Source organism: Biomphalaria glabrata, chromosome 2 (genome assembly GCF_947242115.1).
Source record: "Biomphalaria glabrata chromosome 2, xgBioGlab47.1, whole genome shotgun sequence".
Lineage (NCBI taxonomy): Eukaryota > Metazoa > Mollusca > Gastropoda > Planorbidae > Biomphalaria > Biomphalaria glabrata.
In genome coordinates this window covers 2,105,352-2,177,440 of record NC_074712.1, presented here as the reverse complement: position 1 = coordinate 2,177,440, position 72,089 = coordinate 2,105,352, and the positions used below count along the sequence as shown (strand labels likewise).

At 38.0% G+C, this 72,089-nt stretch overlaps 3 protein-coding genes across 4 annotated transcripts; 2 read left to right on the top strand and 1 right to left on the bottom strand.

Annotated features, from left to right (window-relative positions):
• Positions 1-19,028: 19,028 nt before the first annotated feature.
• LOC129924816 (tachykinin-like peptides receptor 86C) lies at positions 19,029-29,963 on the bottom strand. 2 transcript variants are annotated; one of them, XM_056022104.1, is made up of 3 exons: positions 29,735-29,963; positions 22,881-23,262; positions 19,029-20,107 (listed from the first exon to the last, which is right to left on the bottom strand). In XM_056022104.1, the coding sequence occupies exon 3, from the start codon at positions 20,103-20,105 to the stop codon at positions 19,035-19,037; it is 1,071 nt and encodes a 356-aa protein (XP_055878079.1). In that variant the 5' UTR covers positions 20,106-20,107; positions 22,881-23,262; positions 29,735-29,963; the 3' UTR covers positions 19,029-19,034. The 2 variants fall into 2 exon arrangements, 1 of the variants encoding a protein (XP_055878079.1); XR_008776753.1 differs by lacking the exons at positions 19,029-20,107; positions 22,881-23,262 and adding an exon at positions 25,539-25,777.
• Positions 29,964-41,880: 11,917 nt separating this feature from the next.
• On the top strand, positions 41,881-42,957 carry LOC106059956 (uncharacterized). The gene has a single exon (XM_013217673.2). The coding sequence runs from the start codon at positions 41,881-41,883 to the stop codon at positions 42,955-42,957; it is 1,077 nt and encodes a 358-aa protein (XP_013073127.2).
• Positions 42,958-50,128: 7,171 nt separating this feature from the next.
• LOC129924836 (uncharacterized) lies at positions 50,129-63,768 on the top strand. Its single transcript, XM_056022129.1, has 7 exons — positions 50,129-50,229; positions 51,057-51,276; positions 52,350-52,516; positions 56,352-56,505; positions 58,537-58,734; positions 59,038-59,238; positions 62,742-63,768. Exons 1-7 carry the CDS (start codon positions 50,129-50,131, stop codon positions 63,486-63,488), a joined length of 1,788 nt encoding a protein of 595 aa, XP_055878104.1. The 3' UTR covers positions 63,489-63,768.
• The last annotated feature ends 8,321 nt before the right edge of the window (positions 63,769-72,089 follow it).

Sequence of the window (72,089 nt, the reverse complement as noted above, 5' to 3'; positions counted from 1 at the left end):
CTGAGTCCACACAGCTATAATGGTTAGCTGACATTAGTTTGGGAAACGTATAGGCCACATGACACCTTTGTTAACCATCGGGCACAGAAGCGAACGTATTTCTGTGTTGTTTTCTATGTTCTATTTCCATTGTCCCTATGTTTGATTGTGTCTTGTGATTGCAACAGGTCTATGGTAAACGTAATTACATGACTGATCTAGTCTAATTGATATCAATACACTTCATATAAGCCTTTTTTTTTTCTTTTGAAAATATTTTTTATGTTTTTTTTTGTTTCTATTAGATTTTTTAGTCCAGCCAATGAAACACAATCTTCCGGGTTCAAACCATGCACGCTCCCATCTCTTGTCGTCCTTCGGGAGGTTTGGATTATTTAATAAATTATCTTCAACTCTTCGGAACATCCGAAACATGTAAAATATTTTACAAACATGTTTAGCGCAAAAGTTAAAGATAAAATATGAAAGAAACACAATGAACCTTGAGAAAAGAAATTTCTGAAATCAATTAGGCCACACTTGTCTACAAATTTGCATTTAATTAACTCTTCCACCTAAAGAAAACATACTCTGAACAATCTTCCTATATTTAGAACTCATCTTGTAGTAAATAAAAATATTCACATTCGCGCCACAAACACCAAACAAAAACATGAATGACCAGACGGCATAAAATAAATTAACCTGCTTCCCCGAGACGCTAAAATCTGGCCTGAAAGCTGTGAAAACTGACAGTAGCACCGTAGGAAAGAAAAACACATTTTGAAGAAACGCCAGAAGGGAGACAAGTTTTGACAACTTCTTGTCTTTCTTGGAGATTGCCTGGTGCTGGTTCTTGGACATCGTGTTCTGTCTCCACCTGGACTGTTGGTTTATTTGCACTATAAGCAGTGCTGTAAATATAACAACAGTTAGCAGAGAGATGTCGTAGAGTGCTGCATGGATTGTAAACACCATCGTCTGCGTTTCCTCGCTATTGCTTCTTATAAAAAGCCCTAGCATTGTACGATTTCTATTAGAGTAGAATCTGTATTCTAAATAGTAAGACAAACAGAGCGGTATAACAGTAACGCAATTCAGTATAAAGATGAGAATTATAACGGCTGAAGTCCTTAAAGGAGTGAACATTCTTCTGACAGTTAAAGGCTTTAATACAGACATATATCTGTGTGCGGTCATGAATGCTGTTACAAATATGGAAACTCTTGAAAGGTTTCCGCTAATCCAACTGTTCACTAAATACTGCATGTCATCAAACACAAAAGGAACATCCAATGTCTTAATTTTGGGGTTCAAACACACACTCATCCACAAATAGTTGACTGATCTAACCAGATCGACTGCGGCCAGGATGAAGAAGTTTATGTTTATGGTGACGTGAAGACCTTGTTTCAGAAACACACACATGTTGATGACGTTGGACCCCGATCCCGTCAACCCTAGCACCGAGGTCAGAGCCACCCTGTTGACCACGACAAAAATAAGGGATTCGAAGTAACCGAGAACTTCTGTGTCGTCTTTTGTGGACAGCACACCTGGACACGCCCTTGAGGACACGTTGACCTTTAGAGTGATGTTACAGCTTTGAGTGTCACTAACGAAAGAATCCATTCTGAAATGTAAATATGTTTAACAAAGTAAATCTTTTTGGCCATTGTTACGTGCGCATGTTAGTGTAAATGTGGAACGGTGCGAATGCGTGTTGAAAGGAGATGAGAACCCAAAATGGAGAAATAGAAACGAAATAGTGTTCTAGTGTTCATGGACATTAAATGAGTTCTAAACGATGACGTTGTTGTTTTAGTGTTAATGTACTGTTCAAAGAGTCTCATCTTAGAAAGGAACGTAACAGCCATAAAAAATGCTTTTAAACTCAATTGTCACATGTGTGTGTATGTGTCGTACTAGACATCACACGATAACAGCCGAATTATTAGGTCACTTTCTGTGTGTGTGTGTGTGTGTTTGTAAGACCTTGACCTTACACTCTAAACGATATTAACGTAACTAATTGTAATTAAAAAACTTTTTTGAGCTGCATCGAAGGTCAAGGTAGAACTTTAAAGAGACTTACAGAACTGACGACAGTGATATAAGCAATTCAGGAAAGTATGTGTACGGTACTACTTGGAGCTAACTATCGCGGTCATTGTTCACAGTCATGGGTCATTGATCATTAGTTATTGGTCATTTTCACTAGTAAATGTTTAGTGGGGTTGTTTTTTGGATAGATTATTATTGATTGCATGAATCATCATAACTTTATTTTTCAACTAAATTAATTCATGTTAGCCTGTTTATCCCTGTACATGTTGTGTATATTTTATTGGTCATAAATCAATGGAGAGTGTACCGTAGAACAAGTGCAAGACTATAAATACCTAGGTACAACCATCAGCAACAAACTGAAATGGAGCTAAATCTGTCAAAACCTTTACACCGAAATTCACCAACAACTTTTCTATCTTAGAAAGCAACTGAAATTTAACATCGACAAAACAGTTATTACACTTTTTTATATACAGCAACCATTAGCAGTCTAATTAACTTTACCTAAATTTCCAAGATTCTTCATGCTTGTTACCGGTGGGGCTCAGAAACAGACGATATGTGAATATATCATTTGAGATCGCAAGGTCTGAAATGGGAAACTTTTGACTTGAATAGAAACTCTTCAATGGTTTTAGGCGTCTTTATTTTCTTATGTTATCGTTAAATTGTATTCTCTAAGTCAGTGGTTCCCACATTTTTTCCATTAACAGAACGCTTCGCACATCATGAGAATTTAGCAGAACAGATTAAATTGTCATTATCTATTCCAGCAGTTTTGAGAACACCGGTGTATTACCTCATGTAGATTCATGTCCTTTCAATTTGACTAGAAACTCTTCAATGGTAAGCGCGTCCATTCTTTAATGCTGTCTTCCCATCGCTTTCTCTGTCCCCATTGTGGGAACTGAGCGTAAAACATTCAAAGTTATGGTTAATGTTGTTATACAAATGTTTCCTTAACATACAGAAATAAAGCTAATGCTAGACAATGTTAGACACTGTTAGACAATGCTAGACAATGTTAGAAAATGTTAGACACTGTTAGACAATGTTAGACAATGTTAGACAATGTTAGACAATGCTAGACAATGTTAGACAATGTTAGACAATGTTAGACAATGTTAGAAAATGTTAGACACTGTTAGACAATGTTAGACAATGTTAGACAATGTTAGACAATGTTAGACACTGTTAGACAATGCTAGACACTGTTAGACAATGTTAAACAATGCTAGACAATGTTAGACAATGTTAGACAATGTTAGAAAATGTTAGACACTGTTAGACACTGTTAGACAATGTTAGACAATGTTAGACAATGTTAGACAATGTTAGACAATGCTAGACAATGTTAAACAATGTTAGACAATGTTAGACAATGTTAGACAATGCTAGACAATGTTAGACAATGTTAGACAATGCTAGACAATGCTAGACAATGTTAGACAATGCTAGACAATGTTAGACAATGTTAGACAATGCTAGACAATGTTAGACAATGTTAGACAATGTTAGACAAATACAGATATCTTTGTCTGCATTACTTAAAAATTAAATTCACATTTACTAATTAATGTCTTAGATTTTCAAGAACTACATTTACGATTCCCCCCTCCCCCCCCCCCCTGAAAAAAAAAGGATTATTTCACATGACTCATACATTATATGTACTAAACTGGCGCACTAATTGCAGAGGGCAAGACAACAGCGCTGGCAGGAGAAAAGCAAGGCCAATGACTCTAGCTCCAGCTGGAATAACCTGCCCAGTGTGCAGCCGAACATTCCGGGCTCACATAGGTCTCACCAGCCACACGAGGAGGCACAAAATCCCAGTGCAAAGCCCTCAGCCCCCAGGATGACAAAAGTGGTCATCATGGAACCACAATGGACGAACTACATAAGTACTAAAAAACTATTGTTATTCAAATCAAATAAAACCAAAAAATTACTATAAAAGAAAACGTATTTCTTACAATAAAAAATTTAATGAAAAATGGCCATACCATTAACAATCAATTCTCCAATGAAACTTACAAAAAAAAAAAAACAACTGTCTTTATTATTTATATAGCCTTCAGTACTTAATCGGGGGCACGGTGGTCGTATGGATAAGCGCTTGACTGATGTCCTGGGTTCGAATCTCAATGAAGACTGGGATTTCGAATTTGGATTTTTAGGGCAACCTGAGTCATCAGCAGATGACAAATAAGGGGCAAGTGAATTTCGATTTAAAAAAAACATTTGAAAATTATTTTGCAGCTGTCTGCAAAAAAAAAATGTATTTGTATGTCTGAATGTTTATGTGTGTCGGATTGTTTATGTCTGTCTAAGTGTTTATGTGTGTCTGAGTGTTTATTTGTGTCTGAGTGTTTATGTGTGTCTGAGTGTTTATGTGTGTCTGAGTGTTTATGTGTGTCTGAGTGTTTATGTCTGTTTAAGTGTTTATGTGTGTCTGAGTGTTTATGTGTGTCTGAGTGTTTATGTCTGTCTAAGTGTTTATGTGTGTCAGAGCGTTTATGTGTGTCTGAGTGTTTGTGTGTGTCTGAATGTTTATGTGTGTCTAAGTGTTTATGTGTGTCTGGGTGTTTATGTGTGTCTGAGTGTTTATGTGTGTCTAAGTGTTTATATGTGTCTGAGTGTTTTTGTGTGTCTGAGTGTTTAATGTGGTTTAAAGGGGGGCATTAAGTATCAAAAGAATGATCACGCCTGTGAGATCTGCCATCGTTTTTTTTTTTTTGCCTTTTTTCTTATTAACGGGGTTGAAATAACACCCAAATGCATCTTAATCACAGATTTTACCCAAGCAAAAATCGAACATTGCTGGGATTGGCTTTTTTGAGCAGCAGTGCTGAAAACGAAGGTATAGCCTTTGCGATGCACGCGGTCCTCTACGTAGTGTTACTGTCTGTACTAATAACCTTCACCTTACTGCTGGTACTTACGATGGAGCAGCAGACAAAGTGGAGGCTTGACGTTCTGTTCAAGAACCAGCATCCAGCTATTTCCAAGAGAGACAAGAAGATCAACAAGCTTGTCTCCCTTTTTAGCGATTTTTTATATTGTTTTATGCACACCAACAGTCATCGTATCCATTGCGTCAACTTTTGTGCCAGATTTTTCTGTCTCTGGAAGGCAAGCCCATTTGTTGTCGTCTGGCCATTTGCACAGGTCTTTGGTGCAATTAACGCTAATGGAAAAGTCTTTATCTATTATAATATGAGTTCCAAATATAGACAACATTTCAAAGATTTGTTTTCTTTTGCAATAAACAGAATAGACCTTTAATTAACGCCATTGGCAGTTAAAACAACCTGTACTTATCATTAGTTATTAGAATTATGTTCGCTAGAAAGGCCAGACTTTTATAAGATTTTGATGTGTATGTCCTGGAAAAAAAATTTAAACCATTTTACGGAGATTTCCAGAACTTTTCGTATATTTTGCAATTTCATGAGATTTCCAGGAAAATAAAAGCTCCCCTTTCAGACCTTGTGGTCTATAGGGCAGAGGATGTAAAGGTCTTCTGATTCTGTGACTCACGGTTTACGAGGATGGCATGTGGCCAGCACAACGACCAAGTACCTTTAATTTCCGCAACTAATGTCAGGTAACCATTAGAGCTGGGTGGACTCAAAGGCGCCCGAATATCCCGAAATTAAAAATTGCAGTCTTCATCAAGACTCGATATCGTAGCCTCCAGTTCGGAAGCCAAGCGCTTTACCGCTAAGCCACCGCAAATTCCTGGAGCTCCTGGTAAATCAGGAAGAAATGTATCGAAACAAACAAGCTGTAACGAAATGTCATACATTTACCTTGCTATGATAACTTTTTTTATTCTACTTCAAACAATGATATTTATCTATGAATATCCAATGACAAAAAGAAATGATGGCTTGTGTATCCTCTTTCAGAATACCAGATACGAGACTTTTCATCTTGCCTGACATTGCTTGGTGATATTTCAAAGTATATAATATCACCTTTTTCTACTTATTTTAAATAGTAGTCTTGTTTTAAAATATCATACAAAAGATAATGATAATCTGTAATTATTATTTTAAAGTTATAATTAGTCATTGGTCATAAAAATTCAATGACAAATTTAAAAAAAAAATTACAATAAAAATTATTGAGACATTTTCCCTGTCTCGTATTACGATAAATATTATAGAAAATCCAGAAAGAGAAGCATCGTGTCATTAACTACAACAATAGTCTCCGCGTCAGTAATTTTCTGGTCGTTGCTTCGTCCCGAAATGCATAATTTTGTTTTAGTCACTCTAATTACCTATCAACATATTGAGCCCAATAATCCATTATTATTTTGATAAACATCAGGTATCGCACCGCAGCTGATAACCGTTATCTCACGGTGTACTAATTTAAAAAAAAATCACTAAATTAAGCATGCTTTTCCAGAGCTATAAAATGAGGCTAACCAGCTCGGCATATTACATTACAGTCTCAGACTGGCGGCCATGTTGCTTGTGGGCGTGGCTCTGTGTTTCGTGGCTTCAGAGAGAGGCTTTTTCTTTCTTCATGTTTGGTGGCGAGTTGTATTTGTATTTAGCAACAAAGAGGCGAATACTGTTTAAATTGGGTGTGGAAGCGCCCATTTGTTATTGTTGAAATCGCACCGCCTGGTCGTGCGGTTTGCACGCTGGACTGTCGTTCGGACTTATCGATGGTCCCGGGTTCAAACCCTGCCCGCTCCCATCCCCCGTCGTCCTGCGGGAGGTTTGGACTAGGAAGTAATTATCTTCAACTCTGAAGGAACATCCGAAACATGTAAATCATTTGACAAACAATAAATTAAAACGGTAATTTTTAATTGTAAACATTTCTTCCTGGAGAGAGACATGAAGATGCAGCAGGTTTCCGCTAGAGTCGGCAAGGGGTCTGATTCCGGGTGTCTTCGGCGCTGAGAGCATTTCGGCGTTTTCAGCTCCTAGGGTCTACAACAAACTCTCGAAGTAAAAAGAGAATATGAAACAAGGTCAATATTGATGTTGTTGTTTTTTAAAAGAAAATCAAGGGTCGTAATTAAGTTAATAAATAAATAATAAAGAGGCAGACCTGGTCAATATTATTATGTAAGGGACATTCTATGTAGGCCTACATATTGCGCACGGACGCCTGTAATGGGCCTGATCTTTTTTTTAAGTTAGAAGTCTCTATCACTAAACTTTTTTTTTCTCACAGAAATGTCGTGACTATAATAAAGTGAGATCTAAATGGGACGGACGGACGGACAGACGGATGGACAGACAGGCCACACAATACTAATAGCGTCTTTTCCCCTTTCGGGGGCCGCTAAAAACATAAATTATTTTTAACAGATTTAAATATGTTTTACTACGGTAAGAACATAATTAAAATGTATTGTAAATCTAAGGCAGGCAACTCAACTAAGTTCTACAGTAAAAAAAAAAAAGTATGTTTATTCCCCTGGACAAACACATAACAGCCTTCTTTATTCCAAGAGTCTTGTTCCTAATTCTACCAACTCTTTCTCCACCAAACCAGAATACGGACCAACGACAGCCTTCCCTGCTTCGCTCCAGGTTCCTAGTACAGTCTTCAGGCAGCACAAAAGAGGGCTCCTTAATTTCCAGCAATTCGGATTTTCCCAATTGACCTCATTCACCAATCGTAAACAAACAACATTTAGCCACGTGATTCTCTATCTCTTCTATACAATTTACGTAATCCATAAAGGCTGTCACGTGATACGTTTTGTTCCCCACTGTTTTATCAATATTATCACGTGGCTAAATGTTGTTTGTTTACGATTGGTGAATGAGGTCCATTACTTGGTACACTGTTCTTTCCTATGATACAGCGCCTTCCAGTTCTTGTTCAATAGTGCTCTGGACCGCACCAGAAGCATTGGTGCAAAGGTTGCAACACTAGCCACTGTCAGTGCAGGTGGAGGTCGGTCGATGGGAGCCACAGACGGCATGGAGCGTGCTACCCACAAAGCCATCCACGCTGCTCTCTGCAGGTGGCGCTTTCTCCTTCTCCAGTTGACCAAGTTTCTCTCGAGACGGTGTCGTGATCGATGTTTCCCTCACCTGACGGTTGTCGCTGGCGTCAGCCGCCTGACACATAGAGTGGTAGTGACAGCTCTTGTTAATGCAGTTCATCGAAAACGTCGCTTCAGAAGACCCTTTCGAGGGATGACTCGTGAAAGAGTTGTAGACCCTCATGAAGCCTCGCTGCTTAAACAAATTGTCATCTTCAGCCGCCTCAGGAAGAATTGTGTGTAGAGCACCTTTACAACGTCCCAGGTGCAAATGTTTATTAGCCACTGCATCCAGATCTGGAAATTGATTGGCTCCTCACCATATTTTTAACACATTAACGCAAATGGTTTTAGATGTTTTGTCGTATTTTTTTTTTACATTCTTATTGTTAAGTTAAATAAGTTTTGTCATACTAACTACTATATTTACAAACAAAAAAAAACTGTTTACTTTTTTTTAAAGAAAAAAAAATCAGTTTAGTATGCATATAAGTAGGACTTAATTTAAAACAACAATTAATAAGTAGTTTTTCATGTTATCGCGTGAACTTTAGTGCCACACCATAGTTATAAAAGATCTAACTAAAGGATTTTTTTGTTTACGGAAATTATTATTTTTTTTTAAAGATGTGAATAAGATATGACAAGTAAAAACTGTAGCATTAGACTTTGTAGAGCACTGTACTTTAAAAGGACCTGATCTAGATCAGCATATGTTTTGGCTCAAGATCTGTCCATTGTGCTATCTGTGAACTGTGTTGAGGACCTGGGGCGTCACTGGGAAGTGTGTCGGTGGTCTGTACTGGTATTTAGATAGAAAAGGAACTGGTTCAACTTAAGACTCTCGAGGAATTGATAGCTTAGCATATACCTGTTTGTTTATATTAGCTGTAAATAAATATATCGTCTATTATTAACTCCTTTTGTTGAGTGCTTATCGTAGATATACAACAATTTGTAGATGGTATTTAGTTTATGCTGATTCGTTTGCATTTATAGTTTTAGAATAGAGGTTAGAGCCTTGTGTTTATTTCTATAGGGTTTCAGTGTTGGCGTTACCCATTTCAACGTGAGGTATAGGCCTATAATGTCGGCACTGTTATTTCCCTTGACATTGTAGTCGTCATCGTTGCCAGTATTGAAATTCTGAAGTTCACGGCAGTCCTTGATCCCCATAGTCAGAGTTGATGTTCCTGAACAGTTTCTGAAGTATCTTGTTACAGTAAAGAATCGTTGGAGCGAGGCCATTCGTCACGGAAGGCCTAAACACTGACCTGCAACGTCACAACATGTGGGCCGTTTAGACCAAGAGATCGTTGCTACGTTGGTACGACCTGTGAAGTGGCAACGAGCTACTGGTCTAAACTGCCCATAGTTTGAGACGTTGCAGGTCAGTAGTGAGGCCTTCTATAACAAATGGTCTTGGTTGGAGCTAGTTGTGGATCAGGTGATCTTGTTTATGTCAATGTTTGTGTCTTGACATTGTAGTTATTAAACAGTGGTGTAGTTAGAGTTTTTTTTTTTACATAAAAAAAATATTACGCAATTAGGTAATTAGAATTGTCATTCATGTCAATATCATTGTGTAGATATCATAGTATTAAATTTATATTTTTATTTTAAATCATCATTCACATAGTTTATTACTTACTGTACGATTGTGTCTGCATATTATGTGTGTGTGTGTCAGGCTAAAAATACGGATTAATTTAATTATAAAGCAAAAGAAAAAAGAGCTTCTCAAAATCAACATACGATTAGTGCAATTAAAATTATACTTAACTACCTATACATTGATTACATCTATCAGCACATAAATAAACTCCGATAGTCAATATTGCTGCTGGTGAGAGAATTGCGGAGAGTGCCGCATGTATTGTGAAAACCATCTCCTGGATTTCCTACCTGTGGCCTCCAATAGCAAGCCCCAAACATTGTACGATTTTTAATAGAGTAGAATCTGTGTCACCCCCTGATAGTTGGTACCATACAGTAGATACCCTTTTTTTTTTAATATTTTGAGTGTCATTTACAACTCATGCTTCTGAACACTTTTAGACCGAAGCTAGGCAGTTAATTGATAACTTTCAGTAAGGAACAGTCAGTAAGGAACAGCCAGTAAGGAAAAGTCAGTAAGGAACAGTCAGTAAGGAACAGCCAGTAAGGAACAGCCAGTAAGGAACAGTCAGTAAGGAATAGTCAGTAAGGAACAGTCAGTAAGGAACAGCCAGTAAGGAACAGCCAGTAAGGAACAGTCAGTAAGGAATAGTCAGTAAGGAACAGCCAGTAAGGAACAGCCAGTAAGGAACAGTCAGTAAGGAACAGTCAGTAAGGAACAGTCAGTAAGGAACACTCAGTAAGGAACACTCAGTAAGGAACAGTCAGCAAGGACAGTCAGTAAGGACAGTCAGTAAGGAACAGCCAGTAAGGAACAGTCAGAAAGGAACATTCAGTAAGGAACCGTCAGTAAGGAACAGTCAGTAAGAACAGTCAGCAAGGACAGTCAATAAGGAACAGTCAGTAAGGAACAGCCAGTAAGGAACAGTCAGAATACATAGGAGTTAGTAGAAGCCAGTTATTGTAAGCAGTCACAATAGAGTTGTTAGAAATAAATTACAGCTTTTATATAGCGCTACCTTCATGCTTAAAGCATGCTCAGAGAGTCATGGTCCAATCTCATATGTGGACCAGTAGGGGAGGGATGTCTGGGAGAGCCTTCCGTGCTGCCTTTAGGCGCTAAGTAAACACTACTCGAGTCTGGTGTAGAACCTCGAGCCCCCTTCATAGGTAGCCGAGCCAAGCCAAGTTCAAGAATAATTAGCCTCTCGACCAGATTCCCTAAAGAGTTAGTTGAGACTTGTACCAATTACTAAGTTATTACTATATTTGTCTAGTACTTCTATAAAGGATTATTACTGATTATTCTTGGATTATGTATCATGTTTCCAATGTGGTGTTATTATTGTATATATTAAACATATTATATGAGTCTGCTACATCAAGTGTTATTCCCTCTTTATGAGAGATGTATGAACATGCAAGTATTTATCCTGATAACGCCTACAATATATCATAATAAAATGAAACCTATGTCCCCCATGCCCATCTAAAATAACATGGTGACATTCTCTTTTCTAATTAGAGCTATAAAGGGGGATAACCATTGAGGAATTATGGGCACGACATGGCCTAAATTGTGTCGATGTGCCAAATACCCAAAATATCCTAATTCGAAAGGAAAACAGAAGATGAATTAAATTCGATTAGCTGTTTTAGTGCTATTGCAGATATGAGCAGAATGCAAGCTGTATATATTTTATGTTTTACATATTTATATATTCAACTAATCTTTGGTTAACAGACAGCTGGTAGCTTTAAGCAAACAAGCTCCATAAAGATCCAAAGAGCATGTATCTTTCAAAGGCACTCCTTCACCACTATTCTAGAATGTTTCTACGCTCACATATTTATCATTGTTTTCGACAACAAGAAAACATACTCCGGGCTATCTTCCTATACTGACTACTCATCTTGTAGTAGATAAAAATGTTCACATTTGCGCCACAAACACCTAATAAAAACATGAATGACCAGATCGCATTAAATAAATTCGCTTGCTTCCCCGAGACGCTGAAATCTGACCTGATAGCTGTGAAAATTGAAAAAATCACAGAAGGTAAGAAAAACACATTTTGAAGTATCGCTAAAAGGGAGACAAGTTTTGACAACTTCTTGTCTTTCTTGGAAATTGCTTGGTGCTGGTTCTTTGTCATTATGTTCTGTCTCCACCTGGACTGTTGGTTTATTTGGACTATAAGCAGTACTGTGAATAAGATGACAGCTGTAAGTGAGATGTCAAAAAGCGCTGCATGGACAGTGAACACCATTCCCTGGGCTTCTTCGCTATTGCTTCTTATAGCAAGTCCTAGCATTGTACGATTTCTATTCGGGTAGAATCTGTATTCTAAATAGAAAGACAAACAGAGCGGTATAACTATAATGCTATTCAGTAGAAAGATGAACAACAGAACTAGTGAAGTTCTCATAGGAGTGAAGATTCTCTTCACGGTCAATGGTTTCAATACAGACATATACCTGTGGGCAGTCGTAAAGCCTGTGATAAATATTGACACTCTAGATAGACTTGCACTAACCCAGCCGTTCACTAAATATTGGATATCAGCAAACACAAACGGAACTTCCAAAGTTTCAATTTTCGGGTTCAAACACACGCTCTGCCACAAGTAGTTGACTGATCTAATCAAATCGACAGCCGCCAGCATGAAGAAGTTAATGTTTATCGTGACGTGTAGACCTTGTTTCAGAAATACACACAAATTGATGACGTTGGACGCCGTTCCCGTCATGCCTAGCACTGCAGTGAGAGCTATCCGGTTCACGATGACAAAAATAAGAGAATCGTAGTAACCGAGGACTTCAGTGTCACCGTTTGTGGACACTTTTCTTGCACATGAACTCGAAGAGGCGTTGAGATTATTAAGAGAATCGTTACAACGTTGTGGATAACTGACGAAATAATCCATACTGCAATGGAATTAAGTTAAAAAGTTAAACAAATTACTAACTGTTTAGAGATAATAATAATCTCAGAACTCGATACAAAAATGTGTATCTGTTGATATTAATCTTATACAAAGAATTCATCACAAAACGAAGAGATTAGAGACAGGGTTATACAGCGATCGGGCACCACGATGACCTGATAACTATTGTAAAAGAAACCAAACTAAAACTCTATGGTCATATTACAAGGTCTTTAGGGTTCGCACAGACCTTCATTCACGGAACAGAACCAGGACAAAGAAGAAGAGGCAGACAGAGAAAACGATGGGAGGACAACATAAAAGAATAGACTGGCCTGTCATTGAAGGAAATTTTATCAAAGGCAAAAGACAGGAATGAAGAAAGACGGTCAACAGATCTTGTGTGGTTTCCCAGAGGTCAAACATACTAAGGGATAGGTGAAGGTGGTTATTAATCTCACGTGCAGAGTGTAATGTACTAGTTTAGAGAGTAGGTTAGTTTTGTTAGACAAATATATTGTGTATAGTGTTTAGCGACGGTAAAAGTAGTGACGTAGTAAGACAAGACTAATGACGTAGTAGACTTAGGCGAACGAGAGACCAACATGGCGTTATGTTAGAACTAGGTTGTGTTTTGAATAGTAGTTGAATAGCAATTAGATATAGCGACGTTTTAGGAAGACTGGACGGATTTCCCAGTGGTTAATAAAGTTTCATTTTATAGAACTGAATGTTGTTATCAACTATATTCAACTTGTAATGTTCTGTGGCTAATGTTACGTAATAAATGATAGGCCTACATCAGGGGCGGACTGGCTATATGGGCATTCGGACAAATGCCCGGTGGGCCGGTTACCCAATTGGGCAGGTAGGGCCAGCGAAAGGGTCTCATGAATGCCAGTAAATTATTTTAAGACAGCTTTTACAATTTAAAGTCTAACAATTATCTAAAGCAATCATGTGGCCAACAATTTGTGGGCCGAATTGCATAGAAATGCCCGGGTAGGATTTGACACCCACTCCACCCCTGGCCTACATAGTCGAAGTCAGATTAGATTAGCCCACAACAAGAGCCAATCAATATTTCTTAGAACTAGTAGGGCCCCCAAGGGCGTTTTGTTGTTATTCCATCAGACATTGAGATTCATTAATTGTAACACAAGTTTAAAAAAAACCAAACAAAGCAACCTTCGTTGTTAACTCTCAGAATAAAATCTGGTTAGATTTGACGTATCCTGAATGGGCTCGTGCAGACGTTCTGCTTAAGTGACCTGTATACGCGTTGAAGGTAGGGAATGTTTGTCGCTTGTTATTTCATGGCTGATAAAATATAATTACAAAGTATAGATCAACTTTGTCTGTCTGTCTGTCTGTCTGTTTGGTGCACGTTACTTTTCCGACAACCCAATCTCGGATCAGCTGAAATTGTGTGCACTTATTTCTTTTACCTGACAATACAAGAATCAATTTAAAAAAATTACCAATGAATTTATTAACTATTGGTAATAAATTACTTTTGGTATCTCAAACAAGGAATTAAAAACTATTTAATTTAAAGTTTCTTTTATTTTTTCTTTTATTTCGCTTGTTGGTAATTAGAGTCAATGAATTGTATTTTTATTACACAATCGTAACATGCAATACTTACAATTGAGAATACATTAAAATTAATTAATAATACATTTAAACTTTACGTGTAAGTCTGGAAAATGGTTAAAAAAAATAGATGCAAGTAAAACGTATGGAAGTCGTTTATCGAAACAAACAAGCTGTAACGAATTGTCATACATTTAACTTGCTATGATAAATTTATTTCACTCTCCATTCAAACATGATATTTATCTACGAATATCCAATGACAAAGACTAATCATGTCTTTTGTGGCTTCTTTCTGTATACCAGAGACGAGACTTTTCATCTTACCTTTTCCTTTGAATGTGATTGTCTTTCTCTGATGGAGTGCTCTGTCGATCATTCCCGGCTCGCCCTTCCCGTATAATATCACCCCTTTTTCTACTTATTTAAGTAGTAGTCTTGTCTTGACATAATATACGATAAACAAATAGTCATCTGTAATTATTATTTTAAAGTTATCATTAGTGTTTGGTCATGAAAATTGAACGACAAACAAACTATAAAAATAATTGTGACATTTTCCTGTCTCGTATAATGATTAATAAGATTATAGAAAAATCCAGAAAAAGAGAAGCATCGTGTTATTAACTACAACAATAGTCGCCACGTCAGTAATTTCCTGGTCTTGGCTTTGTCCCTAAATACATATATTTTTTTTATAGTCAAAAGTCACACTAATGACCTATCAACATATGGAACCTATTAATCCATTATTTTGACAATTATCAGGCATCGCACCACAGCTGATAACCGTTGTCTCACGGTGTATTAAAAAAAAAAAAACACCAATATAAATTTGCTTTTCCAGAGCTATAAAATGAGCTAACCAGACTCGCATAGTAGTTTGCCGTCTCCGACTGGCGGCCATGTTGCTTGTGGGCGTGGCTTTGTGTTTCGTGGCTACAGAGAGAGGCTTTTTCTTTCAATATGTTTGGTGGCGAGTTGTTTTTTGTATTTAGCTACAAAACTGTTTAGACTGGCCACGGAAGCCCCCATTAAATATAGACTGGCCACGGAAGCCCCCATTAAATATAGACTGGCCACGGAAGCGCCCATTAAATATAGACTGGCCACGGAAGCGCCCATTAAATATAGACTGGCCACGGAAGCGCCCATTAAATATAGACTGGCCACGGAAGCGCCCATTAAATATAGACTGGCCACGGAAGCGCCCATTAAATATAGACTGGCCACGGAAGCGCCCATTAAATATAGACTGGCCACGGAAGCGCCCATTAAATATAGACTGGCCACGGAAGCGCCCATTAAATATAGACTGGCCACGGAAGCGCCCATTAAATATAGACTGGCCACGGAAGCGCCCATTAAATATAGACTGGCCACGGAAGCGCCCATTAAATATAGACTGGCCACGGAAGCGCCCATTAAATATAGACTGGCCACGGAAGCGCCCATTAAATAGTGTTGATGTCGAACGAACTCAATCACAACGGAACATCATTTTTTCCCCAACTTGTAAATACACAATTTACTTTGACTTATGTTTGTTTGCAAAATGTTTGACATATTTCGGATGTTCTTTCAAAGCTGAAGATAATTTACTTCCAAGTACAAACCTCCCGCTTGACGACGTGGGATGGGAGCGAGCAGGGTTGGAACCAGGAACCATCGATAGGTCCAGACAGTCCAGATCAGTGCGCAAACCGCACGACCAAGCAGTCATCCGTATACTTACTGAAGCAAGCAATGTCATTCATTTTCTTAGTAAAAGATTGCTTTTAAAGTGATTTGTGTTCTTACGGGGGTGAAGGGCTAAAGTGAACAAATTACTTCTTTAGGTGATACAGCCAAATGCACTGAAGCACTGAACAATTTTGTCTGGAATATAGATCTACCTTCTTGAAATATTTCTTTAGAGGTTTTTTATTTGTTTTGTTATTTTTATTTTCTATAATAAATGTCTGGTCGTCCAGTTTTTTAACTTCTTGTGCTAGTTCACAGTTGGCAGATGCCGGATTTCTAGCTTCTGACACCACAGATTCATGATCTAAAAAAAATGCCCAATCATGCCATCAAAACTGAGGGAAAACTTGATCTAATGGACCATTGCCACGTCCTGACAAAACTTTGAAGGGATATCTTGTGAATTCTTGTGTGTAATTAGGACAATGACATTTCAAGCTGCCAGAAATTATACTCTCACGAGGCGATTCATGAGTGGTTGATAATGAGAAGTAAAATATTAGACAGAGAAAAGTTCTATTAAATTTCCAAACTTGATTTCTAATTGCATTTACTTCATGGGGGAATTTAGTCATGCTGATGACTTTGTTCAATCACCAGTGATTTTATTCGTAGTTGACTAGATGTATTGTGGTAAGCGTGGTTGAGAGGCCAAGTGCACTTCAACTCTTGGCTTGGCATGGCTACCTAGAAGGGGGCTCGAGGTTCGACACCCGACTTGGGCAGAGCTGTGTTTACTGAGCGCCTAAAGGCAGCACGGAAAACCTACTCCTAGATACCCCCTCCCCCCCCCCCCCACTGGTCCGCAAATGAGATTGGACCAAATGCGCTCTGAGCACGCTATAAGCATGAAAGTAGCGCTATATAAAAGCTGTAATAATAATAACAATTGTCACACAATAACAATTTTGAGGCACAGCGTCCTTGATGTTATCCAAGGCAGAATAGAAATGAGAGTGTAGGTCTGCGCTGGATGTGGCAAAATATGTAGGTCGCTGTTGGGACAGCATAGCCACTTGAAGTACATCACCCCTCATTAACCTTCTGACTCGAAGACATGCCTTATTTTTATTTATTTATTTAATTGGAAAAAAAAACCTCTACATTTTAAAAACGACCGAATCAGAGAAAGAAAATATGAATGTGTTCCTGACAAAGGTAAGCTCCCCCAGGGGGCCGATGCAGTAGTAAGAAGATTATATCAGTAAAAAAAAGGTCGGCAAAGATTGCCCTTACTTTGAAATGTATCCTCATTTAATGTTAGCAAAAAGGCCATGGTAATGTTTTATCACGCTCACATCTGCAATGCTTAACGTTTTAATATCACTGCTTGGTATGGCAATCAGAACATTAAAACTAAAAATAAACTTTATAGAATCCTAATTGCTAGTAAAATCATTGGCAAAGACAAACCCCAATTTGGGCAGTGGTTTGAGGCAAACATTCATAAGAAAGGTAAAAGATTCTAGAAATAAAAAATCACCCTTTGGGTCAGCATTTTGTAATTTTACCATCACAAAAGAGCTACAAGACACTAATAGCAAAGACTAACAGAAACAAAAACTTTTTTGTCCCACCGGGAATCATAGCATTATATAAAATTAAACTATGTGATATAAGCATTTCATATGTAAATTATGAGTGAGTCTGGTGTGAATGTATATTTTGTTATTCTGTAGTTATAATGTTTTGTTAGGTGTAATGCACAGACTGTAAGATAAATTTCATTATGGATAATAAAAATTATTATTTATTATTATTATTATGTTAGAAAAGAACGAGTATTCATTCTCTGGCGCTTCCAGGGTCGAGTTTCGTTAAAGGAAAACAAAATTCATCGTAGTCCCTTTATCAGTTTCCACTGAGGAATTTTCTGGTGATGTGGCAGAAGTACCGCCCTCTGACAGGCAACGAGAATGTTCCTGAAGGTGTCTGTGATGTCATTTGTTATTATCCCCGCGGTTGATATGACAATGGGGTATATTGTTGTTTTAGATAATTTTCATAAACTCTTAATCTCCAAGTCTAGATTCCCATATTTACGTTGTTTTTCCAACTCAGTTTTGTTTTTAAATTATGAGATAGTGGTACGGCGATGTCAATAATGGTAGCGGCCTTTTCTTTTTTATCGATGAGCAGCAGATCAGTGCGATTAAAATCAACCGTTTTGTCAGTCAAAATAGGCCTATCCCAGTACAGTATATGATCCGTAGACTCAAGAACCTCTTATGGTGTGTTTTTGTAATAATAAGTCGGAGTATCCTTACCGATCCAATTGTGTGTCAAAGCCAAGTGCTGATGCATTAACTTTGCAACTTGGTTATGGCGACCTAGGTAGGCAGATTCCGATAGAGCTGAACATCCTGCCATTATGTGGGAGGGACTAATCTATTCGAACGCAGTAGGTAAGACAATGTCAAAACTACTTGATATTACATGTGAATAAACGTAAGTCACTGTTATTTCCCTTTGGTTCTAAAAATAGAATTTATTGATAAGTAACATTAACGAAATCTCAGCACTATAAACATGTTCTTACTAATGAATATTAATTCAGAAATGAAATATCAATCTATTTAATATTTAAGCTATATAAATATTAAGCCAATCACAGGCGTCTATGACGCTTACATAGTTCCCTTTACATTTTGTAGTCCAGCCAATGGAACACATCTTTAAAAACCTTTAGCGCATAAGATAAAGGTAAAACAATATAAAGAGACGCTATCAGTGGATAAGTGGTTAAGCGCTTGAGTTTCAAACCTGATGTCCTGGGTTCGAATCTCTGGGAGACTCAGATTCTGAATTTCGAAAGAGCGCCATTGAGGCCGCCCAATTCTATTGTTCACCTGACTTTAGATGGGGAAAGTAAATTCGATTGGTCATTGTGCTGGACACATGACACCCTGCTCGTTAACAGTTAGCCAAAGAAACAGATGACCTTAACATCATCTGCCCTGATCACACAAAAGGGAAACTTTACAAATTTTTACTTTATCAATATAAAAACAAACAAAAACGCTGAAATAAAATGGACGACCCAGATTCACAGATTTATGCATTTTTTTTTATTACTAAACTTTTCGACTAAAACACAACATACTTTGAAATATCTTCCTATACTGAGAGCTCATATTGTAATAAATAAATACATTCACATTCGCGCCGCAAGTACCAAACAAAAACAGAAATGACCAGACGGCTTGAAATAAATTTGCCTGCTTCCCAGAGACGCTAAAATCTGGCCTGATAGCTGTGAAGATTGACACCAAGACAGTGGGAAAGAAAAACACATTTTGAAGTACCGCTAAAAGGGAGACAAGTTTTGACAACTTCTTGTCCTTCTTGGAAATTGCTTGGTGCTGGTTCTTGGTCATCGTATTCTGTCTCCATCTGGACTGTTGGTTTAGTTGGACTATAAGCAGTACTGTAAATATAATGACCATTGTAAGAGAGGTGTCGTAGAGGACTGCATGTATAGTAAATACCATCGCCTGGGTTTCTTCGCTATTGCTTCTAATGACAAGCCCTAACATCGTGCGATTTTTTCTCGGGTAGAATCTGTATTCCATATAGAAAGACAAACAGAGCGGTATAACTATAATACCATTCAGTAGAAAGATGAAAAATAGAACGACAGATGTTCTCAGAGGGGTGAACATTCTCTTGACTGTCAAAGGTTTCAATACAGACATATACCTGTGGACGGTCATAAATCCTGTGATAAATATCGATACTTTTGAAAGGCTTGCGCTAATCCATCCGTTCACTAAATATAAGATATCGCCAAATACAAAGGGCACGTCCAAAGTATCGATATTAGGGTTCACACACACGGTCATCCACAAATAGTTGATTGATTTGACCAGATCGACAACGGCCACCGCGAAGAAATTAATGTTTATCGTGACGTGTAGACCTTGTTTCAGAAACACACACATATTGAGGACGTTGGACGCCGTTCCCGTCATGCCTAGCACAGTAGTGAGAGCTATCCGGTTGACGATGAGAAATATAAGAGAATCATAGTAACCGAGGATTTCTGTGTCACCATTGGTGGGCAGTTCTCTTGCACACGAACTTGACGAGACGTTGAGATTAAGAGACTTGTTACAAAGTTGTGTGTAGTTGACCACAGAATCCATCCCTGAAATGGAATTAGATTGAACAAGAAAAATTTCTTTGGCTATAAAAATATTTTACAACTCTAGAAAAAATGAGTGGTTAAGCGCTTGTCTTCCGAACCTGGGAATCTCGATAAATAGACTGGGATTTTGAATGTTAGGGATTTTTAGGGCGCCCCTGAGTCTAACCAACTCTAATGGGTACCTGACTTCAAGTTGGGGAAAGTAAAGTCGTTGCTCGTTGTGACCACATGACACCCTGCTCGTTAACCTTTGGCCATAAAAACAGATGACCCTTAACGTCATCTGCCCCAGATATTGCAAGGGCTAAAAGGGAAAACTTTACTCTTCTGGTTTGCAGAATTGTAAATGAAGTTGATATCAATCCCGATTTGTGAGTCCTTCTTGTGTCGTATAGTTGCAATGGAGGCAACTACCACTTCAATTACCAAAGTGCAAATTTTTTTGCGAATTGTAGAATAAACTGTTCTGAAAAAAAAATTATATTTAAATGTTAATTAATGTAAAAAAAAAAAGAAAAGCTTAACTCTTTCTCTCCTAACTGACGATTACAACGTTGATTCCAACAGAACGTGTTAAATAATAACGGAGAGAAAGAGTTAATGCTATTTTTACTGATAAAGATACAATTTGTTTATTAGAATGTACTTTAAAGTTTTTAGCAGAAGCGCTATCGGACTAGCAGGAAACGTAACTCTGTACTAACACTGATGTTAGTTATTCCGCCTGAGACTGCTATAAAAACCCAAAGCAACCTTCCCAAAAACTCCCGAAATTAACTATTTCACTCCTAACAGACGATACCAACGTTGATTCCACCAGAATGTGGTTAAAAATTACGGAGAGAAAGAGTTAATACATCCAGGAGACGCGGTGGTTGAGTGGTAAAGCGCTTGGCTTCCGAACCTGGGGTCCCAGGTTCGAATCCTGGTAAAGACTGTGTTTTTTTTTTATTTCCAGATCTTTGGAAGCCTCTGAGTCCACCCAGCTCTAATGGGTGCCTGATATTTGTTGGGGAAAAGTCAATGCGGTTGCTCGTTGTGCTGGCTACATGACACCCTAGTTGACCGTATGCCACAGAAACAGATTACCATTACATCATCTGCCATACAGACCATAAGGTCTGAAAGGGGAACTTTTACCTACTTTTTAAAATATCTTCCTTAGACTTTGAACCTCCGAATCCGCATGTCAGATGAAGTGAGGAGATATATCCCAAGTCTCTTCAAGCAACGTAGTGACAGTGTGCATGAAACAACAAGTACAACGACTGCTGACAGCTTTTATAGCTTCTTTCTATATCCCAGATACAAAAGATTTCCCTCTTCCTATTGTTGTGGGCCAATCTTGTAGGCTATCTGACTTCACTTATATATTACTAATTATTACTTCACATTTGGCACAGAACGTTACAAGTTAACAATAGACTTAATAACGACTTTAACTTGTATAAAATGAGACCTTTTATTTATTTATTCACAGTAAACTACTTCTGTACTATCGCCATGTTGCTTTCTTGTTCGCTACGTCATTAGTCTCTCTTTCTACGTCACTACTTTTACCGTCGCTAAAACTATACACAATATATTTGTCTAACAAAACTAACATACTCTCTATTCAATAAAATAACACTATAAAGCATGATAGTAATACACTTCTCCTGTACTTGTTAATGTAATCATGAATACAATTAACAATAACACTAGTAGTATGTGCATTTAAATATGCACACTAGAGTTTACCTTCTTTAATACGTATATCTGATAATACTAGAATGTCACGGGAGCACATAAAGAATAGCAGCCAAAGCAGAGTACATAGGAGAGTTGTAGTTGCGGCCCTATGCTTTCCTCTGGGGGCTTCACAGGAATACGCAAATAAAGTAAGTAGTACCTTTATCTTGAAGGTACCAAACAAATGCCAGCAATACATCCAGTCCAATGACATTTGTGGATTCCCTACAAACATTGCACTGCTAAGTCCAAGAGGATGAAATACCTCTATTTCTATGCTAGGTAAAGTATCTTTAATTTGTCATATAACAGTTGGACTTGATACTAGGATTGTATCTTTAATTTGTCATATAACAGTTTGACTTGATACCAGGATTGCATTTGTATTCTAGTGCCTGCTCGTTAAGAACACTTCATTTCGTAAAATTGTAGTCTGTGTAGTAGATGACTACATTGCGATACCTCTCACACTAACACGCGTCCATTTCATTATCTTTTTTTTTTTTCAGTTTTAGACTTTGGTAAAACTGGCTGGATCTTTGGGCGCCTCTGAGTCCCACCCAGCTCTAATGGGTAACTGACATTATGTGGGGAAAGTAAAGGCGGGTTGTCGCTGTGCTGGCCATATGACACCCTCTCTAACCGTAGACCACAGAAACATATGGCCGTGACAGCATCTCCCCTATAGACCACAAGGTGCCATATGACACCTTCGTTAACCGTAGGCCACAGAAACATATGACCTTGACATCATCTGCCCTCTACATCTGCCCTCCACACATATGACCTTGATATCATCTCCCCTATAGACCACAAGGTGCCATATGACACCCTCGTTAACCGTAGGTCACAGAAACATATGACCTTGACATCATCTGCCCTCTTTCCCGCAAGGAGCCAGATGACACCCTCGTTAATCGTAGGACAGAGAAACATATGACCTTGACATCATCTGCCCTCTACATCTGCCCTCCACACATATGACCTTGACATCATATGTCTTCTAGACCACAAGGTCTGAAAGGGGAACATAACTACTTACTAAAGCTGGCTGGACAACATCAAAGACTGGACCGGCCTCTCTCTTGATATCCTGCTATGAACAGCTGGTGACCGGGAAATGTTGAAGGATTTGGTTACGTAAACTGTCGCAGCGGCCCAACGATGGACGTTAATGGACAGATGATAATAATATAAAGATAAAGATGATCATTTGATGATTCGTTTGTAGTGAGTCACGTGATCTCTTTGTAAAATCAGAGTGTATCGCTCCGAAGTTTCAGCAACTAACTCTCCATTAGACTGATCACTGAGGGGTTGAACGAGAGACTTCTATTTTAAAGAAGTCAGTATCATATTTCTTTCTGCTGTTATCTGAGAAGCCGTGTCTTATTATAAGTAGTACATGACAACCAGATATTTATCTGAAATTATTATTTTAAACGTATCATTAGTCTTGATAATTGAGCAACAAATTACAAAATTAATAATTTTTTTTTTTGCTACAACAGTTATATTTTTTTAACCTTTTAATTGTGTCGTATTAAGAGCAATAAATTAAAAAAAAGCTAATAGTAAATTCTAAAAGTGAAACATCATGTCATTAACTAAAAATAACAGACAGTCAGACAGACAGTCAGTAATTTCCAGGTCTTTGCTTCGTCCCTAAGTACATATTTTTTCAGACACAATTGACATCTGCTACGTGAAACCATCAATTAGTTTTTATTAACACGAGCATTGATGTTCGCACAATATCTTATTAACCCTATTTCTTGCAGTGTCCTCTTGAGAAGAAATCACAGATTTAAGCGGGTCTAAAGCAACAAAGTGATCGAATCTGATTCCAGGAGAGACAGCCTGACTTATGACTTCACAGTTTGTGTTTGGCGGCCATGTTGATTGTGTGCGTGGCTTTTTGTTTCGTGGCTAAAGAGAGAGGCTTTTTCTTTCTTCACGTCTGGTGGCGAGTTGTTTTTGTTTTTAGAGAAAAAAGAGTCTAGACCTTGAAAATTGACTATTGATGCTCGCATATTATAATTTTTGTTAAAATCGTACGAACTGTAACAACATAGCACACCAGTTTTTATTGCTATACACAAGAGCCCACAGCAGATTATTTTACTGACTTTTTCTTATACTGAAGCCAATATTGTTCTCCAGTTTGGTAGTTGAAATATGAATGTGTTTGACTTTTTTTGGAAGCGATAAATAGATATGAAAGGGTTAAATTGAGTAATTGACCATGTGCTAGTTACAGGCTAAGGTTATTGAAAAGGTAGACAAACCTGTACAGTGACTACATAACTAGACAGAATATAGATCTACCCACTTCAGATCTTTTCTGTTCTATAGCCCATGTCTGATCGAGCAGTTTTCATTTAGTAACTTCATGTATCAAATCTCACAACTGGCAGATGCAGAATTAGTAGCTTCTGACACTACTAGAATAATTAACTATCTATAGAAAATCAATCCTTAAACAAGAAAATATTTAAAAAATTGGCATGTAATTACATTTTTAATAGATCCAGACCAACAATGATAAATCTGTTCCCTCCCCTGGCACAGCGGATATTAGAGCGTTGGCTTGACGAGGCTTAAGCCCTCGATTTCGAATTCAGGTCTTTCAACTTTTTTATAAAGGCATTTAAAAAGCGATCAAGGCAACATTCACACATTTTCTCCTCCCTCCTCCCTTTCTTTTCCAACTGGTCCAAAGAAGCGATAGGATCAAAGTGTATTAGAACTCTAAAAGTATGAAATTGAGCTAAACAAGAACAATTGTTAAAAATATGTCTAATGGCATTGAATTTTTATTGGAAGTCTAGATCCATTACAAATGTAGTTAGCCTACATTAGGTTTTGAAACTATTTCATACTATTACATGTAATATACAGTTTGTTTTTTTTAAAGTATTTTTTTTATATGTTTTGTGTTGACTTATATGGAAAGCTAGTCAATAGTGTATGACAATTGATTTTTTTAAAAGTGGTATTTTTTTAAATATTTGTTTTTTGTTAATTAACATAATAAATATATTATAGCTTTTATGTAGCGCTACTTTCATGCTTATAGCATGCTCAGAGCGCTTTGGTCCAATCTCATTTGTGGACCAGTGGGGGGGGGGGGGGGGGAGGGGGTATGTAGGAGTTGGTTTTCCGTGCTGCCTTTAGGCGCTCAGTAAACACAACTCTGTCCGAGTCGGGTGTCGAACCTCGAGCCCCCTTCTAGGTAGCCAAGCTAAGCACACTTGGCCTCTCGACCACGCTTCCCAGTATAACTATGTATCATTATTTTAGCAGATTTAAAACAACCGAATCGGAGATTTTTATCTATTAAAAATAACAAAGTATAATTATTTATTTGTTGTATCTAGTGTACAGAAAATAGCAAGTGTTCATAAATTAGATTTTGCTCAATTCAGAAACTATATGAAAGATTTCGTGGACTGTACAGAAACATTAAAAATGAATTTTCTACGATTTTTGTGCTTGTAGCTCAAACTTTTTTTAACAAAGCTTTTTTTTAGCTCTGTCAGTCTGTCTGTCACGATTTTTTTTTACAGGTTTTTTTTTTATTTACACGTCTCATTCTAGGGTGAAATTGAAAATTTGCACGACTATTTAATATCGATGGAAACACATGAATCAATGAAAGAAATTATACCATTTCAATAATTAATCAGAGCAAGCAACTCTACAACAAGAAAACAGGAGGACACAGTTTTAATATCAGATGAAACACACACACGTTGAACTCTCTCCGCTGTCATTGTGTACAGGTTCCTTTTCAGCGGCCATATCCAGCAGAAGTGAAGTCTTTCTCTACAGCCCTGTTCTTGTCTCGTGCGGACTCGAGCGATGGTGCGCATCAGAAGCACCGAGAGAAAGACAGAGCTTCAACAGTGACATCTTTGACATTGTTTACAATTGAAACTACATCGTAAAAAAAACAACAACATTTCATGTAAGTGAAAAGTAAAGTACCCTACTCACATCTTGCGGTCTATAGATCATCTGTATCTGTGACCCACGGTTAGCAAAAGTGTCATGTGGCTAGCACAACAACATATCGCCTTTACTTTTTCCCTACTAGAGTGAGGTACCCATTAGAGCTGGGTGGACTCAGGGGTGGCCTAAGTCAGGTACCCATTAGACCTGGGTGGACTCAGAGGTGGTCCAAGTCAGGTACCCATTAGACCTGGGTGGACTCAGAGGTGGTCCAAGTCAGGTACCCATTAGACCTGGGTGGACTCAGTGGTGGCCTAAGTCAGGTACCCATTAGACCTGGGTGAACTCAGAGGTGGCTTAAGGATCCTAAAATTCTTTATCGGGAGCTCTCTGCTCAAAAGCTAAGTGCTCTACCCCTTCGCCCGACGCGCCTCCACATATCAACAGTTAAATGTTACTAATGTTGCTTTATTGTTTCTTCATTTTTTTAAATAGTAAATTTCAAGGCAAGGCCGACCTTAAGCATAAGCGAAATGGGGAGCAGCCAAAGGCCTCCGATTGGTGGGGGCCCTGCACAGGTTTCAAAACAGATTTTTAGAGAAGAAATAGAGAAACTTTACCACATGTCGCTTTTAGAGTACACTAGGTTTTTAATACATTGTGTAATTTTTTTTCGCTGTTTAATAATTTTATTTAGGGCGGGGGGGGGGTCTAAGCAGTGGCGTAGTAAGGTATCCGTTTGCCCTGGTTCAAGAACATCTTGGTGGGCCCCCCTCCAACTAATAAGACATATTTTGTGTGTAACAAAAAAATGAGTAATCTAAATGTATAGACATTCCAATGTAAAGATCTTACCTTTTTTCTTAAATAAGTAATTATGTCATAACATTTTATTCAGTTAGGACTGTATATAAGTAATAGTGTCTTAAAAGTCAATGTTTTTTATAACTTCATAACAGAGTTAAACCACTTAAAAGTGTTTCAAATGATAAAAAAAATTGTTCTACCTAAGTTCTAATGTGGGCCCTAACTGGCCATGAGTCATGGGCCCAAGCGTCATGAGCTCCTTCGCGCCATGGTTGTTACGCCACAGCTCTGAGCCCCTATCGGTCGTGGGCCCGGCTTCATTGAAGCCCTTTGCGCCAAGAATGCTACGCCACTGACTAGTAGGCTACAGCGCAGACTGTGACGTTGGATCCAGGATCTGTGCTGGTGAGACAGACAGACAGACAGACAGACAGAGAAGTACATCGTAGCTATCGGGGGGGGGGGGGGGGCTGTCAGGTTTAGGAATTATTTGTGTTGTTGAAAAGCTGTACACAATGAAGGTCCCGGGGTTCAACCTGACAGGAACATCACTCACACACAGTCATACATAGAGTAACCAACTATGTGGATAGTTTAAATAACAAAAAAAACATGAATTTAATTGTAAGATACTGATAGATGTATATGTACCATGAGAATGAAAAAATGATGAATAGATAATATATACATAACATATATAAATAGATATTATTCGGTAATTCATATAAGCACCTTGCCACTGCTGCCACTTGTCACCGTGATTTTGTAGTCAACCAGACGCTGAACCACTGACGTCACAATACTGCCAACATCGGCAATAATAAAGTTAGACCTCAGCTGATCCCAAATGATACCAACTGATGTGTAACGGCCCTGACACTCAACGCCGTCGACGATTGCCAATCTGACAATGGCACTAAAGACTGTAAAATATATTTCGGAGACGACAAGCGACGCCCACACTGGCATAGAATCGAGCTCAGTACATACAACTCCAACACTGGCATAGACTTGAGCTCAGTACAAACAACTCCAACACTGGCATAGACTCCAGCTCAGTACAAACAACTCCAACACTGGCATAGACTCCAGCTCAGTACATACAACTCCAACACTGGCATAGACTCGAGCTCAGTACATACAACTCCAACACTGGCATAGACTCGAGCTCAGTACATACAACTCCAACACTGGCTTAGGATCGAGCTCAGTACATACACCTCCAACACTGGCACATTATAAACGAGATAACACACAATTCAACCTCTATTCCAAAACTAGAATCAACGACAACCTTATATAACATACAATAAGAGATATCACCACAAAGTAACTCACCCTAAACAAGGGTCCAACAATCTTACTGAATAATACAAGTTGGATGGCTGCATGGTCGTGCGGTTTGCGCGCTGGACTGTCGTTCGGATTTATCGACGGTAGAGGGTTCAAACCCTGCCCGCTCCCATCCCCCGACGTCCTGCGGGAGGTTTGGACTAGGAAGTAAACTATCTTCAACTCTGAAGGAACATCCGAAACATGTAAAACATTTTACGAGTCCAAGAAACTAATACAGACTAATAATCTTTTACGGACCAACACGCCGTCCGTTTCAACTAAATTCAGAGGGTGAACTGCCTCAGGACAACGAATAACCAATAAATGTCACCGGACTTTGTGACGTAGCAAAAACAATTCCAAACAAAAACTACAAGGCTCTCTCGCCCCAAGTAATACGAGTAGAGGAAAAAAACTAAACAGAGCTGGGGGAAAACAAAAGATACTTGTCCAAACAACGTGACAGGGGCAAGTGGAGGGTATGCTGCTTACTTTACTTGCATTAAGTTCCCGGGTCCCCCCCTCCCCCCACCTGAACAGTGTAAACCAAAAAAAAAAATTCTAGCATATGAACAACGAACTATAAATTGAATACGAATAAATGTCATCGAAGATAAGATCGAACTAAATCATCGATCATACAACAATCGATCAAAACGAACAATGTTTAATAATAATTGATAATTGTAAAGTAACAAGATATTTCATATGTATCAATCTCACGGTGGTGAACCAGGACATTAATAATTGTTCAAATAACAATAACACACCTTCCACACGCCACACTCCATCTCGGTGCCCTACAGAACAGCAACTTCATACACCTCAAACAGTGCTAGCTAAAGACACGGCTCCAAGGGCGGAAAGGCGACACTCTTCCCCATAGCCCCCTAACCTAACACCCTGAAACGAAAAGTAAACCTAGATCTAGCGATGCCGCTACAACAAAGAACTTTTCAATAGCGACACCCGTACCGAAAGATCAGCCTACTTAATAAACCTACGTACTTACGTACCCTTAAAACTGGGAAACAGTCAATCAGCTCACAAAAGAAGCTCTCTCTCTCTCTTGCGGGAACTAAGGATGACGTAAACACACACACACAATATTCTAGACAACGTGGGAAGCGTGGTCGAGAGGCCAAGTGCGCTTGAACCTGGCTTGGCTTGGCTACCTAGAAGGGGCTTAAGGTTCAACACCTGAGCGCCTAAAGGCAGCAACTCCTAGATACCCCTCCTCTCCACTGGTCCACAAATGAGATTGGACCAAAAGCGCTCTGAGCATGCTATAAGCATGAAAGTAGCGCTATATAAAAGCTATACTAATAATAACTACACGCACCAAAAACCAACTACTTCCTATACATTAAAACACAACTATTAAACACAAAACGAAAACTTCACCCGCGCAAGACAGTAGCCAAGTATTAATGTCTCAGGAATTACCATATTCTATTTCCGTAATCACATAGATTAAAGAGAACACTTTATATTAGTATTATTACTATTTTTTTTTTTTACATATTATAGTCCCTATTGTCGAATGATAGGTAGGCTAACTTGATATATTAATAAACATTAACTCACTTCTTTTTAATTATTATCAATGTTGATGGTTTACACCTAGTTCTATATCAATATATCAATTTCAAATACACATTTGTGTCCGGAGTTTGATTTAATAATTGATACAATTCTTGATTATTGTGTTTCATTACTTTATCGTCATCTCTGATATTAGCTTTATACATCCAGTATTAAAACGTTAATCTACCAAAACCAAAACTTATGTTGATTTACCAGAAAATGGAATCGTTCAATATCTTGTACATGGGCCTTCCTCTCCCCTTTCGTTGAGGATCCCACTATCTGACACCAGTTGCTGTAACTTAGACAAATAAACTCTAGAAAATGATTATAAAATAATAAAATAGAATGTTTAGTAATCAAAAAGAAACTAGATCTAGAGCCACACTAATCACATCAGAAGCGTCCTTGTTTTCATCTCTAATCATCGGCCATCTTAATTCCTCTATCCTTTTGCGTCTCTGTCCTGTGTCTCATGGTGCACAGTCTCGCACCTAATGAAAGTGCGCAACTTAGAGTCATAATAATACATAAGTAGGCCTATATTTTAAAGGAGTGAGAACCACTCTAGCCACCAAGAGCTGGTATCAAGTTCTTGACAGAAAACACAAACTCTTTTGTACTATTGTTGGTTAGACTTTCAATCAGATAACAAAAAAACAAAAAAAAACTTCGAATGGATGGTTTTGAGGTCATACGATGAGAATGAGTGGAATTGGCATCGTATTGGTTTCAAAATCAACCACCGCTGGAATCCGCTCACGGAATAATTTAAATCGGCCCTCGCTGAACCTCCAAGAAAACATTTAACTTCAATATTTCATTTGTCCTTGACAAAAATTGTTTAGCCCCATCTCACCCCTGAGGTGCTGTAGGTGATAACGTTTAGGAGCTTAACGTGTAGGACAAAGGGTTGGTTGCCACCTAAAGCTAACGAGTTCCCCCTCCCCGAGGGAGAATGAAAACTCAGAATTCAAACCTCTGCTGCCTCCAGATAAATATGATTTTTAGATATAGACTCTAAGGCATATTTGATAGGACATACAGTCGCTTTTTTTTTGTCGGCGCTATTTTAAATACACAATTTAGTCAGCGCTACTTTGTCTTACGAAATTTCGGCATATAACCCAATTTCAGTTATGTGTGCATCTTAAAACAAGATTAATTCTAGGCATTGCTATTTATCATTCAAGATTAATTCTAGGCATTGCTATTTATCATTCAAGATTAATTCTAGGCATTGCTATTAATCATTCAAGATTAGTTCTAGGCATTGCTATTTATCATTCAAGATTAAATCTAGGCATTGCTATTAATCATTCAAGATTAGTTCTAGGCATTGCTATTTATCATTCAAGATTAATTCTAGGCATTGCTATTTATCATTCAAGATTAATTCTAGGCATTGCTATTTATCATTCAAGATTAATTCTAGGCATTGCTATTAATCATTCAAGATTAATTCTAGGCATTGCTATTAATCATTCAAGATTAAATCTAGGCATTGCTATTTATCATTCAAGTCTATCTTTGTTCGTCCATCCTCAGTATGAGCATGAAAAGAAACACATAATGTTTCTGTCTCTTTGTTTCAAGTCTAAAACTATAAAATCATATCGGAAATGTTCACGTCGGATGTATTCAGACAAGAGTTAGCAGGCAGGACCTTTTGCTTTGATTGTAAACTATCGCAGCAGGGCCGGATTTAAGGGAGGGCAGAATAGAGACTCTTTCAGTAGAAGACTCGAAGACCATTTTCCCTGTAAATAAACGTTTAAACGGTTTACTAAAGCGATATCCTGTTCCCTTTAAAGGGTAACTCCGATGGTTTTGACAATTTTTGATATAATATGTGTTTTGATTTACAGATAATGAATATATGATTCTTGTTTTTTTATTTGCAAGAATAACTTAGTAATTGATGTTTTTGTGACATAATTTTTCTGCGCATCCAAAACAGTCAGATTTTCACTGAATTTCTGTGTGACGTCACGACGGTGCACTCAAATCCTATTGATACTCATTGATAGGGAGGCGAAAAAGAAATTATCTTTGATAAAAAAAAAATTTTCGTTATTACATCATTAAAATACTTTAAAAGAAATTTCTAATGGTGTATTAATTATGACTGTATGTTTGACCGTAAGAAAATTATGATTTTTTTGTGCTGTTTCGACCTAACATTGGTTGACATGGAAAAAGTGATGAGAGAGCTTGACGCTGGCTCAGCCGGCGAGACACACCCCCAAGGTCAAAAGTTAAAAAGTTGGAATTGAGTTTCGTAGACGATAGATCTACTTATTAAATAAGAAATTTAATAGTAGATCTAGTATTCGTAGTAAATTTCTAGCTCACAAATCTGATTTCATTTTATATTTATGAACTTCAGTTGTTTAAAATGTCTCAGTAGTATCATTAATTGAATTCTTTGGCCTGGAAATCCAATGTATTGTTGGTACTGCACCTGGTATTAACTTCAATTTTTTTTTTAAATCCCATTTCCACAGCAGTGAAGTTGCTGAAACAGCTTCTCTCAAAATGGTTTGAGCATAAACAGGAATTAGCTAATGCCTTTGTAAAATATTTGCTCTTCAGGCGAATAAATTTTCCCCATTTTCCCTTTAAAACTTCATCTCTTGGAAACAAATGAAAATTGAAAAGAGACACTAATTTCTGTATCAGCATACTTGCTGATTTTATCTTTGTGATTGGAACTACTGCAACAAGCTGAAGAACAATATTTAATTTTCTTCAAGTAGAAATAGAGGTTTATAAACAATGACCGATTATAAATCAACGTGGAGACTAGATCTAGCTGTGAAGCGTAACAATAAATGCGATCCGATAGGTCTAGATCTAGACTAGAGAAGAGAGTTTATCGGTTATATAGGTCTAGATCTATATTTAGCCAGCACCTTCGTGACGTCACGTTTTTAAAAACTAAAAACATCTCGCAGAATCCCGTTTTTTTGGGGGCGTGGAGAAATTTCTGTCTAATTTATTAAATATAAAATTTTCCGAGCATTTAAATAAAAAATGATATAATGTTTACTATTACAACTTTTTACGCAGAATTTAAATATGTCAATAACTAAAATTTGAAAAACTATCGGAGTTTCCCTTTAAGAGCGTCTGAAAAGCTGTGCGGACTCGCATGTGTGTTATAACTCTTGATTGGAGCATAACAATTTATCAAATGTGCTAGCAGTCTGGGTGAAAGCACAAACAGCAGAGACTGAATTAGACATAGCTTAAAAAACTATAAAGACAGGCTCAAGCTAAATGGGAGATGGCATAAACACGGCTTGGTGTTGGAACCGAATTGATGTTGGAAATCAAGTGCCAGTGCTTCTTGTGACTGAATTAGAGACAGTATTATAAGAACACATTCTTAAAAGCACGGAATAAAACGATATTATTAATTAATATCTATTCGTTTTAAGACATATTAGGAAGTCATATGTAAGCATGTAGTTTAAATATTGGACTATCAGTGTTACGTTAAATATTAACGTAGGTGACGGCCAGAGACGGTAGATCTATACGGCGTAACCACTGCCTGCTACACAAGTAAATATCGGTATCACACAAGTAGCAGTGGCGTAGTAAGGTGGGCCCTGGTTCAAGAACATCTTGGTGGGCCCTCCTCCACTCCACTCCACCCAGCTCTAATGGGTACCTTATATAATACAGACGTTACTTCAAAAAAAAAAAAAGAAGATGATTACGTCCTACGCGTCGGGCACCTGACATTAGTTCGGCAAAAGTAAAGGCGGTTGGTCGTTATGTTGGCCTCATAACAACAGCGTTAAATGTGGGCCACAAAAAAAAAAGATGATGTTTACATCTGCCCTATACATCGCAAGGTCTAAAATGGGAACTTTTTTTTTTACTAATTAAACCAAGGATTAAACCAAGGGTTCTTTTGTCGTTGGGGGATGTTTGGAAAGCGACACGTTTGAGAATCATGATTACAAAACACACTAATCATACTTATATTCATTATACCACGTACCATACAAAAACCATATGAATGAGTATGAATGAGTCTTAAGTTAAAGATGTGCGTAATTTTTGTTATAACAATTTCATTTTATGTGACCATTAATGACCAGATACTGATTTGCCTAGGTGAGGTGTGACAAAGTAAGTAGGTCATACTTAGTTCTACTTAGCAAAGTAAAATCTGAGTCACGCCTCGATCCTTTTCCTTTGCAACTTCTAGTGTGACTGAAAATGCTGTTCCTAGACACACAACTTTGTCATCACCGGATGCTGCGACGTTTTCCACTTTCTTCCTACTTCTAGTTCATGCCATATGCGATCCCTGCATGGGGATCTAGCACCATGGACTTCAACGAGGGCGCCTCCCGGGGAGGTGCTGGGAGCCTAAAGGGGGTAGGGGGCGCTGGGCAAAATGGGGACGGTAGGGGGTGGGCGCTAAGCATAAAATTGGGGGCGTAGAGACACTAGATGTACACTGAAACAAAAAAAACAAAAAAATTCTTCATAATTAACACTGGCAAACTAAATACAGACACATTTTTGTTAGCTTGCTTCTAATTCAAGAAGAGAAATTACAAGAAAAACATTTTTAAAAATACGTATACAACATTAAGAGCGATTTTTTCTCTAAATCAGTAATGAATGTTGGATTTGAAAAAAAAATATTATCCATTACCACCAACCTGGGAGAAGAAATCCTGGTTAAGCGAATGTATAGATCTACTAGACTTGTAAGATTCAATTGATAAGCCTTAAGTAGTTCTAGACATTCTACACTTTGAAGACGAAACGCAAAAATGTCCTGAGCGTTAAATAAAATAAAAAATTAAATAAGTAAATAAAAGTAAAGTTCCTCTTTCAGACCTTGTGGTCTATAGAGCATCTGTGTCTGTGGCCTACGGTTAACGAGAGTGTCATGTGGCCAGCACAACGACCAACCGCCTTTAGTTTTCCCTAACTAATGTCAGGTACCTATTAGAGCTGGGTGTGAAATACGAAAGTGTATAGAATACACAAATACTCCAGGCAAAGTGAGAAATGGTATTGAATGACTAGATCTGCTTCGGGCAAAGTGTGAAATGTTGATTTAAAGTATATCTTATTAATATTTTTTTTTTGTAATAGCACTGCTTTTGTCACGTAATCAAAACAATGAAACCCTGTTCTGTATAGTGGAAGTCCGCTTGATTACGACTTAAAGTTTGCATGCTTTTAATGAACTGTATACTGAAAAGTAAAAAGTTGAAACACAAGAATTTTCATATGTAGTTGTATGCAGCGTGAAAGACACTATAGGTCCAATATGTAATCAAGGCAAACACGATTACTAAGAAGGAACCACAATACATTGAAAGCCTAAGCTAAATAAGAAATGGAAAATCATTTCGTACTTGCCTAAAAACGCCCGGTATTCTAAAGAATTATATAGAATGGAGTGCTGCCGTGTCGTGCGGTTTGCGCGCTGGACTGTCGTTTGGATTTATCGATGGTCCCGGGTTCAAACCCTGCCCTCTCCCAACCCCCTGTCGTCCTGCGGGAGGTTTGGACTAGGAGGTAAACTATCCTCAATTCTGAAGGAACATCCGAAACATGTATACATTTTACAAACAAACAAAACAAACATTTAGCTGGTAACATATATATCAAACTCTTTGGCTAAGACAAAACATAATTTGCTCCATCTTCCTATATTTAGAACTCATCTTATAGTAAATAAACATGTTCACATTCGCGCCACAAACACCAAACAAAAACATAAATGACCAGACGGCATAAAATAAATTCACCTGCTTCCCCGAGACGCTAAAATCTGGCCTGATAGCTGTGAACACTGACAGTAACACAGTGGGAAAGAAAAACACATTTTGAAGAATCGCCAGAAGGGAGACAAGTTTTGACAACTTCTTATCTTTCCTGGATATTGCCTGGTGCTGGTTCTTGGTCATAGTATTCTGTCTCCACCTGGACTGTTGGTTTATTTGGACTATAAGCAGTGCTGTAAATATAACGACAGTCAACAGAGAGATACCGTAGAGCGCTGCATGGATTGTAAACACCATTCCCTGGGTTTCTTCACTGTTGCTTCTTATAACAAATCCTAACATTGTACGATTTGTATTCGGGTAGAACCTGTATTCCCAATAGAAAGACAAACAGAAACTATTTCCTTTTAAAGGTCCTATCACGGAGTTGACACTTGGCAAAACGGATTCAACTTTAAAGCACGTCCTTGTCTGTGTATAGAAATTAAAGTCACTAAGGGAAGGGGAGTAAAGAGTTTTTTTTTAAACATTTTAGGAAAACTAATTTTAGAAAATAGAACTTTGCAGGCCACTAAAGGTAAACGCCCCTTTCAGACCTACTATCTATAAGGCAGGCAGATGCTGTTGCTTATATCGAGGTTTATATTCGGTCATCACAACGACCAGCCGCCAGGGTACCCATTGAAGTTGTTTGGACTCATTGGCATCTTAGGAATCCATAAATACAAATCTCTGTATTTGCATATGGGAGAATAGTATCTCTCTGGAATGTGTTATGCTTAATTTCCCCCCCCCCCATATAATCTATTATCTTATCTTATATAATACAGACGTTACTTCAAAAAAGAAGATGATTACGTCCTACGCGTCATGCATTTAGTCATGCATATTAACCAATGACTTAAATTCTGCCAAGTCACTGGTTTTCCTGGCTAGCTCAGGCAACCCATTCCATGCTCTAACAGCACTAGGGAAGAAGGAGTATTTGCACAAATTTGTCCTAGCATATGGGACGAGGAATGTGCCTTTATCTTTGTGTCTTTCAGAGTATTTTATTAAATTTTGTTTTTGTATTTGAAGATTATGGTTCAGTGTTTTATGTATTATTGCTACTTTACTTTTGAGCCTTCTGTCCTGAAGGCTTTCTAAATTTAGTGATTTTACTAAAGGTGTTACTCTAGTCAAATGTGAATATTCGTTTGTTATGAATCGCACTGCTCTATTTTGTGTCTGTTCTAGTTTTTTAATGTTTTCTTGAGTTGAGGGGTCCCAAACAGAGGATGCATATTCTATTATTGGCCTAACCAAGGTTAAATAACATTTTAGTTTTATGTTCTTATTTGATTTATAGAAATTTCTTTTAATAAATCCTAATGCTTTGTTTGATTTTTTTGTAGTTTCATCAATATGTGGATTCATGACAGTTTTTCATTTATTATAACACCTAGGTATTTTGCGTTTTTAGTCTGTGTTACTGGTTTGCCATGAATAAGATAAGTGGAATTAATTTGTTTTAGTTTTTTTGTTACTCTTAACAACTGACATTTTTCTGGGTGGAAAGACATGCTCCAATTTGATTCCCATTTCTGTAATTCATCTAATTCTCTTTGTAAAATATCTGTGTCTTGTGTTGTTTTTATTGTTCTATATATTATGCAATCGTCTGCAAATAATCTGACTTTTGTTCCTGAAGTAATGCAATTTGGTAAATCATTTATGTAAATTAAAAATAGTAGTGGACCCAAGACTGTTCCTTGAGGTACACCTGAGTTTACTGTTATCGGTGTTGATTTAGAGCCATTTATTATTACAGTTTGTTCTCTCCCTATCAGAAAGTCTTTAATCCACTGATGCAGTGGACCATTAATGCCGAAATATTTTAATTTTTTAAGCAAACTATGGTGGTGAACTTTGTCAAAAGCCTTAGAAAAATCTAGTAAGATAGCATCTATTTGTTCACTATTATCTAAACCTTTTGAAAAATCATCAATTAGTCCTATTAGTTGTGTTTCACATGATCTATATTTCCTAAAGCCATGTTGGTATGGTGTGAGGACATTATGTTTGTCTAAGTGGTTTATGATGTTGCTACATATTATGTGTTCTAGGATTTTACATGTGATGCTGGTAAGTGATACTGGTCTGTAGTTTCCTGGGTCAGATTTTTCTCCTTTTTTAAATAGGGGGGTGACATTAGCTTCTTTCCAGTCCTTTGGTACTCTGCCCTGGTTAAGTGAAGCCTGAAAGAGTATTTTGAACACTGGGGCTAGCTCATTACTTAGTTCTTTGAGTAATCTAGCTGGAATACCATCAGGTCCAGAAGCTTTATTTGGTTTGGTGTTGGCTAATAGTTTTTGAATTCCATTTTCTTGTACTACTATATCTTCTATGTTGTCTACTTGGTTCAAATTCAGTAATATGTCTTTGTCTCCTGGGGCTGAGAATGCTGATGCAAAGTATTTGTTTAGAATGTTTGCTTTAGTTTCATTATCATTATGTATTATGTTATGTTCATCTTTTAATGGCGCTACGCCTGTTGTTTCCATTTTCTTAGACTTAATGTATGACCATAGGTTTTTGTTGTTGTCTTTAGATATTACATTGTTTATGTATTCACTCTGCAGCTGTCTGCTTACTTTTTGGGTTAAGTGTTTAATTTTTATATACTTTTTGTAAACTCTTTCTGCATTAGTTTCTTTAAATTTTCTATATAGGTTTTCCTTCTGTTTACAAAGCTTCTTTAGTCTATTATTAAACCAGCATTTATTTATTTTTTTTTTTGATGTGTATTTAGTTGGTATTTGATTTTCTATAATGCTTTTAAGATGGTTTTTAATGAAATTCCAGAGGTCATCGACTGGTTGGTTAATGTCTTTTTCTAATAAGAATGTTTGTTGAAAGTTTAATGCAGCTTGGTGTAGTTGTGTTAGGTTACATTTATTCCAGAGTAGGATTTTTCTTTTGGGTTTTGTATTTGCTACTGCTTTTATCTGACTGTGTATTTTTATGATCTCATGGTCTGATAGACCAGGGATAATATCATAATCAACTACTAATCCAGGTCTGTTGGTTAAGAAGAGATCTAATGTGTTGTTTAATCTAGTTGGCTTTTTAATGATTTGATCTAAACTTAGGTTGTGTAAAGTTTCTATGAAAAGCTCATTTATGTCCTTAAGGTTTTGGTGTTTATCTATGGTTAGTATTTCAAACTATATATTGGGTAGGTTGAAATCACCCATAATCCAAAAAACTGCATTTTTATTATGATTAATATGTGTTAGGGTACAGACTGCATAAAATAAATTAAAGGATTTTAAAAAGTTAATTTTTAAGACAAATTTTTAAAAAAAGTTTTGCTAAACACTTTAGTGTTACAAGGTGTTAACATAGTCTATTAATTTGTTGAGTAATATTTCACATTTGTCATCATTCTGAGCATTTTCAAATATAACTCTACAGCGAAAGAGTAGCATGCCCTTGATTTGTGTATTGTCAGGTCACAGTTGTCAGATCTAGCAGCCAGGAAGTGCGTTACAAGCAGACAGAACAAAGCAGACTAGCGGCTTCAGTAGACCTTGACCCTGATGCTGTGCTATAACAACTTGACATTTATTACTTAAGGCAGGGTCAACCTGATGGCTGCCTGGTCATGTGGTATGCGCTCTGGACTATCAATGGTATCGATGGTCAAGTCTTCCAAACCTGCCAGCTCCAACCCCCATCGTAACTATGGAAGACTTGCGCTATGATGTCATGCTCGTCAAATCTGGAGGAACATTCCTAACATGTAAAAACAAACATCTGAAGAAGGTCTACATTTTTATGAACGATCAAAGCAGAGATGGAAAACAGGGAGGTGTCCCTGGCAAAAGTTTTCTCCCCCCCCCCCCTTTAGAGCGCCAATAGTTAGTAGCAGAGGATCACCAATAAAAGAAAAAGTTTATTGAACGAAAGACTCGTTTTCACGTGACTACTGTGGCTAGTCTCTGATCGTATGGAACATAGATCCCTGGTTCACGTGACTCTGCTGTGGCTAGTCTCTGATCCTAAGGAACATAGATCCCTGGTTCACGTGGCTCTATTGTGGCTAGTCTCTGATCCTAAGGAACATAGATCCCTGGTTCACGTGACTCTGCTGTGGCTAGTCTCTGATCGTAAGGAACATAGATCCCTGGTTCACGTGACTCTGCTGTGGCTAGTCTCTGATCGTAAGGAACATAGATCCCTGGTTCACGTGGCTCTACTGTGGCTAGTCTCTGATCCTAAGGAACATAGATCCCTGGTTCACGTGGCTCTACTGTGGCTAGTCTCTGATCGTAAGGAACATAGATCCCTGGTTGACGTGGCTCTACTGTGGCTAGTCTCTGATCGTAAGGAACATAGATCCCTGGTTCACGTGACTCTAATGTGGCTAGTCTCTGATCCTAAGGAACATAGATCCCTGGTTCACGTGACTCTACTGTGGCTAGTCTCTGATCCTAAGGAACATAGATCCCTGGTTCACGTGACTCTACTGTGGCTAGTCTCTGATCCTAAGGAACATAGATCCCTGGTTCACGTGACTCTACTGTGGCTAGTCTCTGATCCTAAGGAACAGAGATCCCTGGTTCACGTGACTCTACTGTGGCTAGTCTCTGATTCTAAGGAACATAGATCCCTGGTTCACGTGACTCTACTGTGGCTAGTCTCTGATCCTAAGGAACATAGATCCCTGGTTCACGTGGCTCTACTGTGGCTAGTCTCTGATCCTAAGGAACATAGATCCCTGGTTCACGTGACTCTGCTGTGGCTAGTCTCTGATCCTAAGGAACATAGATCCCTGGTTCACGTGACTCTACTGTGGCTAGTCTCTGATCCTAAGGAACATAGATCCCTGGTTCACGTGGCTCTACTGTGGCTAGTCTCTGATCCTAAGGAACATAGATCCCTGGTTCACGTGGCTCTACTGTGGCTAGTCTCTGATCCTAAGGAACATAGATCCCTGGTTCACGTGGCTCTGCTGTGGCTAGTCTCTGATCGTAAGGAACATAGATCCCTGGTTCACGTGACTCTGCTGTGGCTAGTCTCTGATCCTAAGGAACATAGATCCCTGGTTCAGGTGACTCTACTGTGGCTAGTCTCTGATCCTAAGGAATAGAGATCCCTGGTGACTCTACTGTGGCTAGTCTCTGATCGTAAAGAAACAGAGATCCCTGGTGACTCTACTGTGGCTAGTCTCTGATCCTAAGGAACAGAGATCCCTGGTTCACGTGGCTCTACTGTGGCTAGTCTCTGATCCTAAGGAACAGAGATCCCTGGTGACTCTACTGTGGCTAGTCTCTGATCCTAATGAACATAAAGCCCTGGTTGCAGGATCCGGATTGCTAGATTGAAAGATATGTATATTATAAAACATTTAATGTATTTCTAGTTATCCGTTGAGTTAGGTCTGACCGCTAGTGGAATGTACAGCTCGTAGTAAATTCTTCCACGTCTTCAAGTAGGGAAATTTGGCGACTGGAAGTAGACCATCTGCCCAGTTCTAAGCCCTCTCAAATTTCTTGTCCTTTTGTCATAAGACGTTTTTACATTCGTCTGAGGTTTTCTTTGCTTCTCACGGTGTTCTCATGACATGTAGAAATCTTGATCCTTCTGTTTGGTACCAGGGTTCGAGTCAGATGGACTCAGATTTGTGTCATGCTTTTATTTAGCCATAAGAAACACAGTACTCTTCCCTAGTCTTCTGAATCAAAGCATTGCCAGTATTATTTTTTATTATTTGAGGAAAAAAAAAGTATTTTAAAATTTAAAAGAAAATAAACATCACATAGCAACATTTAATTATGAATTCAACTTTTTTTGTCATGAAAATTGAATGACAAATTAAAAGACGAAAAATGTCGATACTTTTTTTTCCTCATAGAAGAATTTATATTTGGCCTTTTTACAGACTCTTATTAGACGCGATCAAACAAGAGAAACATTCTAGACTGTTGTTTAGTCAAATATAGACGCATCCTACTATTAGCTGAAATAACAGACGCTGTGTCAGTAATTAACTGATCTTTGATTCTATCACTTAGGTCGTAGTTTAAAGTTGTCAGCCTTTAGTTTGACAGTCAGTCATCAACCTGAAACAATGAACTGCCACTTCAGACATAATGCATTAGCATTATGGCATTTAATTGCAACAATAAAAACTTGAAGATGAAAGCGAGGGTTATATCTCTTGTAGCTATCATTTAAAAAAATACAGTTTTTTTTAAGTGTATATTTGTTTCGATTGTTAATTAATAAACAAATGTATAACAGTAGGTCTATGTTCTACTTGGTCTCAGGTTGTCATTACAAACATTAGCAGTTGATTGAAAGAGATTCTTTCTTTCAAGTTCATTCATTCACTTCAGTTAATGTATGTTTATTTGTAATCCTAGTTTGAAAGAAAGAAAAAGTAAATCAGCTTATATAGGGATTAAGAATGAAATAAAAATTCAATTGAACTAAAACTTTTTGTAAAACTAAAATATTTCTAAGAAATAAAACAACACTTTAACTTTTTCACTACCTAAATATCCCACTTAGATCAACTTTTTTTTAGGAAAATTATTTCCAATGGAAAATTTTTCCAGCAACTGCGGTACTAATGTAACTGTTAATTTATCATCAAGAACTTGTTCGGCTGTACAGGTCACTAGTGGTCAGCCCGAACTGATCAGCTACTTCCAGTCTTTGATTATAGTCACAGTCAACAGAGTCGCTATAAACACAGTCCTTGGGATGACTGGAGTCGCGTCCAACGTCATCAATATGTGTGTTTTTCTAAAACAAGGTCTTCACGTGTCCATGAATGTCAATTTCTTTGTTCTGGCAACTGTCGACCTACTCCGGACCATCAACTACCTCTGGATGACTGTGTGTTCAAATCCTGAAATAGAGACGCTAGACGCCCCATTCATTTTCCAGGACATTCAATATTTGACCAACGGCTGGATCAGTGGAAGCCTTGAAAGAGTGACCATTTTCATCATAGCCTTTATGACAGTTCAAAGATGTTTTTCTATCTTAAAGCCCCTAAGTATCAAAAGAATGATCACACCTGTAAGATCCGTCATCGTTTTGTTGGTCATCTTTCTGATAAATGGTGTTGTCGTGATACCTGGATGTATCTCTATCTACTTTGACTATAGATTCTACCCAAGCAAAAATCGAACATTACTGGGATTGGCTTTTTTGAGCAGCAGTGCTGAAAACGAAGGTATAGCCTTTGCGATGCACGCGGTTCTCTACGTCGTATCACTGTCTGTACTAATCATCTTCACATTGCTGCTGGTACTTCAGATGGAGCAGCAGACGAAGTGGAGACGAGTCACCCTCATGAAGAACCAGCAACAAGCTCTTTCCAAGCGAAACAAAAAGACATCCAAGCTTGTCTCCCTCTTAGCCATCTTTCTGATCGTACTGTGCACGCCTACCGTCATTGTCTCCATCGCCTCGACGTTTGTGCCAGATTTTTCCGTCTCTGGAAAGCAAGTCAATTTATTTTTCGCCGTCTGGTCGTTTGCGTACGTCTTTGGTGCGCTCAACGCCAATGTGAACATTTTTATTTATTACAATATGAGCTCCAAATACAGGCAGGTATTCCAAGAGATGTTTTCTTTGTGCTGCGATCAATCCAATACACAGTCCTAAAAGTCCATCAGCTTGTTAATTACAATATTATGCGTCTCTCAAACTGCAATGCGAGACCTCACAGAGAGTCAAGGCGAGACCAATCGTCACAGAAGGCATGAACACTGACCTGCAACGTCACAGCATGTGGGCAGTTTAGCCCAATAGCTCGTTGCCACGTCTTATAGACCTGTGACACGGTCACGAGCTATTGGTTTAAATTACCCACATGTTGTGACGTTGCAGGTCAGTATTGAGGCCTTCTATAATGGTCTCAAGCTAGGATGCAATGGCTTAGTTTTTTTGCTGTATTTTTTTTTCTTTGCTTTGTGTTATAAATCTAAAAATATAAACATGGCAATTTACATATGCTTAAAAAATGAAATACATTAAATTGACAGATGTGATTTCATCTTCTAATAATCTTATCTTAGGTTAGGTTTGTGTAAAATGTCCGTCTGTTATATATATATGTTAATAATAAAAGATTTTATTTTAAAGTTTCACTTATTCAAATACATTATCTTATAAAATACAGACGTTTCTTTAAAAAAGAAGATGGCTTCCCACGTGTGTTCCTAGGCCAATCTAGTCATGCATGTTAATCATTGACTTAAACTCTGCCAAGTCATTGGTATTCCTGTCTGACTCGGGCAACCCATTCCATGCTCAATGAGGAATTAGGACCATTTAAAAGCTATATATCTTTCCGCGAGTACTTATTCCATCTAGATTGACTCAATTTTTTTCCCTCACGTATGAATGGTCAAATTTCTGATGAGTATGTTATCATCTTTCTTTCGACAACTTTTCGCCTGACCAATACAGGCCCGCTGCACTACGTCCTGCTAGCCAGCAAGATGACCCCAGGACGATCTCATTCAATGTGGACGTACTGGACTGAAGTGGTGGTATAAGCCGATTTGTCCCCTTTATAGGTGTCCGTACGTAAGTAAGTAAGTAAGTTTAAATTAATTATTTCAAGGAAATCTTATATAAACATCTATAGTCATAAGCAACTCACTAGCAGAGGGGTTAGTGTGTCGGCTAGAGGAGGCGTGAGCCTTGAGTTCAGGCCTCTCCCCTCCCCTCACTCACACACACACACTATATTTTTTTTGTTTGTAAATGCTTTTAGAAACCAAATTCGGCAAAGTTGACCTAGATATTTCTTTCTTCCTCTCTCCCCCCCCCCCATTTTACCAACTGGTCCAGATAAGTGATAGCAACATAGCGCAATGTGATAGCTAAAAGCATAAAATAACGCTAAACAAAAAAAAAACAACAATGGGTCAAAATATTTCTAATCGCCCAGATCTACTATTGTTGGTCTAGAGCGGGGGTGGGCACCCTTTTTCAATCGAGGGCCGCATTAATAAAATTTAGGGACCAGGCGGGCCGCATATATATATATATTATATATATATGATGAATTAAAACAAGAGTAAAAAATTTCTTGAACTAACTTAAATATTAGTAATAAAGTCACAGTCAATGTCCATCAAGGAACCTAACATTTTCTTCATTGAGATTCCATGTTGATCTAATTATTGGCCAGCGAATACTACTGAGTTACCCAATATCAGAATGTTTTAATTCCAAATCTTCACGTACTTTTCGGAACTGCCAGTCGGGGCCGGCCTTGGATACTTGGAGGCCCCGAATAAAATATAAAAATACAAAATAAAGGGAAAAAACTAAAATTATGCAATTTATTAAAGACCTAGTGTACTTCAAACAATAACATTGAATTCAAGTTTCACTGTTTTCCTTCTCTTTTAATCAAAGCGTATTTCCTTTGCGAGGTCCGCAACTATCACGGACCTTAGAAGCTGCATACTTTGACTATGCCTAGGGACGGCCCAGGGGACGGACGGCTCTGTGCATATTATGCTATTTCTGACTTCTAATGTCATAATACTGTTACGACCCTATTTGCGGCGCAAAAGGGTTAACTATAGGCTCAGCTGACACACACGTGAATCACTCATGTCAGCGGGGCCTTGGACAAGGGACAGTACTACGATTACACGATTACACGCAAATATGACCAATGTTATGGTCATGTGATCGAAAGCCTGCGTGTACGAGTGACAGTGTGTAGGACAGCGGCAGTTCAAGACCGGAGAGCGTCGAGACCGGGACTGTTAGTCGCCCATGAAGTCGGTCCTGGTCGAGTCCTCATGTGTTGATGTACAAGTCCAGAAAGAGAGACAGTAGAGTTTTGTACGGTGATGTACAGAGTGACATTTTAGTTGTTAATGTGTTTGATGCCAATTGTCTAGCATTGGCTGTTATCTACTTATTCACTCATTATTAAAGTACCCGATATTGTGGAGCTCTTGTTGTCAGGTTCTTGATGTGTTGATGTGTTGTGTTGAGTTTTAGCAGTGTTTACGGAAGGCCTGATGATTAGGAAGAGAGATCGTAACAATACGTTTCAATTCAGTGTAGATTTTTGTAAACTTTCCAGTTACTAGTTTATCGTTGGGATATTTTCTTTATTTTATTAAAAAGGTTGTTTTTCTCAGTCAAAGCTCCATCAGTTGTTACCCTTGCCATCTTGTACAAGCCAACCCAACTCTTTCGACACAGTTCTTCATAGCATTGAATAAATACTGGCCTGGGCTTATGTCTTTTACTGAATTTATCGAAATATTGCTATTAAATATAATGTTCGTTTACTTTAAACTTTTTAATAGGATGTGCTTGCTGTGTATTGTTTTTGTTGTTTCATCTGGGAGTGGACATAAAACCATTTGTGAAACTAATCTAAGCTTTTAAATGTATGTGTGCCCCGCACGCCTGGCTAAGCACCACCTTAAGTCAATACGTTTCTAATTTTCTTATGTGATGGCTGAGCGGTAAGGCGCTCCCGAAGTGGGGTCCCAGGTTCGAATCCTGGTGAAGACTGAGATTTTTAATTTGGGGATCTTTGGGCGCCTCTGAGTCTAATGAGTACCTGACATTTGTTTGGGAAAAGTAAAGGCGGTTGGCTGTTGTGCTGGCCACATGACACCCTCGGGCCACAGAAACGGATGAGCTTTACATCATCTGCCCTATACATCGCAAGGTCTGAAAGGGAAACTTTACTTTACTTTACTATGTAGTAAATTTGCGGAGTATTTAATATTTCGAAGTATAAATGTTAGAAAATTGTTTTTCTATCTTTCGATCTCTATTTGATTTTAAGGATTTTTATTGAGGGCTTCTAAAAGAAGGGATAAAAACCTTGAAGCCGTCACTGAAACTTAGATAATGATCAGGATTGCTGTGATTAATAGTTGTGATTAATAGTTGTATTCATTATATGTATTGCGTTCTAATACATTTAAATGTTATATGTTATGGTTGTATTATGTGTTTGGGCGTTATCATCATTACGGTTTGCACTTTAGGGTTACATATAGTGGTTCAATTAATGGCTGTAATATTTGATTGTATTTAGGTGTTTATTTTTTTATGTATTTTGTCTTACTTTATTGTGGTTACTTTTCCTGGTTGTGTTTGGTGGTAGTATTTATAGAGCAGTTTTTAAATAATTACCTCACGTGCTGTTATGTAAATTGTGTTTACTTAAATTAATTATGAAACACTTGCATTCAATGGCCGGTTACATTCGTATTTCATTGGTTACGGAGTTGCAAGATCATTCAAATTTAAATTACTATATCTTCCTACAGCCTGGATGACTGCCTGGTCGTGCGGTTTGCGCGCTGGACTGTCGTTCAGATTTATCGATGGTCCAGGATTCAAACCCTGCCCGCTCCCGTCGTCCTGCGGGAGATTTGGACTAGGAAGTAATTATCTTCAACTTTGAAGGAACATCTGAAACATGTAAAACATTTTACAACACACCCGCGAAGCGACTGTTGGTCATCTCATAGCAATAAGACGTAAGAATGGACTTCATCTCTGGACGGAACGATCTCACCTCCTACACAGCAGTTATTACATGTCCACACAGTAGGTACAAATACAGTTATCTTATCTTATATGATACAGACGTTACTTCAAAAAAGAAGATGATTACGTCCTACGCGTCATGCATTTAGTCATGCATATTAACCAATGACTTAAATTCTGCCAAGTCACTGGTTTTCCTGGCTAGCTCAGGCAACCCATTCCATGCTCTAATAGCACAAGGGAAGAAGGAGCATTTGTACAAATATGTCCTAGCATTTGGGATGAGGAGTGTGCTTTAACCTTTGTGTATTTCTGAGTATTTTATTAAATTTTGTTTTTTGTATTTGAAGATTATGGTTCAGTGTTTTATGTATAATTGCTACTTTACTTCTAAGTCTTCTATCCTGAAGGCTTTCTAAATTTAGTGATTTTACTAAAGGTGTTACTCTAGTCAAATGTGAATATTCGTTTGTTATGAATCTCACTGCTCTATGTTGTATCTGTTCCAGTTTTTTTGCTGTTTTCTTGAGTTGAGGGGTCCCAAACTGAGGATGCATATTCTAGTATTGGCCTAACCAAGGTTAAATAACATTTTAGTTTTATGTTCTTATTTGATTTATAGAAATTTCTTTTAATAAATCCTAATGCTTTGATTGACAATCAAACGGTCTTATAAGAAATGATTGTTAAAAATTTCAGCTTAATTCGATATTGGGTGTGGGAGAAATAGCGTGTGCTAATTTTTTACCAGACAAGACAGAGAGAGTTGATAGAAGCTTTGTCAAAACAAGTGAAATTGAATGACGTCTTTGAAAAAAAAAAATACAACTGACACCAAAAGAACACATTTTTCTCAGGGCCGGCACTAACAATTGAAAGGCCCAATGCAAAACGGATAGCGAGGGGGGCCCAGTCTGGGTAGCGATAAGCAAAAAGTCAAAACGAGGATTTTGTATTAGAAAACACATTCGTCTTTGCAATGCCGTTTTTTTTTTAATCGCGTGTAGGGTTTTAAGATTTTCAGGAGATTTCCAGGAAGCCTTGGAAATTCAGGAGGCCGCGGCAATCCTGTTATCATATATATGTTATAATGGTTTAATTTAATACTTTACATCTAGAATGAGCACGGGGCCAATGAAAGTGCGAGGCCCTCTGCGACCGCATAGTCTGCAATGGCCTACGTCCGCTCTGGCTATAGGTATATACAGCACTATAGACAACGCAGTCATCAACAAATGAATCACGCTAAGATAAACAGGGACCAGTTCAATGTCAGCATGTACAAAGTTCAGAGGTCAATAGAAAAACGTCCGTACACTCAAAGTCCTAAGCGAAAGTCGTTATCTATATCACTACATTATTTCCGAGTCTTGTTCTCACTAAAGATTTTCCCGATAATTATTTACATGCAAACCTATTGTAGAACAGAAATAAAACTAATTTGAAGAAAAAAAAAAACTCGTGTTTCTTGTTATGAAGTATGTTGTAAGTTTCCTTTAAAAAAGGAATTTTTTTTTTGATCTGTCATTTAGTTAATAAATTTAGTAAACACATCAACAAAGGCATTTAGCATTGTTTCCCGGGATATTTTTTAAAGGGGTTTCCATGGAATCGTGATACGGCTGCTTTCGAAAAAATGCTTGTTTCTTCGCATGACATGAGAGGACATGTATAATACATGTGTTCGTTCAGTGAACAATAGCCATGGTGTCTACAGCCGGAAAATAGAACAACTAATCGAACTATGAACAATGTCTGAGGAAGCATGATACTTGTCGAGAGAGACCATTAAATTTGTTTTCTTTGTTTTTGACAATGTAAAACCTTTTGAACTACTGAATACAGTGGCGTAGCTAGCCATGTGCAAGTGGTGCGGGCCGCACAGGGTATCAGGTGGTTATGGGCATCAAACTAAGGATACATTTTCTCAATAAAATCAACACATTTTACATACATGAAAAAAAGACAAAGTACTGAATATAAAATGTTTATTAGAAATTAATTTACTAAATAAAATAATCTCCTATGTTCTTTCTTTAATTAAACGTAATTTGTTAACCAGGTTGAATCAAGTTTACTAGATTTGTTTAAATCTCTGAAGGCAACGCACTTTTACACGCTCTCGTACATTTTGTTACTCCATTGTTCAGTACGCTGGTTTCATCTAGATCTAGAGCTTATAAATAAATGCCCTAGACTCTTAAACAGCAGAATCTGGCACTTAATGGGCATCGCAAACATATTAAAGAAGAATGACAAATACAAAATCTAGATCATTTCTAGGGGTTTGTGAAATTACTATTCAAGTATGATCTACTCCTGAGAGAACTAAGCTTAGCTACAGACCAGACACCTACATATGTCCAAAAACACAAACTTGAACCCATTGTTATATTGAGTGATAATGACACAAATATTTTTCGATTTTTTAAAACAGTTCACCTGGGTCCATCCATTCCGACACGCAGTGTGTTCACCTAACAACTTGACTCCAATAATCGCCAAGTGTGTTCTCGAGAATGAAAATTTTACGTAACACCAAAGACCATGCGTGACCCAATTCTCGACCTTCGTGACGCAGAGGAAGTAATCCATTAACTGAGTTTTTAAAAGTTATTATACTAAAATAAATTTTAAAAGCCAGTAACTGAAGTCACTTCATCATCCTGAGGGAAAATCTGACCAATGAGAATATTGGATTTCTTTTTTCTATTTTAGATCTAGATTATATTTCTCATACATGGGATTTAAATCAACAGTCCTTTCCCCACCAATCCCAGCATGGGTTTAAATGGTCAACATTTTGCTACAGTAAAAGATCTATTGTTTTGCTAAATTTAAACTAGAATGACCAGGAAACGCACAAGACTTGTGGAAAATTAATAATGTATTTGGGGCAGCAAGCATTAGATTGAATGGTTAAATATTCAGCGAGCACTGCAATTTATGGTAGAATAATCGACAGACTAGGAAAGGCGTATTAGGACCAATTTGATCTTTCTAATCAATGATTGTACATTCTCTAAAAATAAAATTAAGCCTCGAATGAGCAGAACTCAAAAAATGGCTTTTAAAATTGGCTTTTATGTTTTCTTAGCGACTTGTAGTTTATTCAGATCAGGATCAGCATCAGAACCAACAGATTGGTGTCATTTCAGGGAAGACAACACGCGATTCTTCTATTGGAACAAATCAGAGTTGTCCCCCCTAGAGTACATGCTGAGCTTCTGTGGCCTTCGTTGTAACAAAACAGCAAGGGTCGACGTCTCAGAGGTAAGGTCTCATTATGATTGCTTGGAATGTCACTGCCAGAGACCCGCCTGCGAGTTTTATGACGACTGCTGTCCAGATATTTCAGTGCCACTTCCAAAGCAAACCTTACAATACGTAAATGTAAATAATTGGGTGACACCGTTACAAAGAGATTGGAATGACACCAAGAGTGATGAAGAGAGCACTTCTTCGGAGTATTTGATCCCAGGTCAATCAGGATGTTTCCGTAAGGGTGAACCTTTTTTTTACGTTCAGAAGTGTCTGCCGGACTATAAGGACAACTCCACTGTCAAGGAACTATGTGAATACAATCTTCCTCCTAACCTGCAAACACTCAGTACGTATATAAAAGTGGTAGATAATTCTACAGGAGTGGTCTACAGAAATGTTTACTGTTCTCAGTGTAACGGAGTAAACCAGGTACTGTCCCTTTGTTATTTTTTTTCATTATTTATAAAGTAAAGTTTCTCCTTTCAGACCTTGTGGTCTATGGGGCAGATGATGTCTGTGGTTAACGAGGGTGTCATGTGGCAAGCACAACGACCAACCACCTTTTACTTTCCCCCAACTAATTTCACGTACCCATTAGAGCTGGGTGGACTCAGAGGTGCCCATAGATCCCGAAATTTTAAATCCCAGTCATCAACAGTATTCGAACCAGAAGCCAAGCGTTTTACCGCTTAGCCACCGCGGATTTTTAATTGTACTGACACTTATTTTATTTTTTTTTTTACATAAGTTTGTGTGTAAATGTATTTTTTGTAAAGTTAAAGTGCACCTAATCTTTTAGTGCAAAAACACCTACCATTTCAATAGTGTATAGCTTTTTTTTCAATGTTGTTTTAACGAAAAATTAGAATTAATAATTAATACTTTAATTTTTAAATTAATTTTCTTTCCTATTATCCCTCTTGCATTGGAGATTTTCACGATAATCTAAGCAATGTCAAGGACGCTGATCTAAGCAATGTCAAGAACTCTAATCTAAGCAATATCAATAATGCTGATCTAAGCAATGTCAAGAACTCTGATCTAAGCAATATCAATAATGCTGATCTAAGCAATGTCAAGAACTCTGATCTAAGCAATATCAATAATGCTGATCTAAGCAATGTCAAGGATGCTGATCTAAGCAATATCAATCATGCTGATCTAAGCAATGTCAAGGACGCTGATCTTAGCAATGTCAAGGACGCTAAAATGAGTTGCAATGCTGCTTAATAAAAGCTAGAAATGGAATAGCATAGAAAATGTTATTCCGAGAACTGAAAATATAGCTATTTAACATTGTTATATTCTTATTTTATTATATTCTTATATACATTTAATACCTACTTTAGATAAATAATGCGAGAGCCGATATGGACAGTATAGAGGGACTTCTTATTTTTCAATAGTTACGCTGGGCAGGGCACATTACCCACAGGGGGGAGGAACGTATGCTGTCTTCTTTAGTGAGCTGAAAGGTGGTCAATGTAACAGAGGCGCCCCACGGAAACGCTTCAAAGAACAGCTTAGGCGCCAACTTGCTTGAACTAACCTAGAAGAGAGCACCTGGTTGCATGGGGCTTCAGAACGAGACAGCTAAAGGTCACTTACAAAGGGCGCGGGATGCACATTTGAGTCGAGGACAGACGTAGAGGGCGAAATGAAAATTTAAATCGATCACCGGCGGACAATGGTTTTGCCTGCGCTGGATGTGGCAAAATATGAAGGTCACAGCTGGCGCTGCGCAGCCACTGGAAATACTGCACTCCTCACTAATCTTCGAACTCGAAGACAAGCCTTATAATTACATAAATATTAATAAAGGAAAGATTGTGTGTTTTATAAATAGTTTATTAATGAGACCTAGTAATAAGGATATACGATATCATTGTCTTCAAGGCAATCAACTGTAACAATGTTTAAAATTAGTTCAATAACCATTGACGTCATTTAAAGCTATTTATGTGTCTCGTACAAAGAGTTTCTATGCAATAACTTCAGCTCGATTCTTGGCAGATAAGAAAAGTTGTTGAAATCAATGATTTTTACAGTGACAAAAGTATAACAAAATAGTTGGATAAAATTATTTTTTTTAATATATGTCTACAAATGAGTGATTACAATTAGAACTGATCCGGAACAATGTCTGATACCATTGAATTTTATTACTAAGAAAATTTCAGTTGAGTGTAAACTCGAGATCTAGACTCTCAGCTCTTGATGGGTTTTGTATTTGATTGTTTTAGACTAAGTCTCTGGTAACTACACTACAGTCTAGAGACTACCTGTACAGCTTCGCCGCCACGTCAGTGGAGAAACTTTTACAAAGTCAAGTGCAGCATCAGAAGTTTCGTAAGGATGTCGTGGTCCTAGACTCTAGTACTGGTGACATGATGGAGTGTTTGTATCTACAGTTAAGTGCATTTAAATCTATCTATCTATCTGGCTATCTGGCTATCTATCTATCTATCTATCTATCTGTCTATCTATCTATCTTATCTATCTATCTATCTATCTATCTATCTATCTATCTATCTATCTATCTGGCTATCTATCTATCTATCTATCTATCTATCTATCTATCTATCTATCTATCTATCTATCTTATCTGTCTATCTTATCTGTCTATCTTATCTATCTATCTTATCTATCTATCTTATCTATCTTATCTATCTTATCTATCTTATCTATCTATCTATCTATCTATCTATCAATCTATCTTATCTTATCTTATCTTATCTTATCTTATCTTATCTATCTATCTATCTATCTATCTATCTATCTATCTATCTATCTATCTATCTATCTTTCAATTTATCTATCTATTCGCTCTGTAATACTATTTTCCCCTGCAGTGGTATGTACATAGCCAGTTATGTTAGTCTTCTGTTAACCACTTCTAGAGACTATGAAATGCCTAGCCCTGAACGAAATTAGAAATGTAGGGGCCACTTGTTCTTATACTTGTGTTATCTTTATTTTTTTTTTGATCTACCTAAATTTAAACAAAGAACTTCTTCATAAATAAAACTCGCTGATGATTATTATTGTATCTGGTTAGACCTTAAAGAGATTAATCATACCTTTCAAGAGTAGTACTCCCAAACAGGGCCGGAGTTATGTATGTGGAAGCTCACTGGAAGCCCCGGGGCAAAAGTTTTGTGAAGGCCCCTGGACAATTTTCTAAATCTTTAAATAAAAAAAAAACATTGCGTATAAAATTCAATGTCATTTTTTAAAAATTTAATAAGAATATTTTAGTTTTCAAAAAAATATTTTGAGTTTGTGGAGGCTGGGACACTTCTTGAACACCACAATGTTGCCGAACGATTTAAAGAATCGTCGTTTAAGTGTCAAAAAGTTGGAAAATAAAAAAAAAAAACGTAAAAATGTCTGACAAGTCAAAATTCGCATATTTTTTTTCTTCTCTATTGTGGATTTCCCGGTGAAGTAGCCACACTTGCTCTTCCTTAAATCCGGCCCTGATCTCTAGGCTCAGAAAGACCTTGCTGCACTGAGCTGCACCTGTGCAAAGAAGCAGACACGGAAAAAAGATGGATTAAGAACATCAAAGAATGAAGAGGGTCTGTCATTGAAAGAGTTCGTAGACAGAGAAGAATGAAAAGAGACAGTCTCTAGATCATGTGTGGTGCCCTAAGGGCCTAACAGTCTCTAGATCATGTGTGGTGCACTAAGGGCCTTACAGTCTCTAGGTCATGTGTGGTGCCCTAAAGGCCTTACAGTCTCTAGATCATGTGTGGTGCCCTAAAGGCCTAACAGTCTCTAGATCATGTGTGGTGCCCTAAAGGCCTAACAGTCACTAGATCCTGTGTGGTGCCCTAAAGGCCTAACAGTCTCAAGATCATGTGTGGTGCCCTAAAGGCCTATCAGTCTCTAGATCATGTGTGGTGCCCTAAAGGCCTAACAGTCTCTAGATCGTGTGTGGTGCCCTAAAGGCCTAACAGTCTCTAGACCATGTGTGATGCCCTAAAAGCCTAACAGTCTCTAGATCATGTGTGGTGCCCTAAAGGTATAACAGTCTCTAGATCATGTGTGGTGCACTAAAGGTATAACAGTCTCTAGATCATGTGTGGTGCCCTAAAGGTATAACAGTCTCTAGATCATGTGTGGTGCCCTAAAGGTATAACAGTCTCTAGATCATGTGTGGTGCCCTAAAGGTATAACAGTCTCTAGATCATGTGTGGAGCCCTAAAGGTATAACAGTCTCTAGATCATGTGTGGTGCCCTAAAGGCCTAACAGACTCTAGACCATGTGTGGTGCCCTAAAGGCCTATCAGTCTCTAGATCATGTGTGGTGCCCTAAAGGCCTAACAGTCTCTATATCATGTGTGGTGCCCTAAAGGCCTAACAGTCTCTAGATCATGTGTGGTGCCCTAAAGGCCTAACAGTCACTAGATCATGTGTGGTGCCCTAAAGGATCAAGAACATCAAAGAATAGAGGCTCTGTCATTGAAAGAATTCGTAGACAGAGAAGAATGAAAAGAGACAATCTCTAGATCATGTGTGGTGTCCTAAAGGCCTAACAGTCTCTAGATCGTGTGTGGTGCCCTAAAGGCCTAACAGTCTCTAGATCATGTGTGGTGCCTTAAAGGCCTAACCGTCTCTAGATCATGTGTGGTGCCCTAAAGGCCTAACAGTCACTAGATCATGTGTGATGCCCTAAAGGCCTAACAGTCACTAGATCGTGTGTGGTGCCCTAAAGGCCTAACCTTCACTAGATCATGTGTGGTGCCCTAAAGGCCTAAGAGTCTCTAAATCATGTGTGGTGCCCTAAAGGCCTAACAGTCACTATATCATGTGTGGTGCTCTAAAGGCCTAACAGTCTCTAGATCGTGTGTGGTGCCCTAAAGGCCTAACAGTCTCTAGATAATGTGTGATGCCCTAAAGGCCTAACAGTCTCTAGACCATGTGTGATGCCCTAAAAGCCTAACAGTCTCTAGATCATGTGTGGTGCCCTAAAGGTATAACAGTCTCTAGATCATGTGTGGTGCACTAAAGGTATAACAGTCTCTAGATCATGTGTGGTGCCCTAAAGGTATAACAGTCTCTAGATCATGTGTGGTGCCCTAAAGGTATAACAGTCTCTAGATCATGTGTGGTGCCCTAAAGGTATAACAGTCTCTAGATCATGTGTGGTGCCCTAAAGGTATAACATCTCTATATCATGTGTGGTGCCCTAAAGGTATAACAGTCTCTAGATCATGTGTGGTGCCCTAAAGGCCTAACAGACTCTAGACCATGTGTGGTGCCCTAAAGGCCTAACCGTCTCTTGATCGTGTGTGGTGCCCTTAAGGCCTAACAGACTCTAGACCATGTGTGGTGCCCTAAAGGCCTAACAGTATCTTGATCGTGTGTGGTGCCCTAAAGGCCTAACAGTCTCTTGATCGTGTGTGGTGCCCTAAAGGCCTAACAGTCTCTAGATCGTGTGTGGTGCCCTAAAGGCCTAACAGACTAAGGCAGTGTTTGCCAAACGTTTTCCTTAGCGAAACACTTTGCACATTCTGAGTATTTAGAGGAACACTTTGCACATTCTGAGTATTTAGCGAAACACTTTGCACATTCTGAGTATTTAGCGAAACACTTTGCACATTCTGAGTATTTAGCGGAACACTTTGCACATTCTGAGTATTTAGCGAAACACTTTGCACATTCTGAGTATTTAGCGGAACACTTTGCACATTCTGAGTATTTAGCGGAACACTTCGCACATTCTGAGTATTTAGCAGAACACTTTGCACATTCTGAGTATTTAGCGGAACACTTTGCACATTCTGAGTATTTAGCGGAACACTTTGTCTATTTGTTAAAGAGATACATTCACGTGGTGGCCTACTTGTTAATTAATCCTGTAGTTTTTTGACACAACTATTCGGGCCTTGCGGAACATTAGGGTTCCGCGTAATACAGTTTGGGAGACACAGGACTAAGGTATAAGTGAAGATGAATCTCGAACATAATGACAGTAGCATCTTGTTTAAAAAAAACAAACCACAGAACGTAATAGTGTTACTACTTCAACTACCACTACTAATACTAAAGCCAACATTATATTTGAGATTTAAAAAAAAAAATAAGAAAAGATGTTACGCAGACCCCACCGTGACCTACATAATTAGCTATAAGTCACACAGACAAAACCTTTATCTGATTGGGAGTATTTGAATCTCTTTAAAATGAAACCATAACGTTGTAAACCTGCTATGACTAAACTTTTGTGTCCATTCCAGGAGGGTTGTGACCAATCCATGTCCGGGCTACGAACTCGACACCGACAAAGATATAGTTGAAGCGTGCCACAGCATGTCAGATCTTCGATACATTGTAAAAGACCACGAGACGAGAGAGTTTGTCCAAAACATCTTCTGCTCAATTTGTCTCAAGGTTTGTTTCATCTACAGTCAGGCATTAAACTCTTATTATAGAACATTTTAATTTTCAAACACAACATTGTCATAATAAATTTGTATGTGTTTCGTGTGTGAATGTTGTTCGTATTTGCATCTATAAAATTATTGTACAGTAGTTACGCTGGGGTTGTCAGTTGTAGTCAAACTAAATTTCCATTTGATTGGATCAATAAAAATTATCTTATATTATCTTATATTATCTTATCTTATATTATCTTATCTCGTCTTATTTTATCTTATCTTATCTTATCTTATTTTATCTTATCTTATTTTATCTTATCTTATCCTATCTTCTTATTTTTATCTTATCTTATCTTATCTAAATGAGCTTCTAATGGGAAGACAACGTGGAAGAAGGGACGGGCCTGCCATTGAAAGAGATTCACCCAAGGCAAAAGACAGAGAGGAATGGAGAAAGGCAGTCGACAGATCTTGTGTGGTGCCCCAACGGTCAAATAAACTAAGAGATAGGTGAAGGGGAAGGAGTAGGAAGACAATATCAACGAGTATTCTAATCTAGCAAAAGACACTGAGGAATGGAGAAAAATGGCCAACGGATTATGTGTGGTGCCCCAACAGTCCAAATAGAGACGGGCTTTTTTTTTGGGGGGGGGGTGGCGAATGGAGCAGGGAGGGTGCCCGTAATAAAGGGTATTTTTTTTGTCACCGTTATTCATCGTACAGATATTCTTGGCGCAGATGTGAAACTCGCCCCGGACCCCCCTCGCACTGCTAATGCCGCCACTGGTCCTAAAGACTAAAGGACGGGTAAATGTGAAGTACCTCTTGACAAACCTACCAACACGTATAAACGGAATGTTGCTTTAAAAGGAAATTCTGTTTATAAAGTAGTTAGTAGAGTTGAACTGATGCATTGCTGGTTACAATTACCTAGGTGTACTTTTTGTAGGACACATTTACATTAGTGGCGGAAAATTAAAAATAGCTATCTTTTCTTGGTGTATCCGGCGTAAGGTATAAAGCTACCAAGGTTACTGAGAGATGAAGGTAAAGAAAATAGGCCGCTACATAGATAAGCTCCAAGGAGGACTCGAACCAAGGACCTCCGACTCGACACCATATTTTCTTCACCTTCTCTCAATACGCTTGGCACTTTGGTGCTGCCATTATTATATGTTACATGTCATGTTTATTCATCATTTGTTTTGGCTTCAAACTACATATGGTCCCCTTTCATTACCTGAAAAACAACACACATTTATATCTTATAGTCAGAGAAGACTTCAACTTATTCACATGTGCCACAATAACAATTTCAATAATGTACTATTGTTTGAGCTATCTGGCTTAAAGCTCTACATAATAATAAAGTGTTTGATCCTAATAACTTAGAATTGACATTTAGGAAAATTATTGATTGTAGGGTAGAGAATTATCTGGTTTCCAGAAATGGGGTGTTGGGGGTCAGGGATATCTCATATTGTGTGGATTGTTCTGGGGTAGAGGATCCTTGTATCATTTTTCTGTTTCTAGTGGTTTCAATGGTTAGGTAGTATGTCTTTGATATTAAATAATATTTCTATTACTATTATTATATTTTTAGGTTAATCACTTTTCAATTTTTTTTTTTTGATTTAATACTTATGAATTATGAGAACTTACGAATAAAAAAAAAAAAAAAAGCCCAAAAAAGAGGCCTAAGGCCCAAGGATTCCTATGATAATAAAGCTAAAATTGAATAGCGCAAATTCTGAGGTTTCCTATTAAAAAAAAAATCGTTTCAATGCTACTTCTATAAATGATTTATTTCTTGTGAAGGTCATTTTCAACCCGAAGCTGCGATCAATGGTCTCGATAGTAAGTGCTTAGTTCGAAACCGTCCCTCTGCAATTCTAATGCCCTAATCACTCCCAACGCTGAAGCTTTTGGTCTAAATGCGAAGTGAAACTTTGCTAAAAAGTTATTTTCTTCCTTTTAGTGCCTTGTTTAATTAAACAAAAAAAAAACTTTATATATATTTTTAATGTCTTTTTTTTTTTGGCAGGCCAAGTACCCAAGGGTGGCGACTCTTAATAAATGTACCAAAACTCAAAGTGATTTCAATTTGTCCGCACTGCCCGACACGCCCTTAGCATTAGCTTTAAATGACCTCACTGAGGCTTCACTGACCATTACAACGGACGAGACCGAATGCATCTCTTCTACTACACAGCGGCTTGGGACACTTTGGGCTGACCCCCAAGTAAGTGTAGTACAATATCACATCTCTATCTATATAAAAGCCATTTCTTTAGCTGACTAATGCTTCCCATTGTAAGGGTACATGACAAATATGAATATAAAAAAACTGTTATTGCCGAGAAAGATCTTAATATCACTTAGAAATAACTCATCACTATTGAAGAGATTAGAAAAAGAGTTAATACAGCTATTGGAGCCCTCGATGACCTGCTAACCACTGTTTAAGTCTGAAGAGTGCCCATACGCAAAGAATATCTCCAACTTAGATACATTGTTATTGTTTTTTTTTTTTTTTTGGTGATAGGGCAGATGCATACCAACTCGATGTGCACCAGGAAAACAGCACAAGGGAAGTAACTGCATTGAGATCATGAAAGAAGTTACCGATCTTGTGTATAACGTAAGACTCTGGTATGTGATAGACAAGAAAGACAACTTGGCTCAATGGGAACTCTTCAATAAAGTATACACTTTGAAGAGTTATCTGGAATTGTTTTCTTTGCAGGTAAGGTATAACAGTATAGTTTACTAGTTTTTAGGGGGAGCTAATCGTAAGGACGAACGATTGACACTTGGACCCTACAAAAAAAGCGGCTTCTCATCCTTGTTAGAGCGGGTAAAAATTCTACTCTAGGCCTATGTAGCTATCAATGTGTATGAAAATTTTACCTTCATTTTCTGAGGAGAAATGTTTGTTCTCAAAGACCTTAATATCTATCTTACAGCAGTTGATTTGGAATGCGTTCCATTTGTTCTGAGTTGTATATAGCTCTTTTGTGTAAGGTGACGGTCTATTTATGGCTGCCTGGTCGTGCGGTTTGCGCGCTGGACTGTCGTTCGGATTTATCGACGGTCGAGGGTTCAAACCCTGCCCGCTGCCATCCCCCGTCGTCCTGCGGGAGGTTTGGACTAGGAAGTAAACTATCTTCAACCCTGAAGGAACATCCGAAACATGTAAAACATTTTACAAACAACATTTTAGTTAATTTAATGTCTTATTCAATAATGACTTTGAAACAATGTACACTTTTATTACCTGATTTACAACTAACATTAAAATTATATCATAGGTTTGGATTCAAAGCTTTTTAATTGGACATAAATCTAGGTGAACATGGCAACTCCTGCTATGTCTAAAACGAATGAGCAATGTAATAAGATCCATTTCTTAAATTTATGGTTCCAATCATTCTATTGCATTGTGTAGGGCTCTATTCTAAATGTAAAATACCACTATGTAACTGATTTAGTTCTAATTGTCAAACTTCTCAACCGAAGCAGTTGTTCGGATATTCATTTTTTATTTAATCATTAGCAGGAGTTCAGAATCATGAGAAAATTGTTTGTTTGTTTGTAAAATGTTTGTTTGTTTGTAAAATGCTTCACATGTTTCGGATGTTCCTTCAGAGTTGAAGATAATTTACTTCCTAGTCCAAACCTCCCGCAGGACGACGGGAGCGGCCAGAGTTCAAACGACAGTCCAGCGCGCAAACCACACAACCAGGCAGCCAGCCATGAGACTCAGACTGAGACTGTCACTGAGAAAGAGATGCTGTCACAAACAGAGAATGGTATTCAAATTGAACAAAATAAAAATGTAACAAACAAACTGATGATAACGTATCTTTTATTGGTGCTGCTTCAAGGTTTAAAGTTACCTACGTATCCAAATTTAGCAGTTCACAGTGTTTGAAAAATTCTTGCTCGGCTCGTTAGGGGTTAATTACAATTAATACTAAATAAACTCCAACTTCAACTCATATCCATAAAAAAATAACAATAAATTTAATATCCGAGAGAGTACAAAATGACAGCAACTCTCAGTAAATATTAATACACAAACACCAGTCCAGGAAACAACTGACTACCAATTTCTCTCTCTCATACAAGGAAACACTGGCATTCAAGACCATCACATGCATACTGGTCACCTTCCTACCTGGAGATATACACAAACTCTTACATACCTAAATATTAACAAAGAAGTAAAATATTCACTCTCGCCTTACCTGCCCCTGACAGTCTTGCAGTTGATGCAACCTCTGCTGTCTTGTCCCAGACTCTTTATCAAATAAAATATGCTGAACAAGAGCATCTGCAACTAGTCCGTGTACTGGTCACATGTTTAGACATATCAGATTTAGTTTTTAGGGGATGAGGTAGAAGTGTCTAATCTCATTTGGAGAGGCCCAAAGTGAAATGAATCAAGCCCGAAGTGAAATGAATCAAGCCCGAAGTGAAATGAATCAAGCCCGAAGTGAAATGAATTAACCCCAAAGTGAAATGAATCAACCCGAAGTGAAATGAATCAAGCCCGAAGTGAAATGAATCAAGCCCGAAGTGAAATGAATCAAGCCCGAAGTGAAATGAATCAACCCCAAAGTGAAATGAATCAAGCCCGAAGTGAAATGAATCAAGCCCGAAGTGAAATGAATCAAGCCCTAAGTGAAATGAATCAAGCCCGAAGTGAAATTAATCAAGCCCTAAGTGAAATGAATCAAGCCCGAAGTGAAATGAATCAAGCCCGAAGTGAAATAAATCAAACCCGAAGTGAAATGAATCAAGCCCGAAGTGAAATGAATCAAGCCCAAAGTAAAATGAATGAACCCGAAGTTTAAACGAATCAAGCCCTAAGTGAAATGAATCAACCCGAAGTGAATGAATCAAGCCCGAAGTCAAATGAATCAAGCCCGTGAAAGGAAACCGGAGCTTGACAAGTTGTTTTCATCTGTAAATTGGCAGAGGCCGCACGTGAAGTAGCCTATGCTGCAGGAGCAGATTGCGTCTCTGTAAGTTCCAGTGAGAGACTTCACAGTGCCTTGATGGAGAAAAAGCGTCTACATCAGGAATCGGAAGCAGCTGAACATAAACTGCATTTAATGCAAGTTACCGTCTTTGAAAAAAAAACAAAAAAAAGCACCAGAAAAGTCAACTACGTAAAAACCAAGCAAATCAAACAGCGGGATCAGAACTTAACCAAATAAATAAATTATAGCGCAATTTTCATGCTTATAACATGCTCAGAGCCCTATGGTCTAATCTCATTTGTGGACAAGAGGGGGTATCTGGGAGAAGTCTTTTTTTTCCGTGCTGCCTTTAGACTCTCAGTAAACACAACTCTGCTCGAGTCGGGTGTCAAACCCCTTTCATACGTAGGCAAGCCTTGTGGCCTCTCGACCACGCTTTCCCTATATGAAAGATGGCATCTCAATATGTCTTAAGGTTTCAAGAAAAAAATATAAAGAAAGAATTCAGGAAAACCATAATACGCATATATAAAAGGATTGTCTTCGAGTCCGAAGATTAATGAGGAGTGCAGTATATCCCACGGCTACGCAGCCCCAGCTGTGACCTACATATCTTGCTATATCTACAGCAAGCATAACTATTGTCAACCGGTGGTCGATTAAGATTTTCTTTTCGCCGTCTGCGTCTGTTCTCGGGAGCGGATTTTCTTTTGGTCTCAAATGTGTATCTCGCTGCACTTGTGAGTGACCTCCAGCTGTCTCGCTCTGAGGCCGCAAGCAACCAGGTGCTCTCTTTCATGTCAGCTAAAGCAAGTTGGCGCCTAAGCTGGTCTTTGAAGCGTTTCCGTGGGGCACCTCTGTTACGTCGACCACCAAAAATGACTGCTTTTGGCATACGCTCATCCCCCATACGGGATACGTGCCCTGCCCAACGTAACATTCGGACCATAACAAGTCCCTTTATACTGTCCATTCCGGCGTTCGCAAGGACAAGTAGTCTTTTAAATTTTGCCACGCCCAGGGCAAGCAAAACTATTGTCCGCAGAGGATCGATTTAGATTTTCTTTTCGCCGTCTGGGTCTGTCCTCGGCAGCGGATTTTCTTTTGGTCTCAATATCTATACACACACAGGAGAATTCGGTGTATTGAAACGCATAGGGACGCGGTCGTTATTGTAATAATAACAGGCTGGTCCAATGAACCAGTTACGACTGTATTGTATACAATGTTGTATATTTTATACACACTTTCTTTATTTCAGCTGGAACTTGAATTGTTGGAGCTCACATCCTATTACGACATTGACATCGCAATAATACCTGAACGTTCAAGCTGCTATGGTTTTGAACTTCACAATCACCTGGCAGTATTGTGGGTCAATGCTATCGTCAAGGGCCCCAACTCTACCCCAAGAACAGATTTTGAGACCAATCTTTTAAAGAAGTTACTCAAGAAAGACTTAAATCTTCAGCTGCCTACAAATCAAGTCATAGTCGCAAAGCCACACGCCATTTTTCAGGATTCTATTTTCGCCAAAGTTCAATTAAATAGATTATTTGGCCACATTTTCTTCAAAGAAAAAGCCAAAAGTTATTGGGTTAATAAAAGGGGAACTACTCTCAAGACCCTATTCGTTCATACATTTAAAAACTGCCTGCTGATTTTGAAAAGCATACAGCCAAGCACCAGACCTATATATCAAGAGCTAGAGAGCGACAGAAAGCATTATCTCAATGTGAATCAATTACTTCTATGCCAGTTTATCAGTTTGAATCAATCTGCTTACAAAATGGCTATCAATGATACAGTTATACCACCAAAAGTTGCTATAACATTGGATTTCAGAGTCACCCAGATACACATCACAGACAGTGACAATCTCTTTATGGTTGATGTCAGTGACAGTGGACAACTTGATGTTTGCATTGATATGATAGACAGAAAGTTGATTGAACCAAAGCTCAGAATACGAAAAATTAAAAGCAATAGGACAAAGAATACTTTTTAAAAGCAAAGCTTATCATTTAAAAAAAATTGCAGGGCTTAGCTCCCTTTCTACTATATAAAACAAAATAAATTTATTAGTACCAAATGATTAACTAATTGGTTAATTTTTGGATTGATTCGTGTATTGTTATCAACTACGAAAAATTATTCAAAATTTCAACTTGATTCGAGAATGGGAAGTGGGAGAAAAAACGTACCAAAACTTAATAAGGGGGTTAAATCCATATAAACATCAACATATTTTATGAAGTAGCATTTATTTTCCCTTTTTCGATATTAAACAAAAATCACTAACAACTAATTATTTTCTTGGTTAAATCTTTTTTTGATTAATTCATGTCTTGTCAGGTTCAATGAACAATTGTGCTATGTTGTAACTTGATCCGAGAATGAGAAATGGGAGAAAAAAACATGCTCAAACTTTTGACCAGACAGACAGTGAGCTGATATAAGCTTTGTGAAAACAAGAATGAGAAGCGACTTCTTGTTGAAGTATATCTTACCTTTAGTCTGTTTTAGTATTTGTTCATTGTCTGTCTTCTCGTGATTTTGTTGACCCACTTTACTGACTCAATGCCAAGAACTGTGGTTGGTAAGGATATACATGCAGAAAATGAAACTGTATCTTATCTTATCTTATAAAATACAGACGTTACTTTAAAAAAAAAAGAAGATGATTACGTCCTACGCGTCATGCATCTAGTCATGCATGTTAACCAATGACTGAAATTCTGCCAAGTCACTGGTTTTCCTTGCTGGCTCAGGCAACCCATTCAATGCTCTAATAGCACTAGGGAAGAAGGAGCATTTGTAAAAATTTGTCCCAGCATAGTGAGAATTAATATAATTGTATTTACTTTACATGTATGTCTATCTATCTGTCTGTCTGCCTGTCTATCTATCTATCTATCTATCTATCTATATATCTATCTATCTATCTATATATCTATCTATCTATCTGTCTGTCTGTCTATCCATCTGTCTGTCTTTCTATCTGTCTGTCTGTTTGTCTGTCTATCTATCTATCTATCTATCTATCTATCTATCTATCTATCTATCTATCTATCTATCTATCTATCTATCTATATCTATATCTATATCTATCTTTCTATATATATATATATATATATGGGCGTAGCCAGAGGAATGTGCCTTTATCTTTGTGTCTTACTGAGTATTTTATTAAATTTTTTTTTTGTATTTGAAGATTATGGTTCAGCGTTTTATGTATAACTGCTAACTTTCCTTTTGAGTCTTCTCTCCTGAAGGCTTCATAACATTTCATCACAGTCCTTTCCTTGTAGAAGTATGTAATCTACCTCCGTAGCTGTGAGCCGACACCCGTAGGCTCATGAGTTTCAACACTAATCTCCTGTACCCTTCTGTATCTCCCTTCCTGGTGTCGCTTTTCGTTCCCTCCTGACTCTTCCAACAGAATTCCTGCTGCTTACTCATACGTTCCAAATGCAAAATTGGTATAATGCTTTTAAAAACCAATTGTGCTAAAAATCCACCCAGATATCCCTTTCTTTCTCCCCCAAGGAATTTTCCCAAGTGAAGGGATCATATTATATTGAGAAATCTTAAAGTATGAAATAGCGCTAACCAAAAAAAAAACAACACAGTAGGTAAAAGCATTATTAATCGCACAGAATTATTGATGTCGGTTTGGTATAATCTAGAGTCTAGATGTATTACAAATAATCGTACATTTTAGTGATTATAGCTTATAAGATTACATTTCCTATACGCTTTATTTTCTTTTTTTAAAGTATTTTCTAGGTTTTTCTTGTTTGATTAAAAAAAACTGAAAAAGAAAAGAAAAGAAACAAAAATAGCACGTGCACTAAAAAATAATGGTTTTCGAAATGTATGCAACCATTTCTTAGTTTCCTGGAATAGATTAGACGTGTTTACTTAAAACGATGGTATTTTAACGTGCAAATGATATGGCTTGATATTTTATATTTTAAATAAGTGAAACTACATACGATGGCGCTGAACTAATTGTATGAATGATTCAAGGAGTAATATGATAGACATAGATCCCCAAGTGTTACGTCAAAGCACTAATAATTAATACACACATATTTAGTAACTAGTACAATACTAGGTAAACCATTCCAATCATTAGTCAATTTATCTAATGGAGTGGTTCTCAAGCTTTTTTTTTTTACCCCGAGACCCCCTAAAGTAGTTAAAACTTGCCCTGGGACCCCTAAGTGAAGAAAAAAGCTACAGAAATGCAAATTAGAGTAGAGTTCCCCCTTTCAGACCTTGTGGTCTATGGGGCAGATGATGTAAAGGTCATCTGTTACTGTGGCCTATGGTTAACAAGGGTGTCATGTGGCCAGCACAACGACCAACCGCCGTTACTTTTCCCCAGCTAGTGTCAGGTACCCATTAGAGCTGGGTGGACTCAGAGGCGCCCGAAGATTCCGAAATTAAAAATCCCAGTCTTCACCAAGATTCGAACCCCGGTCCCCGATTCGGAAGCCAAGCGCTTTACCGCTTAGCCACCGCGCCTCCAAATTACAAATGTAATAAAAACATTTTGTAGAAGGAGTGTTCATTGAAATTAATGACTTTTGTGAGTTTGATAAACGTTTAGGAAGGTCTTTGTGTGCAGCAGAATTCAGCTGAATGACTGATAATAATAATAATAATAATAATAATCTTTATTATCCGTAAGGAAATTTGTCTTACAATTTGTGCATTACACCAAACAAAAAACATTATAACTATAAGAAACCAAAGTGTACATTCACACCAGACTCACTCATAATTTACATGTGACAAAGTTTATATCAGATTGTTCTTATTTAATGATTTGATTGCCAGGGGAACAAAAGAGTGTTTGTGTCTGTTTGTCTTTGCGCAAATTTCGATTTGGTTTCTATTATTTGTGGTGAGGCTCATTACGGTACTGAATCCTCGTTGTAACCAATTAGAAGACGGGAAAGCAGTCAATGCAGGATATAAAAAAGGGCTCAATACCTAGTCGGGAAATCCAAGTAAAGAATGTCTTCTAATCTTTGGTTTAGGACGTCATAGAATAGTTTGTAATTTACATTATTATTATATTATTATAGCTTTTATATAGCGCTAATTTCATGCTTATAGCATGCTCAGAGCGCTTTTGGTCCAATCTCATTTGTGGACCAGTGTGGGGGGGGGGGTATCTAGGAGTTGGTTTTCCGTGCTGCCTTTAGGCGCTCAGTATACACAACTCTGCCCGAGTCGGGTGTCGAACCTCGAGGTGGCCAAGCCAAGTTCAAGAGCACTTGGCCTCTCGACCACGCTACCATTATATAGTAGTGAGGGGCAAGTTGATTTCTATTCAAATTATACCAACGGTTAACTGAATTTTAGAGAAGAAGTATATTTATAAAATTTTTATCTTTCTTTGTACTCGTAACGTAACCTAGCGGTCCGCGGGTCACAGTTTGAGAACCCCCTGATATGAGAGTATTTCATATTTCTACGTAAACTCTTTGCCCGCCTTATCGTACACTTAAGTCCAGTCAAGTTCTCACTTGGACCAATTAGGTTAAGTGTATTGATGCGGGGATCCCCTTGGCATGAAATATTTCTCATCTTTAGTTTACTCAAAGTTGGCATGTGGTTTTAAATTTCCCTCTCTCTCACAAAAAATCTACAATATTAATGATCATTCAACTAATATTTCATCAACTTTTAATTATGTTTCGACTTCATAATGTTATCCATGAAGAACTAAAGCTATCTTTATAGCCGTTTATTTCAAACGCTAGGTATAATACGCACTATAAAACGTTTGTTAATTTCGTTCATTTTCAATGGCTTAAAATTATGTACCAAGGCTTGTCTTCTAGTACGAAGATTAATGAGGAATGCAGTATTTCCCGTTGCTACGCAGCCCCGGCTGTGACCTACATATTTTGCCATAACCAGGGCGAGCATAACCATTGTCCAAAGGGGCTCGGCATAACAGATGTGCCCTACGGAAACGATTTAAAGACCAGCTTAGGCGCCAACTTGCTTAAGCTGACATAGAAAAGAGCACCTGGTTGCATGCGGCTTCAAAACGAGACTGCTGTGGGTCAATTACAAAGGCCGCAGGATACGCATTTGAGACCAAACGAAAATCCGCTGCCGAGGACAGACGTAGACTGCGAAGGAAAGTCTTTAAAAATATGTTACGCATTATGTTGTTAACACAAGTTTGCATTGAATAGTGTGTTAAGCGCTTTGGATATGAAACGAATAATGTATTTGAAATATCTTTTGTTCTTATGCATTCTGTCTGTCTCCGAGTTCAAAGTTAAAATCTGTAATAAATGGAAAGAGGCGTTGACGGCGTGGAACAAGAGTGAACTTTCCCCTCTGCAATATCAGCTCAGCCTCTGTAGCAAGAGATGTAATGGTTCCATTGAGATCCCAGGCCGGAGTTTAAATCAGTTCAAGTGTGACTTCTGCCAGTGTGCTAGACCGGCATGCGAAATATATGACATCTGCTGCCCAGACGTATCAGTGCCAATACATCTCACAGAAGTGACAACACATCTCACAGAAGCGTCAACACATCTCACAGAAGCGCCAACACATCTCACAGAAGCGTCAACACATCTCACAGAAGCGCCAACACATCTCACAGAAGCGCCAACACATCTCACAGAAGTGCCGACAGCTAACAGAGATACTGGCCAATTCTACACCTCGACAGAAAAACATCATGATCTAATCAAGAACTTAAAAGTCAATCAGAAGGGAAATGCTAAAATCCGCGTAGAATGCAGTGTCGAGGATGTCTCAAAAATTCTCTTTGTAAGCTCCTGCGTGCCAGAGTATAATGAGAACCTGACAGTTCAGGACCTGTGCCTACATGAAAGACCCGCACATTTAAAAACTCTGGAAACTTCTTTTAAAGTGATAGACAACATAACCGGTGTAGTCTACAAGAACATCTACTGTGCCATTTGCAATAAGGCCACCCAGGTATAGTAAAAACTTTTTATTATTATTATTTTTTTTATTATATTTTTGTAATATGTTAATGATATTTCTTTACAGATACATCCACATATAAAATTATATAAAAAAATTTTTGGAGTTGAGAAGTGGGCTCAAGTTCAAGGACATCAGTGATATGAGGTTAAGCTCCACAGATAAAAAAAAAAAGTTAGGGGGTGACCCTTAGAGTTAATGACAATAAGGCTTTAAATCTACAGTTCAAGTTAAACTTATGATGCGGTTGTCGTTGTGCTGGCCATATGATACCCTTGTAAACCGTGGGCCACAGAAATCGATCTTCCATATTGATCACTAGGTCTGAAAAGGAGCCTCTGACATTTTTAAAACAAAAGAAGAACAGGAAGGACATAAATCAATTAGGCGTTTCCATTGTTAATACATCATCATCATCAAACTCCATTAGAGTGAAGGCTTGGAGAGGCTCAAATCCTCTCTTGCAAAAGCCCTGGACAGAAACCCTGCTGTCTTGCGTAGTGCATAAATGTCGCAATACAGGTCGAGAATTTTGGGTTTCCCAGACCTGTCGAGACGGAGATCAGCAAGTCTGGGGCAGTCAAACCGAATATGAGGCACGGTTTCCTCTTCTTCCCCGCAGCGGGGGCACCGTGAATCAAAATTATGCCATAGCCGCGAGAACTATGAGCCAACAGGACAGTGGCCTGTCCTGCACTGTGCTATAATAGCTTGCTCAGGCCTGGACAGCCTCCACCACGGGGAAGTGCGGTCAGGGCGCCTCATGCGCTCCTAGACTCCATGGGCTTTTTGGGACTTGTCCCAGCACTCAAACCACTTTTCCATTTCTTTTTTTTTTTTTGTATTATAGCCAGGGCTTGATGAAAGCTTACAGCCTGATCAGTGGGTGGAATTTGCCCTCCCTGGTGGGCCAAAGAGTCTGCAATTGTGTTGCCAGTCACACCTATGTGACTCGGTACCCACTGCATTATTACAGGGGTGCCATAGCGTTGTTTATTGTTATGTGAAGCTCCATTAGTTAATGAACTATACACGTTTGATAGTAAAAGAAAATGAAAATGTGTTTTTACTTTGTTGCTAGGTGATCCAAACAAACAGATCCTACTTTTTGATTCTACTTAGAACAAACAGATCCTACTTTTTGATTTTACTTAGAACAAACAGATCCGTGGCTTAGAAATGCTTTTACATATATTAGAGTAACCAAAATGCTATAATAACCTTACTTACCCACCACAGTCCTTACCCATTTTGTGTCATTACAGCTTAAAGGGAAACTCCGATGGTTTTGACAATTTTTGATATAATATATGTTTTGATTTACAGATAATGAATATATTATTCTTTTTTTTTATTTGCAATAATAACTTAGTAATTGATGTTTTTCCGACATAATTTTCCTGCGCATCCAAAACAGTCAGACTTTCATCGGGTTTCTTTGTGAGGTCGCAAATACGTTTAATTTAATCTATTGATTTCTGTATAACGGGAGACCATACAGCAAAGTTTACATTCTCGTAAAAGAAATATATCTTCGTCTATGCAGTTAGATCTAGATTTTGTAAGCAAAGAAAAAAATGCGTGTTAAAAGTAGATTTACATGCTTGACTAACCACGGCAGTGTGTATCTTCTCGCCTGACCACTCAACACACAACAAACACTATCGCTAGGTTGTCTTGTCATGACAGACTACACGTAGTCTCGACTAGCCTTACACTGACCAGTTTGTTCGAATCAGTCAGACACACGATCTATTTATTTCTTGGGATAGGGAGAGGCTTAGATGAAAATGTTACTTTTTTTTCTCGAGTTAGTTATTCTAATGCTTTTGGATCTATCTATACATGTTTATATATATATATATATATATATATATATATATATAACTGTATCATAGCTCTGGACTAGGCCGTCACTAAGCCTAACAGCCTAACAGCTACTGTAAGAATGAAGCGATACGATTGGTTAAATCTAGTTTCTCTTTCAGTATTGTTGAGGGAAGTGACGTTTGACTGAGCTTAAAACAAAATCTCAAAGAATCCCGTTTTTTTTAGATGTCAAGAATTTACTGACTAAATTATTAAATATAAATGTTTCTAAGCATTTCAATACAAAATGGTAACATGTTGACTATTACAACTTTTTTCGCAGAATTTAAATATGTCAATAACTCAAATTTGAAAAACCATCGGAGTTTCCCTTTAAGGAATTCGCTGAATTGAAGATGGCATATGTTTATACATTTAGTAAAGTAAAGTTTCCCCTTTCAGACCTTGCGATCTATAGGGCAGATGATAAGCATGGTGTAATGTGGCCAGAACAACGACCCAACCGCCTTTACTTATCTAAAGTCAGGTGCCCATTAGAGTTAGGTGGACTCAGGGCCGCCCAAAAAAAAAAAATCCCGAAATTCAAAATCCCAGTCTTCACCCAGATTTGAACCCACAACCCCAGGTTCGGAAACCAAGCGCTTAGCCATTCAGTCACCGCGCCACCTATTTTATACACAATATTACATATTTATATTTCTAGAAAAAAGACATTTCTATATCTACGATATGTAAAGTAAATCTTCCTCCCTTATTAGATTGTGACTTTGAAGAGAAGTTACATCACGGAAACCAAGCGCTTAGCCATTTAGTCACCGCGCCACCTATTTTATACACAATATTACATATTTATATTTCTAGAAAAAAGACATTTCCATATTTATAAAGCATAGCGTAAATCTTCCACCCTTATCAGATTGTGACTTTGAAGAGAAGTTACATCTTCAAGAACATCATGAGTTCGTACACTGCAAGAAGTGTCCAGGAAGTGATAGAGATACAGATTCGAAATAATGACATTCAGGTTTATTATGAATTCGACAAATTACGACATCAAGGCGTCACCTGTCTAGATGGAGAGTAAGTAAAGTTCCCCTTTCAAACAATGTTGTCTATAGGGCATATCATGTACAGGTCATCTGTTTCTGTGGCCTACGGTTAACAAGGGTTTCATGTGGCCAGCACAACCACCAACCGCCTTTACTTTTCCCCAACTAATATTAGGCAACCATTAGAGCTGGGTGAACTCGGAGGCGCCAAAAGATTCCGGAATTTAAAATCTCAGTTTCGCCAGGATTTGAACCCGGGGCCCACGGTTCAGAAGCCAAGCGCCTTACCGCTCAGCCACCGCGCCTACAGATGGAGAGTAGGCAGTATGTTTACTTTATGTCGAGATCAGTTTGCGGCCCTTATTCTTTCTTATATATCTAATTTTTACTGTTGAGCAGTAAGATTGTTTGCAGTCTGTGCGATTGAAACCATCATAATAAAAATACTTTTTGTAATCACAACACGATTCCAATAATTTGTATTAGTCTTAGAAAAATCACTTGTTGTAAATAAATTATACATGTGTCCACTTAAGTTAATGAAGTTGTAAATTTAATTGATGTATTTTTCAGGACAAACAGTCCCTTAAACATCATTTTTTCAAAAGTAGAAGAAGAATCTCTGATACATGCTTGCATAGAACTCAAACATAGAAGTCTACTAGTGTATTCACTTGAGAATTCTGCATTTTATCAAAATATTTTCTGTGCCATTGTGTTGCCAGTGAGTATAAACA

Coding starts and splice junctions, on each gene's coding strand:
- LOC106059956 (XM_013217673.2), top strand. CDS start 41,881: ATGGAAAATTTTTCCAGCAACTGCGGTACTAATGTAACTGTTAATTTA.
- LOC129924836 (XM_056022129.1), top strand. CDS start 50,129: ATGATTGCTTGGAATGTCACTGCCAGAGACCCGCCTGCGAGTTTTATG. Junction 50,230..51,056: donor CAAAGCAAACCTTACAATAC/GTAAATGTAAAT, acceptor CGATAATCTAAG/CAATGTCAAGGACGCTGATC. Junction 59,239..62,741: donor TGGAATTGTTTTCTTTGCAG/GTAAGGTATAAC, acceptor TCTTTATTTCAG/CTGGAACTTGAATTGTTGGA.
- LOC129924816 (XM_056022104.1), bottom strand. CDS start 20,105: ATGGATTCTGTGGTCAACTACACACAACTTTGTAACAAGTCTCTTAAT.